Genomic DNA, 72,089 nt, shown 5'->3' with positions numbered 1-72,089 from the left:
AAGGCGAAGATTTAAAGATATATTCTTTTATAATTATTGTACACAAGATAGGAGTTATTTCATGTATAATACAAAATAAGTCCTATCTTATGTACAATAATTATAAAAGTTTAGTTGTATACTGCGCTACACTAATACAGTAAGTACAACGAACAGACTTTGCTTTGCAATGGCAGGTTTCCTAACCTATCATACCTCTATCTTTAACAATTTCTTTCTTGCTTTATAGAGCTGAGTAACTATTTTTACTTTTGGATCCGGCTTCTACGAGTTAAAATACATATGATACATGAGTTTTAGCAAAATCGGAGGAGGTATGCCTCTTCTAAATAATTACCAAATGTTTAAACCAATATTTAAGTAATCTCTTCATTTATGTATTTACATTAACATAAAATTTTTAAAATTTCTTTTAAGCAACTTAATGAGAACAGATATTTATTTAAAGAAAACACATACTCTCTCTCTCTCTCTCTCTCTCTCTCTAATTACACTGATTTTCAAAATATTACATTCCAGGTGTGGTAAGAATCCGCTATGGCGAAGTTGAACACATCCAATTTTACCGCTCGCGTCAAGCGGATAGCCGGGCGATTTTAACAGCAGCGTTATAAGGAGCTCCATGTAAAGACGGTAGCGAATAAATCAGCGGGCAGCTAGCGAATATTCAGCATGCTGTGCGAGACATGCGTACGGCTGGCAGACGTATTTTAACACTTTAATTATACAACTTTTCATTATCATAATAACAGAAAAGTGTTCGGAACATTTTATATATTTTTTTGACTCGATTGGAAGAGAAATTGTTGTTTAATAGACATATCTTTCCATTTTAACGTATGCTGTAATAATTTTTGTCATGCAATTTCTCACTCTTGACATAATCAAATAAAGATAGTCACAGGGAGAATCCATACAGCCATAATATATTGGGTGAGTGCAAAAGTTCGTGCGGAGTTTCAATAGATGGAGTTATAAGCGTCGTAAAGTGTTGTCATTAATACTTCCATCTACATATTATATAACGTTGGAAAGGTGACGTCTTCAGCTGTTATTAAAAAAAAAATCATTTGTTTTCATACAAACTGCTTCGAGAAATATCACTTTAAAAATGAGTATCGATAAGGTGCATTTACGGCATGTTATGCTTTACGAGTTTCGGAAGGGAATAAACGTTGCCGCAGCCGTAAAAAACATTCAGGATGTTTATTAGGATGAAGCACCAGCTAAACGAACTGTGGAAAAATGGTTTGCTAAATTTCGGCGCGGAGAATTTAACCTTGAAGACGAGCCACGCTCTGGTCGACCTTCTGACATTGATGACGATGTTTTGCGTACTTTAGTGCTCAATAATCCGCGAATTTCAACAGAAGAAGTTGCTACAGCACTAAACGTTGACCGATCAACCGCTTTTCGGCGTTTAAAAAAGATGGGATTCGATTTGAAGCTCGATATATGGGTGCCCCATTTGCTGACCGAGAAGAACAAAATCAAGCGAATTTCTGCAGCCGTTTCTTTACTCGGGCGGCTCAATAACGAGTCGTTTTTGGATCGACTAGTGACGGGCGATGAGAAATGGGTCCTCTACAACAATGTTCAGCGCAAACGGACATGGAAACAATCAGGTGAGCATGGTGACGCAATGCCAAAGGCCAGTTTGCACCCGATGAAGGTGATGCTCTCTGTTTGGTGGGATTGCAAGGGCATAATCTATTTCGAGCTTCTCCCCGCTGGCGAAACGATTGATTCGGACAAGTACTGTCGCCAATTAACCAATCTGAATCGAGAAATAAAAGAGAAACGTCCGATTTTATCAAATCGCAAGGGAGTCGTCTTTCATCACGACAACGCCAGACCACACGTTTCGAAAAAGACGCTGCGCAAACTGAAGAGCCTGAAATGGGATGTCTTAACGCATCCACCGTATTCTCCTGATATCGCACCATCTGACTATCACTTGTTCCGGTCATTGCAAAATTATTTAAATGGAAAAAACTTTGACTCTTTGGAGGCCTTAAAAAACGGCGTCCCTTCGTTCTTCGAATCTAAACCGCGCAGTTTTTATGATCGAGGCATCCGTATGCTGCCAGAATGTTGGGAAAAGATTATAGAAAACGATGGAGAATATATCATTGATTGAATAAAGATTTTTGTTTGCCTAATCACTGTGTGACTTTTACTCACAAACTCCGCACGAACTTTTGCACTCACCCAATATATAAATTAATAAATGTCATTAGACGAAATATTGAATTAATATTAACTCTCTACTTACATTTCAGACTAAACAACTGGTTCGAGTTGTATGCGAGAATTTAAAACATCGTGTATGAGACTAATCAGACAAATCTTAAGTAATGAATTAGACATGAAATACAGCTGGTATGGAGCGAAAAAGAAAAATGTCTTCAGCAACTTACAATTGTGTAAAGTAATTACAAGTAAGTAAAATATACAATCAGAATATACATACACAATTGTAAATCTTAGTTTTTTATTAATAGCATAGTTGATAATTATTTAGAAGGGGCACGCTGCCTCCGATTTTGCCAAAGCTCACATATTTTATGTATTTTCACGTGTAGAAGCCGAATTTGAATTAAAAATCATTGCTCGGTTCTACAAAGCGAGAAAATATTGTTTAAGATAGAATATGATAGGTTAAGAAACTTGTCGTTGCAAGGTAAAGTCTGTTCGTTACACTTATTGTATTGGTGTAGTGCAGTATAACAACTAAATGAAAATACTTAAATTAAGAATATTTATATAAGTAATTTTGTCACATGTCACCTTGCGTACGGGCCTTTGCTAATCTTTTCAGAATTTGTCATTTTAATGTATGGTAGTGTAGGCTCATCGATTTAGTAAGGCGAAGATTTAAAGATATATTCTTTTATAATTATTGTACACAAGATAGGAGTTATTTTGTGTACAATTCAAAATGAGTCCTATCTTATGTACAATAATTATAAAAGTTTAGTTATATACTGCGCTACACTAATGCAGTAAGTACAACGAAAAGACTTTACCTTGCAATGACAGGTTTCCTAACCCACCATACCTCTATCTTTAACCATTTTTTTCTTGCTTTATAGAGCTGAATAACTATTTTTACTTTTGAGTTCGGCTTCTACGTGTTAAAATATACGTGAGTATGATACGTGAGTTTTAGCAAAATTGGAGGCGGTGTGCTTTTTCTAAATAATTACCAAATGTTCAAACAAATATTTAAGTAATCTTTTTATTTATATATTTACATTAATATAAAATTTTTCAACTTTCTTTTAGGCAACTTAAATGACAACAGATATTTATTTAAACGAAACACACTTTCTCTCTTTTCTAATTTCACTGATTTTTAAATATTACATTCCAAGTGTGATTAGAATCCGCTATGGCGAAGTTGAACATATCTAACTTTTACCGCTCGCGTCAAGCGGATAGCCGGGGGACTTTAGCAGCAGCGTTATAAGAAGCTCCGTGTAAAGACGGTAGCGAATATATCAGCGGGCAGCTAGCGAATATTCAGCACGCTGCACGTGCGCGAGACATGCGTACGGCTGACGGACGTTCGTGAGACTCATGCTCGACGGAGCGACGACGTCGCGCTCCGTTATATCCCCGGCCAGCCGAATCTTGACTACGAGCATCGGAATCGCGAAGCACATCGCGTAGTAACTGCGTTCGGCACTACTAGCTGCGCGCGGGACGTCGGCGAGAGTACTGTACTTTCGCCTCCGACGGATTCGACGGAAACGTATATTAGGAATGGCAGTAATCGCTTCTGATCAATTATTACAAAATGTAATGTGGGACAGCAGTAGCAGTGAATGTGACTAGATTTTGAATAAGTTTTGAATAGAAATAGATGTTGTATCTTATGAAACACGATTACGAATGCAAGGTAACAGGAAAACTCCAAAACGGGTTAAAAGTTATCGGATATTATTGTATGTATCGAATATTATTTCAAGGACGTTTAATGGAATATTTCACGAATATTTTCAGATGACTCCGAGCATATTTGAAAATCTAGCGACGTGTTACGTCCTGTAGATTTAATTAGTAAAAATTCTTTCCTCTCGCAGATTTATATTCTCCTAATATAACTATAATAGGAATATATACATATATAAATATAAATTAGGAAACAGACCCATCTGGCGAACAGCCGTCGCGCCAAATGAAAAGCGATTCGGGAAAATTCCATAACAGGAAACAATGCCCTGTTGTAAAAACCTATACCTGGGTAGTGTTCGCCAAGTGTGTCCGTCGTCCCAGCTATAAAAACTTGAAACTCCGCGCTAATAAACCTTCAGTGAAACAAAGCAACTCAGAGCATCCCTGCTCTAAAACTTGAAACTCACATCTTCCCAATCCAAAACCATATGTGCCCAATCAGTCAACCAACAAAGCCTACTTCACTGATAGTCGTAAAATCTGATCCCAGCCTTTGATTTACGGCATTTTGATTTTTCCAGCCGTCCACTTGTATACATTTCTCTATCTCAAGAACCCACCACCTCTACGCTTGTCGCGCCTAACTCATTCAGCCAATCATATATCCACCTAAAACTATGAGACACTCACGCTCCACCCTTTAGCCCTTCCATATTCATATCTCCAAAAACTAACTGTCTCCTCCCACGTTGTCTTTTAACTTTGCTAATGGCTGAGACTTTTTCCCACTAAGACCAATCCACCCCTTCCTCAAAGGCCATCTCTCTACCCACCCTGATAGCTTCTGCCTCCGATTATTACTATAAAAACCGCGGTAATCCGCCTCCGCGGCGACTTCTACTTCAACTTCTACCGTTACTTTTATTCTGAGAGACAGAAAGAACAGATTCACATAGATTCTAGTTTCAAAAATCAGACTTGTAAAAACACGTCCTTAGACTCAAATTCGTCTTCGGTTTTGTTTCGGTACTACATATTCTTTTACGTCCTCTGTCTTATTTTTTTATTTTTGGGACCCAAAAAAAATAAAAAGTTTGAATCACTGCTATTGTGCCATAATTGGACAATTGGAAGGGAGTGGACGAGCACAACGTGACCTATCGAGCAGGAGCTACCAAACATCAATTTTATTTTTGCTCACCTTCAGGATAACAGGAGTCAGCAGTAAGTTCTGTTTTTTTTTGCTTCTACCTTTTCTACCACCATCTTATTAATCCCCCATATTATTGAAATCCGTTTTAGTGGGTCATTATAACAACATAGGGATAACCCTCCACCACGTTTTCCGAACGTTCGAGGAAGCTTTTGATATTAGCGATCCAGATAGACTTACGTCCCAGATCCACTACCTCCGAGCCATAGTTAATATAGCGTTAGGAATTGATTATCACCCGGATCCTACACTCCTATCCCCTTACCTCCTTCCTCGTTTTTCCCCTGATACTCCGCCTTCTTCTCCTACACACGCGTCCCCGCCTACAACCCCTTCGATATCTTATTCACCAGTTTCCTTCTCCGAACTATCCACTCCCTTAAATTCACCCGACCACTCACGCTCCCCCTCACCCGACTAATTCTTTACTCATATTCCTACCTTTTTTTTATTATTTCCTCCTTCTTTCACTTCTCATACATACACACATACACATACACAGTCATTCCTCAACTGTATTGAACCGCGCCGTAATTCATTTTGTTATTTTAATAAATCTGTTTATATTTCATTCTTTCTCCAATTGATTTCAAAATTACATATACCCTTCCAACAGTCAACTCATGGTCCTATCCCCGGTAAAGGGATTCGCATCCCTGACCGAAAAACGGACCACTCGTCGTACGTCGGTGCCCGAGTAAAGGGACCCGTCGGGTCCCTGACCCGTTCACTGACACGCGTGTACGAACGAGGTTCGCCTTACTCGCGAACGAAAGGGTTGCGTTCCTCCTCTAGGACGTAACAGACGCGTTTGGACCGGAATTTATTTGTTACAAATAACCCAGGCCGTTCCATGATACCAATAAAGAAGCAATTGTCAGTTTTATGGCTGTGGGCTATTCCAGGTTCATACAGGTAAATATTGCATTATCAATTATTATTTATTTTTATAGCGTTGTACAAATTTATGATGCAACTATCATTTATTTCCTTGTCTAGATCTATAGATGACTGTTTTGATATGGGCAAGTCATCGTTTGGTAAATGTTTCATGCATGTCAGAGTTTTTATAATATTGCTGATAATGTAATTGTTTGGTCAGTAGATGGCAAGTTTGTGAGTGTAAAAAAGAAATTCAGAAAAAATAGTGGTTTGCCTAATGTCATCGATGCAATTGATAGTATATTGAATATTGTAATATATTGAAATAAATTATTTAGAAATAAAAGTTCCTCAAGTAAGTAGAATAATAAAGCATATGAGGTCTGTCCCAAAAGTCCGACCTTTGCCTATATCATGAGAAAAAGTTATTCCTGAATGATATGAACAACGTTGTCTTCAAAATAGTTTCCTTCCGAAACAATGACCTTCTGCCAACGGTGCACCCATTTGCGAAAGCAGTCCTGGAAGTCATTTTTCTGATACCAACAGCTTTCATAGCCAACAGCTTCCTCATCGCATTTCGCTTTATTTCCCTTCAACGGATGTTTCAACTTAAGAAATAACCAAAAGTCACACAGGACTATATCTGGACTATACAGAGGTTGACGAAGTTGGACAATGCCGTGTTTAATCAAAAACTCCTGAATCAGGTGAGATGAATGAGCAGGTGCATTTCATGCAATCATTGGCTACGTTCAACAGAATAAAATGATCAGTGAGCGCTTAGTGATTATTGTCTATGACTGGAGCATTTTTTTAGATTCTTCATAGAGCCAGAAGTATTTGCCAATCAGGAGCTAGAATCACTAAACTCTCACTGATCATTTTGTTCTTTTGAACGCAGCCATTGTGAAATGCGACGCTCGGAGTTTTCGACACTCACACAACTGCGTACCGTTGCCGACTGAACAGCTGTTGGGTCGTGCCACTTGGTAGGAGTACTCCTAAAGATTCACCTTAAATACTGAATACCTGTTTTCCAGAATAGGATGCTCAAAGACAAAGATATACATAGAGTTCGGATACTTTTGGGACAGACCTCATATATTGTATTGTCGAAGACAGATCATTTAGATTCAGATTTTATTATTTGGAGAAATATTTTGTACTTGTAGGAAAATTGTCAATTTTACATCAATAGAAAAAAGCGGTTTAGCATTACTCTCCAAGCTGTTTGTGATTTTCAGCTATGCTTCACAGACTGTTTTGCTGATTCTGTTGGTGCTGGTTCTGTTGGTGATCTGTGAGTTTTCAGAAATTCAAATTTATGGCATGCAGTTCAAGAAAATATAGGGGCCTTCTTCCTTAACGAGGAATTCATTATTCGAGACAAAGTATATCCTATCTTGATATGACAGGGATTATTGGAATTGTGATGTCAGAGGCGAGAACTGCCATGCTGAGAATTCTTGTGTATCATTTCAAAATAAAAAGATATTTCTCCAAAACAAAACCAAAACACACTCGAAATGGCTTCAGCACACTTGTAAAAAATTCCGTATTCTACCCTTCTGCTTCAACAGTTAATACCGAGCCGTAAAATGGGCCGTGAAAAGAGACCTATTCACGCGAGAAAATGTATGATTGAACAGCCGATGAAACAAATAAAAATTATGCTCCCACACATCATATTTCATAAGAAACCGAGAGCTTAGAATTTCTTACAAGTTTTTTGAATATGTATGTATGTGTATTATTGTTTATTTTTCATTACTGAACTTTTAAACAGCGATTCTTGATCTTGCCAAAGTTTGATCAAGACCTTAACAGTATTTTCGTCCTTCCATTTCACAGGTATCTCTTGTGATTTTGATTTTATAGGCACCACTACAGAGTATATAGGTTTTTCTGATACCATGGATAGGTTTTTCTAATATCATGGAGTTCTCATATTTTTATATAAATAAAGGTTTTTCAGATACATCTAATAAAATAGCAGATGTTCCTTAAAAAAATCATGAAACATGTACACATAAAAAGCACTGACTCATACTAGTTATAAAAAGTATGATCTTTTCAACGAAACTGCAGCTTATAACATAATAGAAATTAAACAATGAATTAATTTACCATTTTTATCAGAAGGAGCTGAAGGATGTTCACTTACAAGAATATTGAAAAACTTGTTCATACAATCAGGGACCACAGACAATTTATCTGTCATAAATACATGTGTTACAACTTAAATACGATACAAAATGACAAATATATCAAGAAAAATCGAACTTAACCAAATGTTAAGAAAATTTATGAACTTCTTTATTATTCCTTACCTATAACATCTATATCTATATATACATACTATATGTGGAAATTTCCCATCGCCTAATAAAATAAACAGTCGCGAATCGTATGATCTAGGATAATGGACAAACTTATTTATTGCCAAATCCAGTATTCAAAAGAGAATACTGATTTGATATTTGAAACTTGGAGCATTAATTTGATATAATGCAGCAGTGATATAGTAGCCTTACAAGAATTGAGGTAGATAGGTAAATACAACACAAAAATATTTACAAATTATTTCTCTTTCTTGCTTTCTTTTTTTCTTAATCAACTTTTTGTTTACTTTTATAATTCTATTACGTTTATTGTTCAGCAAAATGCCAGCATTTATCTTTGAAGAATTTACTAATGCCTATTCCTTTTACAAACATATAATTGTAATACCCTTGCTATTCAGCAATTTTATGCCATTTCGATGCAGAATTTCATCAGTTAGAATATGTCAGATATGATGATTTATACATAATGGTGTTCTGCTACATTTTAGAATTATTATGTGTGGATATTTGGAAATGAAGGACACGTTATATGCAAGATAAAGCATCTGTAATATTAAACTCTTCTGCTAATAATGATTTTTGTGATAGCAAACAAGGATATGACATTCTAATGCCTAGAAGAATAGTTGGGCCACTCTGACCATGGGGGTTTAACTTAATTAACTTAAGAAAAAAGAAAGAAGTAAAGAAAGACTTCCTTTTTCAAAAAAATTTCTTTTCCTGTTTTCCTTCTTTCTTTTTCTTTTGCTATTGTTTTTGTTACTGTTTTTATTTCTTAATTATATTTTGTTTTAAAGAATTTTTTTATAGTATTCAATATTTTTGATCTGCTATATTATTTAAAATTGTCTTCATCCACAGTGCTAATTAATGTATAAATAGTTCTAGTATGTACTGCCAGTGACATTTCTTCTAAATGAACATATATAAAAGATTTCTTCAATGCAATTAAAGATTAATTAAGATAATACTAAAGCAATGAATATATTTATTTCCATAATTACATACCATAGGTGTAGATCTCGTTTTTAGGATCGTTCGACGCAGATAATTATATAGGGGAGGGCTGCAATCAGGCTGACTGCTACACACGATAAATGTGTGAAACGTAATTTCTTCATACTGTTGCACAACCACAGTCAATTACTATCGATTACTTATTAAAATCACATGAAGAAAGAAACGCGTGAATAATCCGTACAATCGATGTATAAACTGCACTCGATGTATAAACTGCATGCCAATAACAAGCAGATCATAGGCCCGTTCGTTTTGTTTGCACTGCTGAACTGGTGCATTAAGTTAAAGTGAGACAAACGTAGGTTTTCTCACTCCAATTTGTTGCATCAGTTCAGCAGTGCAGACAAAACGAATAGGCCTTATGTTATGTTATAACGAATTCGGCCGCTTGCACTGGGGCACACTGAGGTTGCGTTCCGATATTTGTAACGATACAAACTTCTTGATCTCGTTACGCTGGCTGCCGCTGAAAATCATGCAGCAATCAGCTGAGCGCACGCTCCCCGATCCGCGCTACCATCGCGCCACAACAAACGCTCACGCATAGCCGACCAGCAGGCAGCCACGCTCGGGAACCTTCGGTTCTTACTACTTAGCCGAGTTCTTAAGGCTCGTCTGCAATAGCTGTAAAGCGTGGTCTACAATGGCCGTAAGCAGTAAGAAGAAAGCGTGAACAGTAAGAAATGGACCAACCACAGTTAATTATTTTTGTCATAATCGACTATGATTGGTTTATTTCTTACCGCTTACGCTTACTTCTTACTGCTTACTGCCATTGTAGACGACGCTTAAGAGTGGAGCGTGGTCTAAAATGGCAGCAAGTAGTAAGAAGAAAGCGTGAACAGTAAAGATCATTCTACAATACGTGTCGTAAGTTGTAAGCCGTAAGAACTGACCAATTATAGCCGATTATTTTTGTAATAATCGACTGTGATTCGCCAATTCTTACGGCTTACAACTTACGACACGTATTGTAGAATGACCTTTAGAAATGGACCAACCACAGCTGATTATTTTTGTCATAATCGACTGTGATTGGTTTATTTTTTACCGCTTACGCTTACTTCTTACTGCTTACTGCCATTGTAGACCACGCTTAAGGCTATAAGACTGTAATGTAAGCTGTCAGCGAATGAAAATATTTCATTTCGTGTCTTGCAACCTTAAAGCCTTACTCTTACAGCTAATGTAGACGAGCCTTTATACTTAGGTGTCTTCTTACGTTTGGCACGAACCTTCCTCCAATAATGCTTCCGTGTCTTCGTACACTTTCGGCCTTCTACAACGTTCTTTGTCTTCCACGTCAAACTCACCGTTTTTAAACTTTTGAAACACTCACGACAACTTCTCTCACTTAAAGCAATCTCACCATTTGCTTCTACAAGCAATCGATACGCCTCAGCTGCAGATTTCTTCAAATTAAAGAAGTAAATCAAAAGTTCCCGCAAATGACGCTTATTCGGCACTTGACAAAACTTGACATTTTCGCACGAAAAAAATTATGTGATGCTGATACGGAGTCACTAATACTTCAAGGTTATGTTGTTACCAGATGTCCAAACTTACGATATTACGTTTTACATCTGACAATTTCAACATAACTTTCTGGTGGGGCCATCTTTTGTCAAACAGCGAAAACTTATTTGTACTCCTAATAATTTAACTAAAATTATAATTTTATTGGGCCACAACTATATTTTCTTGTTCATTCATGTTCGGAAATGTGTAAGCAATGACATTACGTTGCCATAACCTGCATTATTATAGTCGAGTCGGGGCTGCGTGGCGGACAACCTGGCTCCCATTAGTTTCTAGCAGGCGAGCACGCGGTGCTCCCGCCGATGTCCCACGCGTAACCACTAGTGCCGTTGTGGCCGCTACGTGACGCGCTCACCGACTCCGCTGCTCGCAGCTAAGATTCGGCCGCCCGGGTGATATAACCGAGCGCGATAGCGCGCCGCGTGCCTTCGTATGGCCCAACGGCGATTGTGGCAATCCTTGGTGTGTGGTCTTGTGCGACTCTGTAGCACCTTTTTTTTACCAACCTGTTGTAGGCTTTTCCCAGTGCAGTTTTGGCGAGTAGAGTATAGATTCGAACCACCGCTATATACACTCTGCTGAGTTGACGGCGGTGCCAATATACCCTGCTGGGTTGAGGCTTTATGGTGAGAATCGACTTTAGATTTAACTTCTCTGCGTTGCTGCCACACTTTAGGAGCGGGCTTTAGTCGCCTCCGTTTGGAACGGGTAAACTCTCTTTTTCCAAGTGTCCGTCGAGGACCTTGACTATCAGGAGCGGCGTGATCGTTTCCTTGGGAGTTTGCGAACTCTCTCTTTTCAAGTATCTGTCCAGGATCTTGGCGATGTGATAAGCGACGTGATCGCTTCTTTAAGAACTCTGGGGCCCTATTCTTGAATATATACGCAACTTTACGTATACGCACGTTGCGAATAGTAAAAATGCGCATACGTTTCTGTCAAGTATTATTAATTTAAATTTATGTAACACTTTATCGATTTTTATGGTTTTACTTTTATTTAGAATAAAATATTTTATCATATTTCAACATATAATGTATACAAAAATAAAATATGTAGGAATATAATACATACATCATACATTGACTGTTCGCTTAATATGTTCTTATCTTTACACGATAAAAAAAAAACTAGTCATAAACACAGACATCTATATTATACTAACTGCTAACTCCCGTGTTTCTAGAAATAACTTTAGACCCCGAAAATTATGTATTATATAGTGTGAGTAAACGTCTGCACATGCGTAATGTAAATGGTAAAGTTGTAATATGGACGGTATTCATCATATTTATATATATAAGAAGTTACATATGTGTACATATATTATTTTTTCATTTCAATCAATTGGATATCAATATTTTACCACCTACAGAACGCATGCACATGAGTTTAGTATATAGCTTTCGGAACTATATATTTTATCCTAGTTAGCAGTCTAATAATAACATAGATGTCTATGATCACAAAGCGTAATCAATGCACGTGCGTGCGTGATCACTCAAACACGCACAGCAGTTCCGTGTCTGCCGGCATGTTTGTATACACGTCAACTTGCGCTTTATCTCCGAGCAACTGCTTTTTTAAAGCTAGATGACACTGTCTCTAAGACGGTGTCTCTAAGACATAGTGCTAGCGCTTTCAAAATTAACATTAAAATAAAATACTTTCATCGAGAAGCCTTCGTCCTCCAGAACATTCCGTCCGCCTAATTGGACAAGGTCGAATAAAGGGTTCGTCATCACGAAGACGACCGAGGTGACGCAGGTGCGCCCTTAACCACTTACGCTGGCAAAAAATTCACTGACGCGTGTACCACCAGAACGGTCCAGTGTAACTCGCTGAGAGGCGTCACACAGTGTTCGATGTCTTACAGAAATCGGAAAAAGATTTATATTTTCTAAACTAATTTATTTTCGACCTAGGACTTTTAATAGCTTTTTGAAGGGAATATAGAGCGTCGATTGATTATAAAATTATACAAATATAAATATTTAATTTATTTATTAATAATCATGCAAAGTGTGGTATCTCTCGAAACAGTCTGGAACATGTAATGGTACAAGGCATTTCTTACATTCCCATATAGTTTCACTTCGTTTTTTGTGTTTGGTACACACTCTACACCTTCGCTGTGGATTCTTTTTGGCATTTGTGTCTGGCAAACAATCCCACCCGACGTGTTACGCACGTCGTTTTTGTTTCTGTGACAATCGTATGACGACGTACATACCACGTCGTTGACGATTCTGTGACAAAAGCATTACGACGTGCGTCTTTCCAGCGCAAGTGGTTAAAGGAAACTGAGCTGCTCGGAAACCTCGCATACACTTATGTACGCCGCCTTGTACAGACATAAGATTAATGAATCGGCGTATAATGCTCATAAATATAGTAAACAAACACAAAATAGGGAGTTTTTGCAATACTATTTTTCAGATACGGTAAACGTTGCCCTAACTGCTATTAGTTGCGTACATGCCAACGTTATTTCTGAGCGAATAACTCATGATTTACGTTTACTGTATCTGAGAAACAGTATTGCAAAAACTCCCTTATAAGTACGTAATAGTTGAACGCTATAAGCAAAAACGCTATAAAAAAAAATCAAACCGAACGCAAGTGCGTATAACGCGGCGAATGACGCGATGCAAAAGCTGACGTAAACAATAAAATAAAAAAAAAGATAAAACCGTCGAGAAAAATATAAGAAAGAAGAGTGATATGCAGAAAAGGAAATGCAACGAATAAAGTCCGACTACACGATACCTCGCCAACTATTCCGACCGTTCGGAAATAAATGAGAAGAGCCGAATTTTTTTATTTCGGTACTGAACAGGTCACGGGAAGCGGTACAATTTTCACGATCGGTCTCATGAGTTGGGATGCTGCCGTGAGCACTATTCTCACTCGAGTTTGTCAAATGGATCGGGTTCGCGTAATCCACTCTCGACCGTAGAAAAGGCTGGCAAGATGACACTAGGGCCTTCGGCAAGATACTCATGAGTGACTGAGGCGATGCCGCCACCATCGTATATAAGAGGCAACGATGGATATGTTGTTTCACTAGCAGTCATCCTCTTGGCAACCAAAAATTTTAGAGGACAAGTTCCAATGTGAGCTGCACGCCGCCGTGAAATGCGCGAAGATTACACACGTTGACGACCAGCTTCGTGAGATGTGACCCTGGTGGCAGGATTGGATGTCATTCGTTGTAACGAAGCATGGCATGCTTGAATAACCTGCCTACTCGCAAAAATCTATCCTCATTGAGAAAGGGGGCCAGCTTCAGAAGTGTGTTCCGTCCCGGCAGTAGTTGCTTGGTCCTTGTGAACTTCAGCTCCTACGCGTACGCTACCGCCTGTGCGTGGGCGATTCAGATGACCTCCGCTTGCCACAATTCGGTCGGCGCGAGGGAGACTGAGTCCTCCGAAGCAAGACAGCGATGATGCGGGCTTCAACGTCGCATCCAAGCCATGACCCGCAGCAGTCGGCTCAAGCTCGAATGTCCAGTTAGCAACTAGCTTTCCTCCCCCGTCCTTTCCATCTGTAGCGTGCTCTTGCGCGTCTCTGGCACCTTCTAGCATACATCGACGGAATCGTGAGGAGGCCAATTGCCAGAAATCACAGGAAAATAGGACCCTGTCACCATAGCTCATGGCCGAGTAATGTGCTAGGGGACATCCCCCTTAAAGCGCAGTCCGCCGAATTTTCTCGTCTGGGCACATGATGCCAGCGGGCATTAGGGAGAAGCCTTTAGATCTCTGTCACTCGATTTGCCATGAAAGTGGTCCATCTGCCTGGATGATCCTGAAGTCAGCAGAGGATGACCATTGAGTCTATCCAGAGGTGGACGGTTGAGCTTGGCATCCTCAAGGTCTCCAAAGTATGTGTAATCAGCATCGTTAGCAAAGACGCGGCACATGGCTCCAGTCGCGGCAGCGAAAGCCGCCTCAACGAGGCCTTTTTAGATTTGGCGCACAAAAGCGTGATGGACAAAAGCTGTTATCCTTAGATAGAGCACCGCAGTATATACGAGCTCTGAGGCGTCAGCGAAGCTATGGAGCTCTGCTGTGCAGATTGACAGCTCGGCGTCGGTCGTTCGCGGGATGTGGAGTTCACACAGGAGAGGAAGCTCCGCGCGAAACGCCTCCCAAGCAGCAACGTCTCCAGCCGGCAGTGGCTCATCCCAACCGATTCGCTTCAGCCATGTTGTTTAGATGATGCACTTAGCCCGCACATTGACGGAGGATATTCATCCGAGTGAATCGAAGAGGCAAGAAGTCTGCGATAAGATGATGCGCTTCGTGGTAACATCCTTCTCGAATGGTTGAATCACAAAGGAAAAGATATCGCTCGGCCTCTACTCCAAGTCCAAAGTAGAGTGACTCTCTGTAACTCGCCAGGCTCGAACACCATGCATCGCCCACTGATCCGCTAGAACATCCGCAATCAGCTGCTCGTGGTTAACTGCCTATTTTAATATCTGAAACCCGCCCGCCGTGCATATCTCCTTCAGCTGGCAGCGCACCTCCAAGGCCTCGCGCATTGTAAAAGCTCCAGTGAGAATGTCGGCGACGTAGATGCGTCCTACATGGCTGTGCCTAAAGGAAACCTGGGTTCTTCGTCGTCAGCCAATCTCCGCAGCGTCTAGATGGCCAATAACGGCGCGCAAGCTAGGCCATAGGTGACGATGTTCAGACGATACGCCTAAACCTTTGCCGCTACAGGATCCTCTGAAGATCGCGGTCCTCCTCGTGTACCAAAATCTGACGGTACATTTTCTCCACGTCAGTTACGAAGATGTAGCGATGATGTCGCCAGCGCATTAAGAGATCCGCCAGGCGCGGGAGAAGGCTTGGTCTGATCAAGAGGCAATCGTTGAACGAATGCCCCTCACATGTCTTCTAAGAGCCCTTGAAGACGACTCGCAGCTTGGTGGACGTGCCGGACTGCTTGAACATGCCATGATACAGTAGGATGCAGTCCAAGTGCACCCCTGACTTCGACTGGGAAGCGTCAGCCAACATGTGATCCAGAGCCTCATATTCTGACAAGAAATCGTCGTAAAGTGGACGGAATGTCGGATCCTTTCGGAAACGTTCCTTTATCTTCTAGAGCATTCGTATCGCTGATCAATATTTGTACGATAAGTCTGGCAAGGTAGGCTTGACCGGATGGCTGTGTATCTCCCGTACTCTCGCCGAGAATGTGTGGCAGCAATACCTCTGCCGTTGACATTTTACGATGGTCTTAAATATAAGATTCCTATACCGCCCTAAGCATGGTTTCCAAAAGACGATCTACATTTATATGCGCAAAACTTGTGTGAATGCAAAATATGTTAACAATTCTCAACATGACCTTATCATTCTTTTCATACGACGAATCATTTTAAAGATAACACAGCCCCACAAAAAAAGTGGTCGGTGCCTAAAATTGGATAAGTATATTCTTATGTATTTTGATCCGCTGAATCCGAATCCGAGGTCAGAATTGGACAATTGCTATATGTTCTATTAGAGAACATAATTATATTTCCTTTATATCATTCAATGTACCTATAAATTGCCCATATTCCAGAATCAGAAAAACCTTTTCTGCTTAAAATTCTATAAGACAATTTTAGTTGTTGCTTAATGCATAATGTTAGCAACAAATTAACGCGGGAACTTGAAACTTTTGCAGTATTTTTTAGTTCCTTATGGAAAGCTTCGTATCTCATGATCCATATATGATGTACAGGACCTATTTTTTTCATAATTGTAGGGTAATGCAAGAACAAATGAAACTTCGGTTTTGAAGTTCGCTCAAATAAATGACAATATTGTTGATGGTGTTCTGTAATCATAGTTTCTAAATAAGTAATTGAAGAATCAGATATCGTTCTCGATAGCAGTAACATCTAACATTTGGTATAAAATAATATAAAAATTCCATACGGAATCACTTGAAGTAACTAGATCACCAACTAGAACGGAAAAGTAAGTTGTTAAAGCTAACATCTCAGATGCATTCATAATTAAATTATTTTGTTTCAAATGCTCTGACATAATTGAAGGCACTGCATTACCTATGTCTATTTCTGCAAATTTAAAATATTTTATTCTCTCATTTAGGTGTTCCAGTGAAAAATATTTCTTTTTAATAAGATAGTTGATAATTTCGGCCATGTCGTATCTCAGAATGCCTTCCAAAACATCATGCATTAAGTCACAATATACATTTTTCGTTACATAGAAATTTGGCAATTCATGCCAAATACATACTTCTTTAATACCATATGACATAGCTAAGGTATCAACATCAAAATTTTGAATATTACGCAAATTCTGTTTATTTTCTGTTAATTGATGTTTAGTTTCATTCTTATGACTTTTACAAAAACGACAGAAATAATTGGATTGGAAATTTTCGTTGAAACCTAAGATAAAATTCAAACCAGAATTATCACCAAATATTAATAATAATGTGAAATATACATGTACATCTTTCCCCGACGATGTTTTAATTGCAATACCTTCAGTTTCTAAGTATCTTAACTGCTCAATAATTTTATAAAATATACTTTTGTTGTCATATTGCGTTCGATCCGCAGAAAAAGAAAGTTGAGCTAAGAAAATGTTCTCCAATAAAGAACTATATTGGATAGGTACAGAAGCAATGGAAATATAAAGAGCAGAGCCTACATTTTTAATAGCATTTTAAGGATGTTGCATTTATTCTTCCTCCTTCCCGCAGTCTTTTCAAAAGTAAAGATGTGTTGCTTCTAAAAATATTGCATAATTTGACATATCTTAAGGCATAAAATAAGTTTTTTCGTAAATTTCATGAAATATCGTTTTCTTGCAAATAAAATATTCTTAACGTAAAACTATCGATTTTTATGGCGATTTTTCAAATATAATTTTTAAATGCCTTAAAATATTAAAAAAGTAGTTCCTTTTTTTATTTCCTTAGTTCAAACGAGTTAGCGGCAAGTTCATAGTTAATTATCTTATTTGCGTTTTTGTCCCAGTCACCGTATTTCGAGATTTTATAGGAACCGTAAAACGGCGCGCGCCCAAACACGTCACGTTATTTTTTGTGTATTTGCTACATTATTATTCATATAACGCTATAAAAATTCTTATCAGTAAAATATGTATTATTATTTGTATCAAGTTCAAAATCAATCATCTGCTTAATTTCCGAAAAAAAAATCGTGAAAATAGCTTGTTTTTAATCGGCATTTCTGCTAAGGAGAAAAGAGGAAAGCGCGATACATGGCTATTAGAGCGAGCGAGACACCTATAGAGACAGCGCGGTGTCTCTATAGCTGTCTCACTCATATTCCCTGCGTTCAAGCATAGAGTGAGTGAGACAGTTATTGGGGATACCATTAACCGTACCACGTCTAGTAATACTTTCTCTCTCGATCGTGCGACGTGCGATAAAGATGCAACATCGGAACGTCTCCCACCACTTCTTCTTCGCTTCTCTCGCGCTGTACAGTACGCCCATATGCGTATGCGTATGTGCCTGTCATCGCTTTCGATTGTTTTACAGGCGCATACGACATCGCCGAGAGACACCATACCTGCCTCTGAGTGTACACGTGTGTATGCATACGCGCGTGTGTATGTATTATCTATTATTCAAATCCTATTTTATTTAATAAAGAATATATTGTATCTATAGATTTTTTTATAGGACGTTGCTATTCACTATAAATGTAGGAAATTGCAGTATGCTGTGGTTCTGCAAGCAATTTGCGATACAAACTTAGTTTTCACAGATTGCTTCGCGGGTTACCCTAGATCGGTTGGTGATCACAGAATTTTCCGTAACTCGGACCTATACAAAGTAGTTAACACAGATCTTTGTGCCTTCTTCTCTAACGATGAATTTATTGTTGGCGATAAAGCATATCCTATCCTAACTTGGTGTATTCCCCCATTTTGAAATAATGAGCGGCTTACACAAGTAAGTTCAAAACAACAGTGTTCTGTTATAAAAGTTTGTAATAGTCTATGGGTATTCAATATTATAACCGCTCACTGAGCGCTAAATGAGCTCTTGCATCTAATTGGTGTATATTTTTAAATGTAAAGGTATATACTAATCAAATGTAAAAGCTCACTGAGTGCTCAGGAAGCGGTTGTAATACTTGCACCCTATGTAACATTTCCCAGTCTCTGACTTAATATGACTACGTTTACACGGCTTCTAACTTCGACTTAATAACGCTAATGTTATAACTCCTACTTGAGTTGCGTTTACACATTTACGCTTATCGATTTGAAATAACTTAACAACTTTCGAGTGAGTCAAGGATTTCCATTAGTACCAATATATAAAAGGACGAAAAATTAAATGATTGTGAATGTAATATGAATATAAAAGAATTAGAATATAAAAAGAATAGTATGTAAATAAGTCAACAAATAAAGTGAACTTTTAGGTTATATTATGAATTTGAAAATTATAAAATATGTATATATCTATATAGTAAAATTTATATAATAAAATATAATATTTAACTAAAAATGAAATTAAAATTTTAGGTTATCAATCTTGGAAAAAATTAATCATGGAACATATGAAAAGCGTACGCTCGTTTATTGCCATATATTTTTAGGTACGTTTCACTTAACGACCGCAACGCTTACGGAATTATTTCGTCCTTGTTGCTCGCCTGAAGTTAAACAAAGACAGATAATGCTCGCGAACGTTGCGTTCGTTAAGCCCCTTGCACAATGCCAGCCAACAGGCAATAAGAATAAAAATAGACTAATCACAATAGATTATTCTTGTAATAGTCGATTGTGATTGATCTATTTTCATTCTTATTGCTTGTTGCCTGGCATTGTGCAAGGAGCTTTAAGGGAACGCTGCCTTATATATATATATATATATATATATTGCGCGCATTTAGTAAACGCGCATGCGCAAAAAGCATATTCGGGAAATATCGGGAGCTATGTTCAGTAATATCACTCGAGTTTTCCACATATCATTTTATCCTTGTCGTTTACCGAATGTTAAACAAGGAAAAACGATATATGGGAACACCTGGGTGAAATTTCTGAACGCAGGCGGGATGGTATGGCGAATGGCGAGTATTCGGCGAACGGCGAACTGTAGTGATAGTGCACGTGTCAGCAACAATATCGAAATATCTGTATAATAAACGAAAGTTTTGGTAAGCGATAAAATAAACAAGGCTGTAAACTAATTCATTTCTATACGCATGAGGAGTGAATCAGATTTCAGATGTGACACGTGTGGAAGCGTGACAATGGATGAGTGCTTTCCAGCAAAAAATGTAAGTCATCAATAACCCTATTTTATATTCAAGATTGTCTTCATAAGTATGGAATCTTAAATTTATATAATCACGATTTAGAATGAAGATTTGCTTATTTTGCAATTATCTATGTATAGCATTTTAAAACTTGAGAAAAACGATTTTTAATATAATATGAGGTTATGATGAGAAAAAATCATTCTAGAAGTCAACACATGCCGACTTGTGTTTCTTACTGGAAAGCACCACATTGAACAAAAATCATCACATCTGTGAAAGGCTAACTTTTAATAAGTAAATTTTTTTTTAGGGTGCGAGGTAACTATGCTGAAAGGAAAATTCGATTCATGATGCTACAATTTTTGATGTAAGTTATTTGCACGCTAAACTTATCCAAAGTAAAATGCAAGATGGAATTTTATTAGGAGATAAATATTAGGAGATAACAATGTGCTAAATTTTTAATGACTCCTTTGCTGCTTTCCAACTTTAAGTTCCTTGCTAACTTTTGTTTTCAGAATATCTTTTGCTTTTAATGAATGCTTTTCCGATGAAATAGAAATTGTTTCTGAAAATAATTTTTTCTTTTTTGCTGGAGCACAATTTTCATTTTTTGAAGAGAGTTCTGCCTATAAATTTTAAACAACTCTATTGAAATTAAATATGAAAGTAAACGTAATTTTATAGTGTTAACAAATATTATACTACATATTATAGTACCATTCCAGTGAGAATACTCGACTAAATGTCAAATTGATGTCATTTCGATCTCATCAATCTTATTTTGATTGAAATGGAGAAAAATGAAATCAAAATGACATCAATTCAATATTGATTCGATTACTTATTCTTCATTGCAATAATATCTATTAACAATATATAATAACGTCTTTTTCTATTACATCATTAATATCAATGTTTCTTCTTCTCTTGGGTATTTATCCAATGTGTTAGTAATTGATTCTAAATGTATTAGTTTCTTTTTTGTAGGATAGTCATTTTCCACATGTTTCAAACAGAATGCACTTTCTGCTTGTTAATATATAAGTAAATTAATAAGTGAAATAAAATATATTTGTATGTAGCTAAAAGATGTTATCCTACCTCATTATTATCAAAATCAAGCATTTCATATAACCATTCAGATTGATCAATACTTCCAGTTTGAACTTCATTTTCACTATCTTCTATAGATGTTTCCATTTCAATTTTTTCACAATCAGCCTGTTCATCTAGAGGATATAAATGTTGTATATATATTAATATTACAATATATATGTTATAGATTATACTGAATTATGCATATGATTGGCATATATACCAAATTGTTCATCAGAATCAAAGATAGAGGGCAATCCTTGTATGGTCGAAGGAAGGAATAATAATAGTATAATAGTATAATAGATAATAGTATAATAGTAATATTTCTTCTGCAGAAGTAAGTTCTTGTATTTTTCGAGCTCCTCCGCCAGTTTTAAATGTTTCTGCTTTGTTTCTTGACAATTTTTTCTTTAAATTCTTTTTCATATCTTCGTATTTCGTTTTCACACTCTTTTTCTTTCGATAAGTCTCAGCACAGCAAGAATTTAATTCATCGGTTATTTTAGTCCAACATTAATCTTTTTCTCGCCATGTAGTACTATCAATTTTCTTGCATTCTACGATATGTTTATATTTTTTTACAATTTTTATTAAAATTAACATTTCTTTTATCGTAAAATTAACGCTTCTGCCTTCTTTGTTCGACACTTCCATTTTTACTAACAACAAAAATAAAATCTTTATAATATTAGAATATTCTTTTCTATAAAAAAAAATACAAAGATGTATCTTAAACGCGCACAAAATACTAAAGATGTTAAATTTCTTTTAAACGTCTTTTGTACATATTTAGGATATCTTTTAACATTTCGTACTGTATGTCTCATCGGCGGCGACGAGAAGAGGCACGCGCGAAAATCGCGGTCCGCGAGTGAGAGCGCACGTTCCTCGTCGTGCTCTTCGAAATGGCAGGGAAATTACGATTGAATGTGCATCGAACATACAGAAGGAAAAAGAACTGTCAATCTCACTACAAGTTCTAATCTCATTCTCAGTCTCAGACACATCTACTAATCACCTTACTTTATGTCGCACGGTATCTCAGCAATTCTAAGGTTCTCTTATTTATTCTTTTTTTATTATTTATTCTTTTTTTTATTCAAATGTACGAAGAGTACATTCTTAGAGAGTTTGTCCTAGAATACTCAATCAACGCTCTTATCTATGTACGTATTTGCGTCTGTGTCGCCCTGGCAAAGAAGTTACGCGGCGACAATACACATAAGAGGTTTATTATCGCTAACGCTGCAGTAGATTTGCAAAAAATTGAAATTTTTTTATTTGTGATATTATGGAATCATGGGCGTAAGAATATATGGACGGAGTATAAAGTGCTTTTATAGGCGCGGGGTATTGCCCTTGAAGAGTGAGGGGAATCTATCGTCGGTCATCTTGGTCTCTCATATTTAAGGTCTACTATCACGTCGTGAGACGTCATTATCCTCCGTTAATCGAGACTATTATATCAGGTGTACTAAAAAGAAATCCATTATTTTTGCATGAAATTGAAGGCTTTAATTATCATAGTTAGAATGGTCCGATTTAGGTCAAATATGCGCCGTTTTGTTGGATAACTTGTTGCCATTTTGAAGGTAATTTCATTATGCCTCTCTCATAGAAGCCCTCGTCCCTATTGGCAAAAAATTGAGCGCGCATTTAGTAAACGCGCATGCGCAAAAAGCATATTCGGGAAATATCGGGAGCTATGTTCAGTAATATCACTCGAGTTTTCCACATATCATTTTATCCTTGTCGTTTACCGAATGTTAAACAAGGATAAAACGATATATGGGAACACCTGGGTGAAATTTCTGAACGCAGCCGGGATGGTATGGCGAATGGCGAGTATTCGGCGAACGGCGAACTGTAGTGATAGTGCACGTGTCAGCAACAATATCGAAATATCTGTATAATAAACGAAAGTTTTGGTAAGCGATAAAATAAACAAGGCTGTAAACTAATTCATTTCTATACGCATGAGGAGTGAATCAGATTTCAGATGTGACACGTGTGGAAGCGTGACAATGGATGAGTGCTTTCCAGCAAAAAATGTAAGTCATCAATAACCCTATTTTATATTCAAGATTGTCTTCATAAGTATGGAATCTTAAATTTATATAATCACGATTTAGAATGAAGATTTGCTTATTTTGCAATTATCTATGTATAGCATTTTAAAACTTGAGAAAAACGATCTTTAATATAATATGAGGTTATGATGAGAAAAAATCATTCTAGAAGTCGACACATGCCGACTTGTGTTTCTTACTGGAAAGCACCACATTGAACAAAAATCATCACATCTGTGAAAGGCTAACTTTTAATAAGTAAATTTTTTTTTAGGGTGCGAGGTAACTATGCTGAAAGGAAAATTCGATTCATGATGCTACAATTTTTGATGTAAGTTATTTGCACGCTAAACTTATCCAAAGTAAAATGCAAGATAGAATTTTATTAGGAGATAAAATGTGCTAATTTTTATGACTTTGCTGCAACGCATAATCTTGTTGAAATTGTATGACGAGTATACTCCAATACGTCTAGAAAAAAAAAATATAAATAATGTAAAAATATACTGCAATTTTAGATTAGTTACATACTTTTTTATATTTACTTTTTTTTAATTTTTATAATTCAGAACAAATAGCAAAAAAAAAAAAAAAAAAAAAAAAAAATATAATACAAAAAACTAATATATTATGTGGCGAGAAAGATGATGTTGTCTCGTATAGTCTCACTCTTAAAAAAAATATATATATATAATAGCAATATACTTTTTTTGCTTTTTTTTTTTTTTTTTTTTTTTTTTTTTTTTTTTTTTTTTTTTTTTTTTTTTTTTTTTTTTTTTTTTTTTTTTTTTTTTTTTTTTTTTTTTTTTTTTTTTTTTTTTTTTTTTTTTTTTTTTTTTTTTTTTTTTTATTTCCTTTAATTCTTTTTTGTTTTCAGAATATCTTTTGCTTTTAATGAATGCTTTTCCGATGAAATAGAAATTGTTTCTGAAAATAATTTTTTCTTTTTTGCTGGAGCACAATTTTCATTTTTTGAAGAGAGTTCTGCCTATAAATTTTAAACAACTCTATTGAAATTAAATATGAAAGTAAACGTAATTTTATAGTGTTAACAAATATTATACTACATATTATAGTACCATTCCAGTGAGAATACTCGACTAAATGTCAAATTGATGTCATTTCGATCTCATCAATCTTATTTTGATTGAAATGGAGAAAAATGAAATCAAAATGACATCAATTCAATATTGATTCGATTACTTATTCTTCATTGCAATAATATCTATTAACAATATATAATAACGTCTTTTTCTATTACATCATTAATATCAATGTTTCTTCTTCTCTTGGGTATTTATCCAATGTGTTAGTAATTGATTCTAAATGTATTAGTTTCTTTTTTGTAGGATAGTCATTTTCCACATGTTTCAAACAGAATGCACTTTCTGCTTGTTAATATATAAGTAAATTAATAAGTGAAATAAAATATATTTGTATGTAGCTAAAAGATGTTATCCTACCTCATTATTATCAAAATCAAGCATTTCATATAACCATTCAGATTGATCAATACTTCCAGTTTGAACTTCATTTTCACTATCTTCTATAGATGTTTCCATTTCAATTTTTTCACAATCAGCCTGTTCATCTAGAGGATATAAATGTTGTATATATATTAATATTACAATATATATGTTATAGATTATACTGAATTATGCATATGATTGGCATATATACCAAATTGTTCATCAGAATCAAAGATAGAGGGCAATCCTTGTATGGTCGAAGGAAGGAATAATAATAGTATAATAGTATAATAGATAATAGTATAATAGTAATATTTCTTCTGCAGAAGTAAGTTCTTGTATTTTTCGAGCTCCTCCGCCAGTTTTAAATGTTTCTGCTTTGTTTCTTGACAATTTTTTCTTTAAATTCTTTTTCATATCTTCGTATTTCGTTTTCACACTCTTTTTCTTTCGATAAGTCTCAGCACAGCAAGAATTTAATTCATCGGTTATTTTAGTCCAACATTAATCTTTTTCTCGCCATGTAGTACTATCAATTTTCTTGCATTCTACGATATGTTTATATTTTTTTACAATTTTTATTAAAATTAACATTTCTTTTATCGTAAAATTAACGCTTCTGCCTTCTTTGTTCGACACTTCCATTTTTACTAACAACAAAAATAAAATCTTTATAATATTAGAATATTCTTTTCTATAAAAAAAAATACAAAGATGTATCTTAAACGCGCACAAAATACTAAAGATGTTAAATTTCTTTTAAACGTCTTTTGTACATATTTAGGATATCTTTTAACATTTCGTACTGTATGTCTCATCGGCGGCGACGAGAAGAGGCACGCGCGAAAATCGCGGTCCGCGAGTGAGAGCGCACGTTCCTCGTCGTGCTCTTCGAAATGGCAGGGAAATTACGATTGAATGTGCATCGAACATACAGAAGGAAAAAGAACTGTCAATCTCACTACAAGTTCTAATCTCATTCTCAGTCTCAGACACATCTACTAATCACCTTACTTTATGTCGCACGGTATCTCAGCAATTCTAAGGTTCTCTTATTTATTCTTTTTTTATTATTTATTCTTTTTTTTATTCAAATGTACGAAGAGTACATTCTTAGAGAGTTTGTCCTAGAATACTCAATCAACGCTCTTATCTATGTACGTATTTGCGTCTGTGTCGCCCTGGCAAAGAAGTTACGCGGCGACAATACACATAAGAGGTTTATTATCGCTAACGCTGCAGTAGATTTGCAAAAAATTGAAATTTTTTTATTTGTGATATTATGGAATCATGGGCGTAAGAATATATGGACGGAGTATAAAGTGCTTTTATAGGCGCGGGGTATTGCCCTTGAAGAGTGAGGGGAATCTATCGTCGGTCATCTTGGTCTCTCATATTTAAGGTCTACTATCACGTCGTGAGACGTCATTATCCTCCGTTAATCGAGACTATTATATCAGGTGTACTAAAAAGAAATCCATTATTTTTGCATGAAATTGAAGGCTTTAATTATCATAGTTAGAATGGTCCGATTTAGGTCAAATATGCGCCGTTTTGTTGGATAACTTGTTGCCATTTTGAAGGTAATTTCATTATGCCTCTCTCATAGAAGCCCTCGTCCCTATTGGCAAAAAATTGAGCGCGCATTTAGTAAACGCGCATGCGCAAAAAGCATATTCGGGAAATATCGGGAGCTATGTTCAGTAATATCACTCGAGTTTTCCACATATCATTTTATCCTTGTCGTTTACCGAATGTTAAACAAGGATAAAACGATATATGGGAACACCTGGGTGAAATTTCTGAACGCAGCCGGGATGGTATGGCGAATGGCGAGTATTCGGCGAATGGCGAACTGTAGTGATAGTGCACGTGTCAGCAACAATATCGAAATATATGTATAATAAACGAAAGTTTTGGTAAGCGATAAAATAAACAAGGCTGTAAACTAATTCATTTCTATACGCATGAGGAGTGAATCAGATTTCAGATGTGACACGTGTGGAAGCGTGACAATGGATGAGTGCTTTCCAGCAAAAAATGTAAGTCATCGCAATAACCCGATTTTATATTCAAGATTGTCTTCATAAGTATGGAATCTTAAATTTATATAATCACGACTTAGAATGAAGATTTGCTTATTTTGCAATTATCTATGTATAGCATTTTAAAACTTGAGAAAAACGATTTTTAATATAATATGAGTTTATGATGAGAAAAATCATTCTAGAAGTCGACACGTGCCGACTTGTGTTTCTTACTGGAAAGCACCACATTGAACAAAAATCATCACATCTGTAAAAGGCTAACTTTTAATAAGTAAATTTTTTTTTAGGGTGCGAGGTAACTATGCTGAAAGGAAAACTACGGGGTATTTACCTAGAATTATTATTGGTACAACACTGGTAGCTATGCTGAAAGGAATATACTACGGGATATTCATCTAGAATTATTATTGGCACAACAGTGGTAAGATACTATCTCAAATATTATCTCTGGTTACGGTCAAGACTGCACTACAAATGTTTTGAAACATCGCATATTCTATCTACATTCCATAAGAATAAAGATAGAATGATGTTTCGAAGCATTCGTAGCACTGTCTTGATCGCAGCCTTAATTCATAAAGATTTTATTTCTATTGATCATAATAAAATAACATAACATGTGTTATGTTATTTTATTATGTTAACGTTAATATTGTAACTAATGTTAACGTTAGAAATGTGTGAGGAAAAATATATCTTAAGGATCTATGCATCTAGAGTTCCGAAAAAAGGTGATATCTGAGGACTTCTTTTCATGAAAACTGTGTGAGATTTTTAAAAATTTTTTTAATTGAAAAATTTAGTTTTAAGTATTTAATCATTTTTGTTTGAAAAAATTTAGAATTCTCTGAATTATAAAAGCAGTAAGAGGGCACGCAAAAAGAAAACATTTTGCAGTACAAGTAAATCTCCAAGCATCTCCTTAAACAAAAAAAATGAGGTTTTAAAAAAATATGTTAAATGATTTAATCGGTACCATAGTTATTTATAAGAATACTGATTTTTGCTACTTTGCGCTACTTACAAATAACAACAAATTCATTAAAGCAAATATAAATCTTTTATTGCATTTTTGTAACATATAAAACATATATTTATTAATATTTCAGCTGCGTCATAAAATCTATTCAGCAAAAAGGTATGAATCCGCATATCATTCGACCTTAAATAAAAAACTAGAATCGCTGATCATACATAAGCACAGCCATTGGTAAAATATCGTGTAATACTGCAAGGCTAAGAATATAACTTATATATTGCATCTGGGTCTTTTAAATTTTAATTGTGTAAATTTATTATCTTAAGTTGCTATTATTAAATTAAAAGTATATAATATTTTAAGTTTCTTTTGATTGTTAAGCATTAATAAATTAAATCTTCTATCTACGCACATGTGAGAAAGAATTACTAAAATTAAAAAAAGCAGAACTTATATCGGACATCAATTCAGAAAGTGATGACTTCGTCATCATCGTCAGCTAACGTCGTGCACGACATGTGGTGACCAATGAAGCAATACTAATTGTTTTCTTGGTGCTGGTAGTATATTTACTGTGAGATGCCCAGCACCGAACATTTGCATCGTCAGTCGCCGATTTCATACCATCCACCCTGGACGCAGAATGGCGCCGGTTGCCCAACGGTTCGCAAGAAGGCTTATCATCCGAGGCATCATTCCATATCATACTACTTCATTCGTTCTCATGGGAAGATAGTGTGGTAGTTTCCCGTTGCTTTCCGCAGTACTATCTCAGCGAACTGCGATGATTATATGCAGCGCCCTCGTCAGGATCTGCCGCATTACCGACATAACTGCTGCCTTATATCAAGGAGGGATTAGGACGGAATTATGAATTGATAGGATGTAAGTAATAAGGATCTGTTTCTCCCCAATGTAGGTGGAGCAGAAACAGAGCTCACGTGGGCAGGGTCGCATCCCTGAAGTAGATTTATTCCTACCAGGACCATAGAAAGCATCTATCCGCTACCCTAACTTATGGATGACTTGAAAGAGTTAAAAAAATCTCGAAAGAATAGGGCCAAAAAAGCACTATCAAGCAGCGATGATGCTACTGATGACGGTGACGAAAGGATTCAGTTACCACCATACCCTCGTACAATTCCACAGATAAAAAAAGATGCACGTGATACAAAAATGAGTACATATTATGATAAAGCTGAAGCAGCAATTAAAGAGTAAGTAAAAATAAATAAATAAATAAATAAATAAATTTTGTTATATATCACAATATTTAATTAATCTTATTTATATTGAAACATAGAAAAGATATCTGTCCACAAAGAAAAAGTATTGGAAAAAACAAATACTAATTTAATGGAAATAAATATAGAAAAATAATAATTTAGTTAATGATAATTGTGAAGATAATTTTTATAATTATAAATAAATATAATTGTAAGAATATTAATTTTTCTAAATATGTATATTGAGAGACCTTTTGTAGCATTGATACTATACTTGATACATACTTGATAAAGATGAACAAATACATGATGTCGAATCTCTTGACAAACATTTTAAAACTAAAAATGATAATAGTTTCTATAAATACTAAATCTGATTTATGAATGTATTTTATGTTTCATTAATTTTATATTTTAATAATCTTATTCTCTATCCTTAGTAAGCTCTGACTTTCAACGCTATGTAATAAGAAAACTGGCAGACATAGGGTTTAAAATGTCCTCAATAAAAGAACAGGAAAAACTTTTAAACAATAGATTTGATATCATGTTACAAAAACTGGACAAATGTTTTTTGCATGAGGAAATTTTGGAGAAAGTAGTTGGAAAAAGAAGTTGGAGAAAGAAATTATCAATCGGAAAGAACTTTCCGATTGATAATATTGAAGATCTTGAAAAATTTGAAAAATCTTTAATTGATGGTACTATTGGGTTGGCAACTAAGTGATTGCGGATTTTGTCGACAGATGGATTTTACACTTTCTTTTGTTTCGTTAACGTGTTCAAAGTACCTAACCTATATTTTTTTCTTATTGTTTGGACTTCTACCTTTCATTTAGTCAAAAAATTATATCGATTAGTTCTTTAGTTTTGTTTTTATCCCAATTTAAAAATGGAAGAGCAAGACGTGAACTTCAGACATATTTTATTGTATTATTTCCGAAAAGGCAAGAACGCATCGCAAGCACACAAGAAGTTATGTGCCATACACGGGAATGAAGCCTTGAAAGAAAGGCAGTGTCAAAATTAGTTTGCCAGATTTCGTTCTGGTGATTTTTCATTGAAAAATGCTCAACGATCTGGCCGTCCAGTTGAAGTCGATGAGACCCATATCAAGACCATTATCGATTCAGATCATCATAGCACGTGATATTGCACGTGATATTGCAGAGAAGCTCAATGTATCGCATACATGCATTGAAAAAAATTTTAAAAAGCAAATTAAAAATTTTGAATTTTCATTCTTATTTAAAATCCGCAATCACTTACTTGCCAACCCAATATTAAGCGCAAACAACTGGTAAGTATTATAAAAAATTTGATTAAGTATGTGTAGAATTATATTATAACCCCGATAGTCAAATCTCTGTGGAAACAAATTTTGCCAATTATGCTATAAATTTAGTTAGTATAGAGTGTTAACAAAAATCTAATAATCTGATAACGTACGGCAGATTGGTGGCAGAAATCAATCAAGATCTGTCGCTAATCTCAAATCTGCATATAGATGGCACCAAATCTGCTGCCAAGTTTTGACTGAACTTTTGCCAATCAGCCGGCAGACTGTAAACATTTTATTTATTGGGATCTTTCTTATATATTTCACTTGTACAGATTAAACAGCTATCAAATATTGGGAGAAATAATGTCAAAGGATCACTTTTACGAATATTAATGTCGGATGCGTTAGCTTCTACATTTAGTTATGCTGGAGGCAGAAAAACGGATATTTTACGATTTACAATTACGAAAAATTATATGTAGTGAGTAAATAATTAAATATTTAAATACATGATATAAGCAATATTTATAAATATAATTTTATTTTTAATATTTAATTTTTTATTTTTTAGGTGTGTCGAATTCGGTTTGCGGATGCAACCGAATATTGTATTTCCGAACCAATAAAATCTTGGGTACGACATGCCAACGTTATTTAAAGAAAACCAGTAAGTTTTTACAAATTTTCTAAGTAAATATATATGATAAGTAAATATATGATAAATAAATATATTTATTAATTATCATTTTTATTTACAGAACACAAATGTACATAAATTCACAGGATGATACAAATGGGCATTCAGAGGATGACACAAGTGTATGCAAATAAATGCAACTATTATTTGCATTACATAGCAAAATAACTACAAATGTTCCTATAAACTTGTTTTAATTTTCGTTTGTTTATATAAGTTTATTTATATAAAACAAAAAACTTTTTTATTTTAAATGCAAACAAACTTACACAAAGGCAAACAAACTTACACAAATGCAAACAAACTTACACAAAGGTATTTTTAGTTAGAAGTTTACTCTGGTTGCTTTCTAGTTAGTGGCAAAAATCGATATAAAAGTCATTTTGTTTTTGTTGCTGATTATATATATCAAACAAAAGTAGAAATTATACTTTTATCGATTTCTGTTATTATCTAGAAAGCAATCTTAATTTGTTTGCAATTACTAGTCTGTTTATTCTCTGACAAGATTCAAGTGCAATTTTATTTTGTTACAAATTATGTCATGAAAGTGTTTATATATTTTATATGTCTATTAATTAAATAAGAGAAAGTTTTGATTTATCTTAATTTTTATTTAAAGCTTGCACGTACACATAAGTTTCAAGTTTATATAAAAATGTTTTTATACAAAGTAAAAAAGAAACGTATATTCATTTCTTCTTCTATTTTACGAATATAAATTTTTAAAGTATTGTATTGTATTAATTTCATAAAAAACTTTATTTACTGATCAAATTTTTGTTAAAAGTTAATGTTTTAAATATAAAATTTATTATGTTGCTTAAATGAAAATATCAGAAAGATAGGCAATGAACCAATTATTTCCTATTTGCAGTAATATTTAAGCTATATTCTTAGCATTACATGATATCTTATCAATGACTGTGCTGTCCCAGACAGCACAAGGATGTCCTTAGGATATCCAAAGGATATCCAGGACATATATGTAGGATATCCCGAGGACATTCTATTTTAATCCTCGGACATCCTCTGGACGTCCTGAGGAAGAGCAAATCCTTTAATTTTCTTGATTAACTTGATATAACGCAACAGTGATATAGTAGCCTTACAAGAATTGAGGTGGATAGGTAAATACAACACAAAAATATTTACAAATTATTTCTCTCTTTTGCTTTATTTTTTTCTTAATCAACTTTTTGATTACTTTTATAATTCTATTACGTTTATTGTTTAGCAAAATGCCAGCATTTATCTTTGAGTTTACTAATGCCTATTCCTTTTACAGACGTATAAGTGTAATACCCTTGCTATTCAGCAATTTTATGCCATTTCGATGCAAAATTTCATCAGTTAGAATATGTCAGATATGATGATTTATACATAATGGTGTTCCGCTACATTTTAGATTACTATGTGTGGATATTCGGAAATGAAGGACACGCTATGTGCAAGATAAAGTATCTGCAAGTCAAATATTAAACTTTTCTACTAATAATGATTTCTGCGATAGCAAACAAGGATATGACATTCTAATGCCTAGAAGAATAGCTGGGCCACTCTGACCATGGGGGTTTAACTTAATTAACTTAAGAAAAAAGAAAGTAAAAAAACTTTCTTTTTCAAAAAAATTTTCTTTTTCCTGTTTTCCTTCTTTCTTTTTCTTTTGCTATTGTTTTTGTTACTGTTTTTATTTCTTAATTATATTTTGTTTTAAAGAATTTTTTTATAGTATTCAATATTTTTGATCTGCTGTATTATTTAAAATTGTCTTCATCCACAATGCTAATTAATGTATAAATAGTTCTAGTATGTACTGCCAGTAACATTTCTTCTAAATGAACATATATAAAAGATTTCTTCAATGCAATTAAAGATTAATTAAGATAATGCTAAAGCAATGAATATATTTATTTCCATTATTACATACCATAGGTGTAGATCTCGTTTTTAGGATCGTTCGATGCAGATAATATAGGGGAAATATAGGAGGGCTGCAATCAGCTGTCTGCTACACACGATAAATGTGTGAAACGTAATATCTTCATACTGTTACACGACCACAGTCAATTACTATCGATTACTTATTAAAATCACATGAAGAAAGAAACGCGTGAATAATCCGTACAATCGATGTATAAACTGCACTCGATGTATAAACTGCATGCCAATAACAAGCAGATCATAGGCCCGTTCGTTTTGTTTGCACTGCTGAACTGGTGCATTAAGTTAAAGTGAGACAAACGTAGGTTTTCTCACTCCAATTTGTTGCATCAGTTCAGCAGTGCAGACAAAACGAATAGGCCTTATGTTATGTTATAACGAATTCGGCCGCTTGCACTGGGGCACACTGAGGTTGCGTTCCGATATTTGTAACGATACAAACTTCTTGATCTCGTTACGCTGGCTGCCGCTGAAAATCATGCAGCAATCAGCTGAGCGCACGCTCCCCGATCCGCGCTACCATCGCGCCACAACAAACGCTCACGCATAGCCGACCAGCAGGCAGCCACGCTCGGGAACCTTCGGTTCTTACTACTTAGCCGAGTTCTTAAGGCTCGTCTGCAATAGCTGTAAAGCGTGGTCTACAATGGCCGTAAGCAGTAAGAAGAAAGCGTGAACAGTAAGAAATGGACCAACCACAGTTAATTATTTTTGTCATAATCGACTATGATTGGTTTATTTCTTACCGCTTACGCTTACTTCTTACTGCTTACTGCCATTGTAGACGACGCTTAAGAGTGGAGCGTGGTCTAAAATGGCAGCAAGTAGTAAGAAGAAAGCGTGAACAGTAAAGATCATTCTACAATATGTGTCGTAAGTTGTAAGCCGTAAGAACTGACCAATTATAGCCGATTATTTTTGTAATAATCGACTGTGATTCGCCAATTCTTACGGCTTACAACTTACGACACGTATTGTAGAATGACCTTTAGAAATGGACCAACCACAGCTGATTATTTTTGTCATAATCGACTGTGATTGGTTTATTTTTTACCGCTTACGCTTACTTCTTACTGCTTACTGCCATTGTAGACCACGCTTAAGGCTATAAGACTGTAATGTAAGCTGTCAGCGAATGAAAATATTTCATTTCGTGTCTTGCAACCTTAAAGCCTTACTCTTACAGCTAATGTAGACGAGCCTTTATACTTAGGTGTCTTCTTACGTTTGGCACGAACCTTCCTCCAATAATGCTTCCGTGTCTTCGTACACTTTCGGCCTTCTACAACGTTCTTTGTCTTCCACGTCAAACTCACCGTTTTTAAACTTTTGAAACACTCACGACAACTTCTCTCACTTAAAGCAATCTCACCATTTGCTTCTACAAGCAATCGATACGCCTCAGCTGCAGATTTCTTCAAATTAAAGAAGTAAATCAAAAGTTCCCGCAAATGACGCTTATTCGGCACTTGACAAAACTTGACATTTTCGCACGAAAAAAATTATGTGATGCTGATACGGAGTCACTAATACTTCAAGGTTATGTTGTTACCAGATGTCCAAACTTACGATATTACGTTTTACATCTGACAATTTCAACATAACTTTCTGGTGGGGCCATCTTTTGTCAAACAGCGAAAACTTATTTGTACTCCTAATAATTTAACTAAAATTATAATTTTATTGGGCCACAACTATATTTTCTTGTTCATTCATGTTCGGAAATGTGTAAGCAATGACATTACGTTGCCATAACCTGCATTATTATAGTCGAGTCGGGGCTGCGTGGCGGACAACCTGGCTCCCATTAGTTTCTAGCAGGCGAGCACGCGGTGCTCCCGCCCGATGTCCCACGCGTAACCACTAGTGCCGTTGCGGCCACTACGTGACGCGCTCACCGACTCCGCTGCTCGCAGCTAAGATTCGGCCGCCCGGGTGATATAACCGAGCGCGATAGCGCGCCGCGTGCCTTCGTATGGCCCAACGGCGATTGTGGCAATCCTTGGTGTGTGGTCTTGTGCGACTCTGTAGCACCTTTTTTTTTACCAACCTGTTGTAGGCTTTTCCCAGTGCAGTTTTGGCGAGTAGAGTATAGATTCGAACCACCGCTATATATACTCTGCTGAGTTGACGGCGGTGCCAATATACCCTGCTGGGTTGAGGCTTTATGGTGAGAAGCGACTTTAGATTTGACTTCTCTGCGTTGCTGCCACACTTTAGGAGCGGGCTTTAGTCGCCTCCGTTTGGAACGGGTAAACTCTCTTTTTCCAAGTGTCCGTCGAGGACCTTGACTATCAGGAGCGGCGTGATCGTTTCCTTGGGAGTTTGCGAACTCTCTCTTTTCAAGTATCTGTCCAGGATCTTGGCGATGTGATAAGCGACGTGATCGCTTCTTTAAGAACTCTGGGGCCCTATTCTTGAATATATACGCAACTTTACGTATACGCACGTTGCGAATAGTAGAAATGCGCATACGTTTCTGTCAAGTATTATTAATTTAAATTTATGTAACACTATCGATTTTTATGGTTTTACTTTTATTTAGAATAAAATATTTTATCATATTTCAACATATAATGTATACAAAAATATAATATAGGAATATAATACATACATCACACATTGACTGTTTGCTTGCTCAATATGTTTTTATCTTTACACGATTAAAAAAAAACTAATCATAAACACAGACATCTATATTATACTAACTGCTAACTCCCGTGTTTCTAGAGATAACTTTAGACCCCGAAAATTATGTATTATATAGTGTGAGTAAACGTCTGCACATGCGTAATGTAAATGGTAAAGTTGTAATATGGACGGTATTCATCATATTTATATATATAAGAAGTTACATATGTGTACATATATTATTTTTTCATTTCAATCAATTGGATATCAATATTTTACCACCTACAGAACGCATGCACATGAGTTTAGTATATAGCTTTCGGAACTATATATTTTATCCTAGTTAGCAGTCTAATAATAACACAGATGTCTATGATCACAAAGCGTAATCAATGCACGTGCGTGCGTGATCACTCAACACGCACAGCAGTTCCGTGTCTGCTGGCATGTTTGTATACACGTCAACTTGCGCTTTATCTCCGAGCAACTGCTTTTTTAAGGCTAGATGACACTGTCTCTAAGACGGTGTCTCTAAGACATAGTGCTAGCGCTTTCAAAATTAACATTAAAATAAAATACTTTCATCGAGAAGCCTTCGTCCTCCAGAACATTCCGTCCGCCTAATTGGACAAGGTCGAATAAAAGGTTCGTCATCACGAAGACGACCGAGGTGACGCAGGTGCGCCCTTAACCACTTACGGTGGCAAAAAATTCACTGACGCGTGTACCACCAGAACGGTCCAGTGTAACTCGCTGAGAGGCGTCACACAGTGTTCGATGTCGTACAGAAATCGGAAAAAGATTTATATTTTCTAAAGTAATTTATTTTCGACCTAGGACTTTTAATAGCTTTTTGAAGGGAATATAGAGCGTCGATTGATTATAAAATTATACAAATATAAATATTTAATTTATTTATTAATAATCATGCAAAGTGTGGTATCTCTCGAAACAGTCTGGAACATGTAATGGTACAAGGCATTTCTTACATTCCCATATAGTTTCACTTCGTTTTTTGTGTTTGGTACACACTCTACACCTTCGCTGTGGATTCTTTTTGGCATTTGTGTCTGGCAAACAATCCCACCCGACGTGTCACGCACGTCGTTTTTGTTTCTGTGACAATCGTATGACGACGTACATACCACGTCGTTGACGATTCTGTGACAAAAGCATTACGACGTACGTGGCACGTCTTTCCAGCGCAAGTGGTTAAAGGAAACTGAGCTGCTCGGAGACCTCACATACACTTATGTACGCCGCCTCGTACAGACATAAGATTAATGAATCGGCGTATAATGCTCATAAATATAGTAAACAAACACAAAATAGGGAGTTTTTGCAATACTATCTTTCAGATACGGTAAATGTTGCCCTAACTGCTATTAGTTGCGTACATGCCAACGTTATTTCTGAGCGAATAACGTTCATGATTTACGTTTACCGTATCTGAGAAATAGTATTGCAAAAACTCCCTCATAAGTACGTAATAGTTGAACGCTATAAGCAAAAACGCTATAAAAAAAAATCAAACCGAACGCAAGTGCGTATAACGCGTGCGAATAACGCGACGCAAAAGCTGACGCAAACAATAAAGTAAAAAGAAAAGATAAAATCGTCGAGAAAAATAAAAGAAAGAAAGTAATATGCAAAAAAGGAAATGTAACGAATAAAGCCCGACTACACGATACCTCGCCAACTATTCCGACCGTTCGGTAATAAATGAGAAGAGCCGAATTTTTTTATTTCGGCATTGAACAGGTCACGAGAAGCGGTACAATTTTCACGATCGGTCTCGTGAGTTCGGATGCCGTCGTGAGCACCATTCTCACTCGAGTTTGTCAAATGGATCGGGTTCGCGTAATCCACTCTCGACCGTAGAAAAGGCCGGCAAGATGACACTAGGGTTTTCGGCAAGGTGCTTATGAGTGACTGAGGCGATGCCGCCGCCATCGTATATAAGAGGCAACGATGGATATGTTGTTTCACTAGCAGTCATCCTCTTGACAACCAAAAATTTTGGAGGATAAGTTCCAATGTGAGCTGCACGCCGCCGTGAAATGCGCGAAGATTACACACGTTGACGACCAGCTTTGTGAGATGTGACCCTGGTGGCAGGATTGGATGTCATTCGTTGTAACGAAGCATGGCATGCTTGAATAACCTGCCTACTTGCAAAAATCTATCCTCATCGAGAAAGGGGGCCAGCTTCAGAAGTGTGTTCCGTCCCGGCAGTGACTGCTTGGTCCTTGTGAACTTCAGCTCCTACGCGTACGCTACCGCCTGTGCGTGGGCGATTCAGATGACCTCTGCTTGCCACAATTCGGCCGGCGCGAGGGAGACTGAGTCCTCCGAAGCAAGACAGCGATGACGCGGGCTTCAACGTTGCATCCAAGCCATGACCCGCAGCAGTCGGCTCAAGCTCGAATGTCCAGTTAGCAACTAGCTTTCCTCCTCCGTCTTTCCCATCTATAGCGTGCTCTTGCGCGTCTCTGGCACCTCCTAGCATACATCCACGGAATCGTGAGGAGGCCAATTGCCAGAAATCACAGGAAAATAGGACCCTGTCACCATAGCTCATGGCCGAGCAATGTGCTAGGAGACATCCCCCTCGAAGCGCAGTCCTCCGAATTTTTTCGTCTGGGCACATGATGCCAGCGGGCATCAGGGAGAAGCCTTTAGATCTCTGTCGCTCGATTTGCCATGAAAGTGGTCCATCTGCCTGGATGATCCTGAAGTCAGCAGAGGATGACCATTGAGTCTATCCAGAGGTGGACGGTTGAGCTTGGCATCCTCAAGGTCTCCAAAGTATGTGTAATCAGCATCGTAGCAAAGACGCGGCACATAGCTCCAGTCGCGGCAGCGAAAGCCGCCTCAACAAGGCCTTTTTAGATTTGGCGCACAAAAGCATGATGGACAAAAGCTGTTATCCTTAGATAGAGCACCGCAGTATATACGAGCTCTGAGGCATCAGCGAAGCTATGGAGCTCCGCTGTGCAAATTGACAGCTTGGCGTCGATCGTTCGCGGGATGTGGAGTTCACACAGGAAAGGAAGCTCCGCGCGAAACGCCTCCCAAGCAGCAACGTCTCCAGCCGGCAGTGGCTCATCCCAACCGATTCGCTTCAGCCATGTTGTTTAGATGATGCACTTAGCCCTCACAGTGACGGAGGATATTCATCCGAGTGAATCGAAGAGGCAAGAAGTCTGCGATAAGATGATGCGCTTCGTGGTAACATCCTTCTCGAATGGTCAAATCACAAAGGAAAAGATATCGCTCGGCCTCTACTCCAAGTCCAAAGTAGAGTGACTCTCTGTAACTCGCCAGGCTCGAACACCATGCATCGCCCACTGATCCGCTAGAACATCTGCAATCAGCTGCTCGTGGTTAACTGCCTATTTTAGTATCTGAAACCCGCCCGCCGTGCATATCTCCTTCAGCTGGCAGCGCACCTCCAAGGCCTCGCGCATTGTAAAAGCCCCAGTGAGAATGTCAGCGACGTAGATGTCGTCCTACATGGCCGCTCCTAGAGGAAACCTGGGTTCTTCGTCGTCAGCCAATCTCCGCAGCGTCTAGATGGCCAATAACGGCGCGCAAGCTAGGCCATAGATGACGATGTTCAGACGATACGCCTAAACCTTTGCCGCTACAGGATCCTTTGAAGATCGCGGTCCTCCTCGTATATCAAAATCTGACGGTACATATTCTCCACGTCAGTTACGAAGATGTAACGATGATGTCGCCAGCGCATTAAGAGATCCGCCAGGCGCGGGAGAAGGCTTGGTCTGATCAAGAGGCAGTCGTTGAACGAATGCCCCTCACATGTCTTCTAAGAGCTCTTGAAGACGACTCGCAGCTTGGTGGACGTGCCGGATTGCTTGAACATATCATGATACAGCAGGATGCAGTCCAAGTGCACTCCTGACTCCGACTGGGAAGCGTCAGCCGACATGTGACTCAGAGCCTCATATTTTGACAAGAAATCGTCGTAGAGTTGACGGAATGTCGGATCCTTTCGGAAATGTTTCTTTATCGTTTAGCATCCGCATCGCTGATCAATATTTGTATGATAAGTCTGGTAAGGTAGGCTTGACCGGAAAGCTGTGTATCTCCGATACTCTAGCCGAGAATGTGTGGCAGCAATACCTCTGCCGTTGACATTTTACGATTGTCTTAAATATAAGATTCCTATACCGCCCTAAGCATGGTTTCCAAAAGACGATCTACATTTGTATGCGCAAAACTTGTGTGAATGCAAAATATGTTAACAATTCTCAATATGACCTTATCATTCTTTTCATACGACGAATCATTTTAAAGATAACACAGCCCCACAAAAAAAGTGATCGGTGCCTAAAACCGGACAAGTATGTTCTTATGTATTTTGATCCGCTGAATCCGAATCCGAGGTCAGAATTGGACAATTGCTAGCTTTACCTAACCTCAAAAAGCTGATCATAACTTCACTTAACAAAATTAAGCTCTATATGGTTGAATTCAGCTTAAAGAATGTTACAATTCTTGTCATTATAACAATTTTCAATTTGCAAAAATAAAGATGGTGGGAGGGGAATATAAAAAAATATAATATTTTTAAGAAATCTAACTACACAGTTGTAAGGAGCGTCATAAACCATATAACTTTTATTTGAAACATTTGTATTTTTTATAGTTTTTGAAATATACTCTTTGAAAACCAGGTATACCGATATACCTTGCAAGGATTTAAAATCCCTAAATATGAAATTGAGCATGTATAAAAAAACGTGTCTCTTATTTTTAGCTATTCCACAACATATAATATAATATATATTATATATAGATTATCATATATATTATATATATATTATCATATATATTATATTATTATGCATATAAAAAAATCTCGGTCTCTTATTTTTGGCTACTCCGCAACACATAATATATATTATATATATATATATTATTATATATTATATATATATTATTGAATCTGCTCCTAGTAATCCGATTTGAAAAAATCCAAGGCGCCCAAAGAGATCCACATCCATGCTGAAATGCTTTCATGAAGAGCGGCTAATTATGAAGCGGTCAATAAACTTGTTTATCGCTGTGATGACAGGCGCGGTGCAATTTTTCGAATGAAAAATGGATCATTTATAATAATGTTGAGCGAAAAAGATCTTGGCGAAAGCGGAATGAACCACCTTTAGCCATCCCAAAAGCCGGTCTTCATCCAAAGAAGGTCATGCTCTGTGTCTAGTGGGATTGGAAAGGGATCCTGTATTATGAGCTTTTACCAAACAACGAGACGATAAATTTAGAGAAGTATTGTTCCCAATTAGACGAATTAAAGACAGTAATTGAACAAAAACGTCCAGAAATAGCGAATCGGAAGGACGTCGTGTTTCATCAGGACAATGCACGGCCTCATGTATCTTTGATGACTCGACAAAAGTTGTTGGAGCTCGGTTGGGATGTTCTATCCCATCCACCATATTCACCAGATTCACTCGCGCCTTCTGATTTCCACCTATTTCGATCATTACAAAATTCTCTTAATGGAAAAAACTTCAACTCTTTGGTCGAGATAAAAAATCACGTAGGAAAGTTTTTCGCTGAAAAACCTGAGAGATGCTGGAAGGACCGAATTTTCAAGTTGCCTGAAAGATGGAGAAAGGTTGTAGAACATGGCACAATAACAAGGAACAATGGCACCTATATAATTTAATAAATGTATACTAAAATTTAAATCCCCTGTGTTTCAATTTTCCTTCAAAATCGGCACGAACTTTCCGGATAACCCAATACATAAAGAAACACAAGTATCAACATATCTGCAAGCGTTGATGTATCTGCGAATATTTCTGCCAGTGTATCGGAAAAAATATATGGGACACCAAAATCTTCAATATTGACAGTAAGTCATGGAGAATTTTTGTTGATCTTATGCAAACATAAAACATTATCTTATCTTGCTTCACAGAAAATATCAATTTCATATAATTCCAAGAAATGAAAATGTTTATGAAAATAGTATAGCATAGTTGTGAAAAAATGTTACATATTTTTATACTAAAACTACTAGATATTTTCATATCATCACATCACTAATTGTGTTTTAAATATTTCAGTATATTATATTAAAATTGTATTAAAATATGTTGAAATGTTAGCACAAAAACTTAAAATTTTTATTTTTTAGGTTATGACACCGGTTAGTATTCTAATTTGTAGTACACTAAAGATAGATGCATCGACCTCTATTACACCAAAAAGATTGTTCAACTCTCCAAATAAGAAGTGAATTCGAGAAGTACATAGACGGAAAATACAGTCAATTCGCCGAGAACTATACAAATCTGAAAAACAACAAATGCGGTACAAAAAAAGAATTAAAACTATAGATAGAGTTTTACGTTCTTTAAAAGGAAAAAACCTGTTATCATTGGAAGACTTGGAAGTTATTGGAAATTTAAGTGCGTGGAATAAGAATTTACTAAATCGACAAATATGCTTGAATAAAAAATTGAAAGTTCCTCGTTTGTATGAGCTCGAATTACATCGCTTTGCTCTCACGCTATATTACTACTCTCCTCATGCATATAATTATGTTAGACAAAAATTTAACAATTGCTTGCCGCATGCAAAAACTCTTTCATCATGGTATACTTCGGTGCATGGTGAACCGGGAATAAACTCCGAGTCACTTCAACTAATAAAATGTCACGTCACAAATTCATCTTATCAACTAATTGGAGCATTAATGTTTGATGAGATGGCTATACGTCAGCATGTAGAGTATAGCTCTGGTACTATTTTGGGATATGTTGATTTTGGCAATAATATTGAAAGCGATGGTGCATTGATAGCCAAAGAAGTTCTAGTTTTTTGTGTGGTTTGTTTAAACGAAAATTGGAAGTACCTATCGCTTATTACCTAATTAATGGTATTAATGCCGAAAAAAAGCTAATTTAATAAATCAATGCTTGATTGCTTTGCATGAAATTAACTTTCAAATTATATGTGTAACGTTTGATGACACGACAACTAATTTTATTGCACTGAAAACTTTAGGATGTAACTTTGAAATAGATAATTTTAAAACATATTTTCAGCATTTATCAACGAAGAAGAAAATATTTGCTTTTCTTGATGCCAGTCACATGTTAAAATTAGTAAGAAATACATTAGGAGCATCTAAAAATTTAATAGATAACAATGGAGAAGAAATTGAATGGCAGTATTTGAAAGAACTTTATAAGCTACAGACAGCCGAAGGATTTCATTTAAGCAACAAATTAAGTATAAGACATATTGAGTACACAAAACAAAAAACGAAGGTTAAATTAGCAGCGCAGCTTTTGAGTCAATCAATTGCTGATGCGCTTACTTTTTGTAAAGATTCTTTAAAGTTGAAAGCTTTCCAAGGTTCCGCTATCACAATTAAATTTTTCAAACCATTTAATGATTTATTCGACATTTTCAATTTTAAATCTATGAAGCAATATGGATTTTTAAAACCAATTAATTCTGACAATTATGAACAAATCAAATAAAAACTTGAAGACACTTTTGATTATATATACGGTCTACAATTACGGTTCTCTTCAAATAAAGTTATTAAAGTTTTAGATTCGAAAAAAAAACTGGTTTTCTTGGCTTTGTAGTTGACATTAAAAGTTTACTCACTTTATTCGAAGAGGTTTCCAAAAAAGAAAATATTTTAACATATATACCAACATATAAATTAAGTCAAGATCACCTCGAAATGTTTTTTGGTGTTATTCGGTCACATAATGGTTTTAACAACAACCCTACAGTAAGACAATTTAAATCTGCTTTTAAAAAAATTATTATTCATACAGAAGTATCAGCACCCTCGACAGGAAAATGTATAGCATTGGAAGAAATACCAATTTTAAATGTATCTTCAGCAAAGAAAGCAGTCGATGTTATTAATAACAGTTCACCATCTTCATTACATCATTGGATTGATATATTTCATACAGACGAAAGCCATGATTATTTAGAAAATATATCTTATACCACAGAATTTGGTATTAACATTATTGTTTATATAGCTGGATTTATCGTACGAAAAATTCAAAAAACTCTACAATGTACTGAGTATTTAAAAGTATTATTGACTACGTCGGAAGAGACAACATACCATGCCCTAATACAAAGTAAATCACGTGGGTATCTGTTACATCCATCTGCAGACGTTACATTTATATGCAGAAATACAGAGAAAGCCATCAAAACGCTATTGAAAAATCACGGTAAATTGCTAACACATAAATATCAAAATAATGCATTTGCAAATGATATTATAGAAGAATTTATAGGCAGTAACATTTTTCAACAATTAAATGATCACATGAAAAACCACGAACCTCTGGAAAATCATCGTACTTATTTGATAAGGGTATTCATGAAAACTTATATAAAAACTCGCATTTGTCATTTTCTTAAAGAATATAATATGAAAACATATAATATGAAACTGAAAGACAATATTATAATAAGCTTACATTATTTAAGGGACAATATATATATATATATACAATAATTATTATTTTATTAATAAAAGATATCTCCCAAATATTAATAAAAGATATAATCCGAATATATCCAAATATATGCACGTAATATTACAACAGTATTATTATAATACTGCTGTGATATGCAATATTACATACTATATATCTTATATATAAGTATTATTATATATATATTATATATAAGTATTATTATATATATATATATTATATATAGTATGTTATATATAAGTATATTTAAAGTAAGTTTAGATGTTTAGTGTGTGTTAATGTTATTTATGTTGAATATACATCTATATTTCATTAAATTAACGACTAGAAACGATTCAGATTACGTATCTTAATTCCGAAATTAACGAATATGGCATATATAAGTCTTTTGGAAATCATCGTGTGTGTGACGGAAACACCCGACGGTATCCTATTGTAGAAAGAGACAGCGCTATGCCCCCCTTTCCGCATATTTTCCAACCTATATGCTTAGCGCTCTGTCCATAGATTCTTAGGTCCATGGGTTGCTTTAATCATTGTTACGACTTATCCGGAAAATAGAATAGGACAGAGAAACACTTGGAAGCATTTGTAGCGGTCGCTGGACTGCACCCGACGTTACCTTTCCCCTTGTGTCGTTTTCTTCTCTCTCCTAATACAGAGCGAGAGAGAGAGAGCTTCTCTCACGCAATAACTCTGTCCTCTAATGTAGTCTTCAGCACGCCCATAAGGATGCGCAGTCTATCTATATAAGCCTATGATCTCATCACTCCTTTTCTAAGAGTATCCCAAGATTCGTAAATAGAGGAACGGAACGAAGATTCTCTCATCCACTTTACACGATTTGGCTCAAAAATAGCGGCAATCGTAACTCAGCTGATTAACCATATACCGTCAGGTCAAAAATTATTTCCGCTTTTTGCAATTTTTGTACTGTAATCGGCATTGTAACCGTTTTTCTTCTTAAAATTCTCACTGATATTTTGGAATGTGTTTAAACTATATTTTGATTACTTCTGACTACATCTTAAACTATGTTTTGATTACCTGTTCACTCACACAACTAAACTATAATACTACACGTACATAGTATCATGTACACCAACACAGATTCTCTGGTTCCAAAATGGCGGCCGTGAGAGGATCTGACTTTGTTCCGTTCCTCTACTTACGGACCTTGGAGTACTTAGTCTTTTGTTCGCCTTCGTAGCGGTTAGATGTGGTTCTCGTAACTGCGCACAGTTTTTATTGTGAGGACCGCATTGTCTCTATTTCGTAATATTCACCTAACATCGATGATTGGCGTTGGAGTAGAACTGCTCTGCTCGGAGCCATCTATTGAACTTTGAACTTTGAACCTTAAGAGTACATCTTGATATCTAACCTAAATATATTCATAATCGTTTGTGTACATCGATAAGAATTTATAACATCAGAACAGGTCAAACATAAAAGAAAATTCTGTTGGTACTAAGAGCATCGTTTTATGCAGCATTTTCGATATGATTATTTCTATTATCATTGGAGGGAAAAATATATCAACACATATATTTAAATTCAAACGCTATACAGTGCACAATTTTCCAGATAAAAATTATTAGTACTAGTTATCTTTATATTTATTATGATGCTTAATAAAATAAAACAAATTAAATATATCTGACAAACGAAACACATCTTTGTTTCAAGTGCTAATTGTGAAAATTTATTACAGGAATTAAAAAATGTCTCCAAATTATCCGAGGAAGAAAAATGATGGTCAATTGTGAAAACAAATAAATAAAAACAAACATAACGGAAAGGAGGAATTGAAACAAGTTTCCTTGTTCAGTAGGCCCTGTTTAATTCAATATGAATCCCTTTGTCTCGAAATGAAAGCAATAAGTAAATATGTCGTTATATATATCATTACTATGACCAACACATTCTCTTTGCTTAAATATTCTTCATTTGTATTATTGTTATATAGCTTTATATTATTATTATATGAATCAAAAGAAGTTTCTTCATTATACATAATATTGCTTGGATATACTTGCGTATACATATTTTATATTATTATTTAGCTTTATATTGTTATTATTATATAGTTATATATTTTTATTACGTCTGCCAATGTGGGATCTGACCATCTCTTGGTTCTAGAATTGGACAGGATGAGAAATGCCAAACTGCGACACCGGAATAACATTAACGACGTTGTCATATGGGTGAGGATGCGTCATAGACAATGGAACGGTCATGTTGACAGGAAGGCGGAAGACAGACTAGCACAGCATCACATGTATTTATTATTTATAATTACATAAATTAAAAGAAGTCTCATTATACATAGCATTGCTTGGGTATACTCGCGTATATATTCTTTATATTATTATATAACTTCATATTGTTATTATTATATAGTTATTATTATATATTTTTAAACTCACCAAAGCCTGTCCTAAGCCAGGTGAAGGGGAACAATAATAACCACGTAAAAAAACCAGGGTTCATCTGGCCCGAATGATAGCACTCGGTAAGGGTATTTGTCTGGCAAAGCTACTGCCTTGTAGATGGATATTTGCTTATCGAAGGCTAAAGGAAGGAACCTTGAATAAAAATACCTGGTTCTCCAGGTTGGGGGACTTGCAATCCACTACTTGTAAAAAGGAAGATGGCAAAAAATCCTTGTAATAAGCCTCGGAATTCGGATGGATGGTTACGGAGATAAATACGGAAACGAAAAAGCACAATGAATTTTGGGACATGGAACATGGAACGTACAGTGGTTTGAGAGGGATGATGGAAGATGCAGAAAGGGGTATAACGGAGATGAAGATGGATATAACAGTTATAATAAAAACACAAAAGAAAAGGAATAGTATAGAGCAACAAGGTAACTATATATATATATATATATATATTCTTTATATTATTATATAACTTCATATTGTTATTATTATATAGTTATTATTATATATTTTTAAACTCACCAAAGCCTGTCCTAAGCCAGGTGAAGGGGAAGAATAATAACCTCGTAAAAAAACCAGGGTTCCTCTGGCCCGAATGATAGCACTCGGTAAGGGTTTTTGTCTGGCAAAGCTACTGCCTTGTAGATGGATATTTGCTTATCGAAGGCTAAAGGAAGGAACCTTGAATAAAAATACTTAGTTCTCCAGGTTGGGGGACTTGCAATCCACTACTTGTAAAAGGGAAGATGCCAAAAAATCCTTGTAATAAGCCTCGGAATTCGGATAGATGGTTACGGAGACAAATACGGAAACGCAAAGCACATTGAATTTTGGAGCATGGAACATGGAACGTACAGTGGTTTGAGAGGGATAATGGAAGATGTAGAAAGGAGTATAACGAAGATGGATATAACAGTTATAATAAAAACACAAAAGAAAGGGAATAGTATAGAGCAACAAGGTAACTATATATATATATATTTTTTTTTTATATTATTATATAGTTATTATTATATATTTTTAAACTCACCAAAGCCTGTCCTAAGCCAGGTGAAGGGGAACAATAATAACCACGTAAAAAACCAGGGTTCATCTGGCCCGAATGATAGCACTCGGTAAGAGTTTTTGTCTGGCAAAGCTACTGCCTTGTAGATGGATATTTGCTTATCGAAGGCTAAAAGAAGGAACCTTGAATACAAATACCTGGTTCTCCAGGTCGGGGGACTTGCAATCCACTACTTGTAAAAAGGAAGATGGCAAAAAATCTTTGTAATAAGCCTCGGAATTCGGATGGATGGTTACGGAGACAAATACGGAAACGAAAAAGCACAATGAATTTTGGGACATGGAACATGGAACGTACAGTGGTTTGAGAGGGATGATGGAAGATGTAGAAAGGGGTATAACGGAGATGAAGATGGATATAACAGTTATAATAAAAACGCAAAGGATAGGGAATAGTATAAAGCAACAAAGTAACTATATATATATGTATATATATATATATATTCTTTATATTATTATATAACTTCATATTGTTATTATCATATAGTTATTATTATATATTTATTTCTACACACACACATATACACACACACACACACACACATATATATATATATATATAGCTAGAGAGAAGAAGGCGTGGATGGGTAGTATTCAAAAAGCCATGTCAGAAAAAAATCACTAATAAGGGGATTGGAATGACCGAATAGGATAGAGACAGGGAACCGGAAGGCGTCACATGCTATGAAACCGGAATATATATATTTTTTTTTATATTTATTATTATATATGTTTATTGTTATATATATTATTATTATATAGCTTATGTTATTATATAGCTTTATATTATTAGTGCATGAATTAAAAGAGGTCTCATTGTACATAGCATTGCTTGGATATACTCGTGTATAGATTCTTTATATTATTATATAGCTTTATATTCTTATTATTATATAGTTATTATTATATATAGTTATTATATATTTTTGTTGTTATATATATTGTTGAGATTATGGAATTAATCTTTATTAGTTATTTTTGTGGCATGTTTATTTTCCAGCGTCGAGCGTCGAGTTTTATCCAATAAGAACTCTCATTTCTACATAGAATGCTATCATTGGATAATTGCTTGACACTCAACGTTCTGACTGTCCCATCTAAAAGCTCGTCTACAATAGCTGAAAGAGTAAGGCTGTAAGGCTGTAACGTAAGCTGTCAACGAATAAAAATATTTCATTTCGTGTCTTGCAACTTTACAGCCTTAGGGCAAGAGCACAGGCTTTTGCATAACACATAATACATAACGCATAAGAGAATAAACCAATTAGTTTTTTCATTTCCCTACTCAAGATAGAAATGAAGAACTTTGATTGGTTGATTCCCTTATGCGTTGTATATTATGCGTTATGCAAAAGTTCGTGCTCTGGCCCTTATTCTTACAGCTAATATAGACGAGCTTTTAGGCCTGATCTAAAATATATGTCGTAAATTGTAAGCCGTAAGAATTGGCGAATCACAGTCGATTATTACAAAAATAATCGGCTATAATTGGTCAGTTCTTACGGCTTACAGCTTACAACATATATGGTAGACCTGGCCTAAAGGCTCATCTATAATGGCTGCAAGAATAAGGTTCTAAGCGTAAGCAGTAAGGAATAGATCAACTACAATCGATTATTATAAGAATAATCGATTATGGTTGGTCTATTCCTTACTGCTTACGCTTAGAACCTTATTCTTGCAGCTATTGTAGATGGGTTTTAAAAGCATCTTTAGGTTTCGCTGAAATCATTTCCCGGAGAACGGCGTATGGGTGCACTCTTCTACCTAAAGCTATATACCGAATTGAACTGAATTGAACTGAAATCATTTCTCGTTATTTCCAAGTGCACACGCGGCATATGGTGGCAATCAAATTTAGTGAACATAATCACTTTTTTGCAAGAAACATCATGCCAAACAGAAATAAAGTAAGTTGTAAAACTTCTTTTATTCTTAAATGATGTCTTATTTCTCATTTGTATTTTATAACTGTTATAACATTATATATATTTTTTTTATCATCATAACTGTTAAGGTTATAATGACATAAAATCTGTTTATTTTCAACGCTTTGTTAGTGAAATCGTTTGCATTTTTATATTATTTTTGTTACATGAATTATTATTTTATAGTTATTATTCTCACCTATCAAGTTTCAATTATGATGTGCATATCCCAAGAAAAATGGGAGATCGAATTGATGTTTTTTAGACGTCTATCCGATTTCTATCAGAGTTTTCTCTAGATAATACTCACACACACACATACACAACGTACAAGCATATACATTAAGATTAAATATTTATTACTATATTTTATTATAAATGAAACATTTCTTTCCTTATTTTATTCACATTTATCTTCTAATGAATATATATCCATGTAGCATACAGTAGCGTTGAAAAAACATTTTGGAAGCACTTTTAAGCATTGCTGTGCTATATGAGTATAAGTACCCAGATAGCCAAGAGTGCTAAAATCACATTTCGATGAAGCTTTGCGGCAAAGTTTGCTTCAATTGTAACATCAATTTAGTTGGAAGTTCAGTAAGTTTAAAACGCATTACGTACATAAACAATGTTAGTCATTTTATATCCTAACATATTATTATATTATTTGTATATATTATGCTTTTTACAGATTTTATATTATTTATATATATTATGCTTTTTACAGAAAAATACACCAAAAGTTGAACAAACTATTAACGCAGATGAGCAATAGTCGTAGGCATGTACCCGAGAAGCTACAATTGTTGCCAATATCATCAGTTGCAGATATTGAAAAATTTCAAACTGCCAATGATGAAGAATACATGAAATTAGTATGCAAAATAAAGTTTCATCATATATATATACATATATATATATATATACATAAGACTCGAAAATTAACAAGTGAAAGTTAAGCTAATTATATATATATATATATAATTATATACATATATATATATATATAGGGGGTGTTCTATTGTAAAAAGTCGATCTGAATATCTTAAAAACTGAGCTCGATAGATACAAATGTTTCAGATAAAAGTTGCATGGTTTCAAGGAGACCATATGATGAACTTGACTTTGAATAATCTTCTCAAGGTGAAGTTAAAATCAGTTTAAATTTTTTAAATGGGACCCTATTTTTCATGTCATATTCTTATAGCTCACTCCCAGACTTTTTCAAAACATTATAATGAAATATTTTTTTTATTAAGTACTTTCCGAGTCATAAGACTCGAAAATTAACAAGTGAAAGTTAAGCTAATTTACTATCAAAACAAGTCAATTTAGTTTGAAATAAGGAAAAGGTGATAATCTTGGTTGATTTCGACATACTATTCTCAAGCCTTCGACATATTATTCTCAAGTCGAGATCATTTTTAATTTCTTAAATATGTTTTATTCTATTTTTACTTTTAGCGCTACTTAGGTGGGTAGCGCTACAACGACGTGAATAACATTTGTTTTGTTTGTAAACAGTACGTGTTTCTAAAAATATGAAGCCTCTTCTCTGCTCACATATGTATAAAGTTCATCTATCACATCTGAATGTACACAGTGTCGAAAAATTACGCTCAATTAATGAAACTTCTTTTGTTAATAACTTTTTAACAAATATCGAGTGACAGTTAAAAACTTTTGCATATTGCTCAGAATGATGTCATTGACAACATATGTTAAGGTCAGTGTCATTGGAGAAACGATGGGATGTTACAGACGTTGGAGACGTTCTTAGTGGACGAACGAAATCGTGCTAAGTTGGTACGATATTTATTTATAATATAATATATTATTTATTTTATAAGCAATTCGTTAATGTCACACTTTTAGACGTGGTTTTTGCCAAATACATTTAGTAATGTTAAAATTGTCCATAGATAAAACAGTTACAGAAACTATGCAGCTAAAGTGTAAAACATACTGTTCATAACATGTTGCAGCTTGGTGCTTGAATTTGCGGAAATATTCAGTTGGCTTGGTAGAAGAAACAAATAATAGTTTTCCGAACTGCGCTTTTGTACAATTGTAATAGGTAAGTTTTATATAAGTGAACAAATAAATATCGGATTTGAATCTTCAAAAGTTTATGACTACTGACATCGGCATGCTAAGATCTAAAACTTGTTTCTTCGTTTTTCAGACGTGTTTCAACAATAGTTTCAACAAATTTTAAGCCACTAATGCACTGATTTGCACCTTTGTTAAATAGTGGTTACGTCACGCGCCTGAGAAATGCGGCAAAAGTATAGAAGTTGCAGCAGCTCCTCGTGATAATATCGACAATGAAGGCTAATTTCGTCGAAGCAGTATATATATCGCTAAACACATAAATGCTTAACGTCCTTTTTAGTTGTTATAGATTTTTATTAGTTATATAGTTTCTATGGCCTGTACGTTATTGTGTCCTCATAACAAACCAATTTATTCAAATAATTTTCTATGATTAAGATTCTTAGATACTCAAAGACTAACGAAGTCTTGTCAGAAGAAATCCTTACCTACAATTCTTATAGTAACAAGAAATATCCATAAAATGACAATCCATAAAACTTGTAATTAATGAAGCACATATTTGTAAAATATTTCAACTGTTCTGTTTATTTACTATGGCACTCAACAAATAACCATCAATAAAATTAATATGACGTACAACTTATCTTGTCAGATCTTACATATTTTTATAATTGCTATCAGGGAAATTTTGCAGTTATTTATTGATTGTTGCAACAAAAAGGCTGCAACAATAATGATTGAAGTATTTATATATGTGTTGAATGGACAGTAAATCGTTTTATGGATATTATGGTTATATTTTTTTACTGCTAATATATACTATAAGGATTGCTAGAAATGATACATCGGCTGTATTTCACTCCAATGTATATTATCAACTGTTAAAAAGAAAATGATATTGTCCCAACTCTCCCTCATTTCTTCTACTTTCCCAAATGAACATGTATATATGAATATATATATATTTTCTCGGCGTAATTAAAACTGAATTGAGATAATGCTGAAATAATTAATATATTTATTTTCAAAATTACATACCAGAGGTGTAGATCTCGTCTTTGGGATCATCCGACACAGATGATTACAAGGGATGTTTACTGCAATCAGCTGTTTGTTACGTTTGTATGATGGGTGAAAACGTGATGTTAACACACACACACACACTTTCTCTCTCTCTCTCTCTCACTCACTCACTCACTCACTCACTCACTCACTCACTCACTCACTCACTCACTCACTCACTCACTCACTCGTTTATTACTTTGTAGGAATTCGATGTCTTCATATTGCTATATGACCACACACACAGTCAATTACTACCGATTAATTATTAAAATCACATAAAGAAGAAAACGTATGAATAACGCATAAATACAAAACGCACGTTACTCGATACATGAACTGCGTGCCGATAACAAGTAGGTAGGTTATGTTATATTAGTATTAGTCATGGAAGTAAGAAGATATGGAGGGAGCATATGTGGGCACCGAGGATGAGGGGTATGATTCCTAAGACGTAAGGGGAATCAGTTGTCGCCATTTTGGACAGGAACACTCATTCATTGGTTATTAAAAAATGGTAGTTGCCTAGCAACACTAATCCATTCAAATATGACAACGAAAAAAAATGTGTAAAATGAAACAGTTAACAAATTAATAATATAAAGTTTGCAAAGAATACGTGTATATATGTGTATACATAAACACATATACAGATTACTTATAGTAGAAGAAACATAACACTATATTGAAAAATATCTGAATGAATTTGTATTTTTACAAGTATTAAATAAATAATTATTAATTTACAATAATATTCCATAAGATTATTCATGTTAGTTACGTTTAAGTTATATTATAAGTTATATTATAAGTTATTTATTATAGTAGATATTTATATATTATAACTATGTATTTTCGGGACTGGCAGTGAATATCGGAACGCATCCTCTTTAACCTATTCGAACAATGCAATGTGTAGTTGTGTGTAGCTGCCGTTCCTGATCTCCCGTTTGGTTTTATAGACGATACGATTTACAGACAAGAAATTGTGATACAATTGAATAAGGTAATCTTTTTTGTAAATACTCGTTTTTTTAATAATCATGTCATAAAACAAGCCATAAAATATATGCAATATATGTAATATATGTAATATATATATATATGTAATATACATAATATATGTAAAAATATATGTAATATATATATTATATGTAATAGAAATATACATTTTAAGATGAGGGAATAAAGTTCTTTACCTAATTGAACCTAACTTCCTTGTATTTTGCTGCGGCTGTCCCAAACCTCCGTACTATGTTTTATTTAAAAAGGTTAAATAAATAACAAAGAGAAATATAGGATAGCTGCAGCAAAATACAAGGGAGTTAAGTTCTTTTGCAATTGGTTTTTTGTCTTTTATGCAACTGATAATTAGCAAAGTACTTTCTTGTCCCAACTCTCTTGTTGCTTTGCTACTTTACTCTGGCTATTCCAAACCTCTATTATTTGTTTTATTAAAATATGTAACTAAATCAATTAAATAGCAAGAAAGTTTGTCACAGCAAAATACAGAGAAGTTAGGTTACATTAGATAAAACATCTTATACTTCAGTCTTAAAATGTATATATATAAATTTTTGTAGCACGTTTTATAGATTATGAAAAAGAAATACGGTTTTTGGTGAAGTTGCATTTCTACATATTTACTAATAATGAAAAGTACTTAGCGTTACAATTGACATGCACATATTATATGTAATTTTGTTGGATGTTGTAGCATTTTGCCACGTTTCAAGGGAATACGATACACAATATGTTCGGAACTAGCCCGAACATATGATAGCTCCGAAGAGCTGGCTGGAAGGACGGGATCGCAGAGCGACGTCCGCCTGCGTCTAGGCTCGCTCGAGTCTGCTCGGTGACCGTCCGGTCGTCCTGATCAAAGGCCGGGGCCTCGTAAGGCGACCATAGACCCTGCTGATCAGGCAACGTCGCGCGCCGACTGGGCCATGCCCAGGGACGGCGACGAGAACAAGAGAGAAGAAGCACGCGCACGTGCCGACGTAAAGTGACACGCAGTGTAAACGCAATGAACGCAATAAACGCAGTAGTAACGCAGAAGAGAATAACGCAGAAGAACGACGCAGAAGAACCTAAACGTAGCTATATACAAGCGAAACAACGTCGCCTACGCAAGTCCCGCAGGACACACGTCCGTGACGTCAACGGTGCGCGGCACCCGAAGCACGCCAAGGATGTGCAACGAAACGACCTCCGTCGTTTCGGATGGCCTGCCCTTCCGGGCGTAATGGCCAATAGCCAACCACGGTCCCGAGGACGCGTGGAAACGGAGCTCCGAGAGCTCCGGCTCGCAGGACGACCAAGTCGCTCCTGCGAGAAAACCAAGTTCCCAATGGACACTTGGACGACGGAGCGCGAACGCTCTGGACTGCGACCGAGCCGCTCCAAAACCGCCAAAGGCCCCCCTACGGACACTTGGGCAATAAGGGAGCTCGAAGCTCCGAGGAGACGGTCGAGTCGCTCCTAAGATCACGGCAACGCCGTGAGAGTCCGAGATCACAAAACAAGATTCGAACCATTTGCCTCAACCCAGCAGGGTGTATCGGCGCCACCTTCAACTCAGCAGAGTCTATAGAGCAGTGGTTCGAATCTGAACGAAATACCGATCGCCCTAGGAAGCGCGTCGGTAATCACCAGTACACGATGCACTAACGCGTAGCACTACTTGCTACCTAAACTGGCCAGGCAGAAGACAAGACAAGGCAAGGACCAGGCATCGCGCGCCTGGTTATATATCCGGGCGGTCGAATCTTGCCCGCGGGCAGCGGAATCGCGAGCCGCGCCGTGTAGCGGCCGCGGTTGGACCTAGTGGGGGTCCCGCGCGCTCGCTCGCGAGAACCCGAGTCCCCCGCCGCCAGCGAGAACGCCCCGGGCACCAGGCCGCCCGCCTTGCAGCGTTGACTCGCACCGACTTTCCGTACGGCATCACGTGCCGTACGGAACACAATATCTGTTAAATATCTTCTGAATGTACAGTGTATTAAATAAGTATTTGTTAAATGGATATATTTTTATGTTACAAATATAATTATTCTCAGTATTAATATGTTCACAGGAAAGACATGATAATGTCAAAAAGTTTTCAACACTTATCAAACAGGCGAAAGAATCAACTTATTAGACGTGAATTAAACTATCATGGCCATTGCAATGTAGCAGAATTACCAAAATCAGATACCGTATGTAACATGGTGAAAGATAAAGAAATTAGTTTAGAAAATGATACATCCAATGAAGTAAAGAATGTATTGAATAATACCCAGATAGACAGACGTGCTGGAAATAGCAGGCATACATTCAATGCATACTTTGTGACGTCATTAGACCTAGAAATACCAACAGTTTTACTATTATATTATTACAAAAATTAGGACACTATTATAGTAATATGTTCTTTATAGTAAATGAAATAAAAAAGTCTAATACTATTTTTTCTTTCGACGTATAGTTCGCGAGATAACGTAAGTTAAATGTTGAAAAAGTTATTATACCAAGTTTTCCTCATATATCTTAAATTTTATTAAGCAAATAAAATATGTTTCAGACAAAAGTTGTTCAAATTAATTGGTAGAAAAAGAAAATATAATAAAAAATTGGATTTCTATTTAAGAAAATTGATTAGTGAATATCTCAAAAGTGGTGTCATTCATTAACAAACTGCTATCGCTATTTGATGTCCCCCTTCAAGCCAAACAACTTTTGTCTTAAACATTTTTCGATTTAACGCAGTGTTTCTGAGATATTTAAGTGGATCCTTTAAAATGGGACGCACTGTATATGTATCATTTAAACTTTCTGGCATGCGTGCTTCATTTACTTACGAAAACAAGCGTGTCCTATATAAACATAAAATAAACATTACATGAAGGTGTTTTAGCACATATATCACAGATTACTATACATTTCTTTCTTTTATACAATTGATAAGCTGATACATTGTTCACATACGCTCCCACCAGAAAGTTATAGTATATCGAGTAAAAGCATATGCGCATTTTTCCTTTCAATATTAGAAGTACTAAATTATTTTCGGCCTTTCTGAGTTTTTAAACAAATATTGTGTTTATGTCAAACGCAGAATTGTGAAAGTTTCTGGACTATTTATTAAATATTCATTTTAATCTAATACAAACTGCACAACAATGCTATCTCGAACATAACAAATTCAATATTTGTTTACAATACAAAAAGTCAAAAATAATTTAATATACTACTAGTGTAAAGGTCACTTTACACAATGTATTGTTCGCAATAAATTTGGGTTATATATCTATTCATGTAATATATTGTATAATGTAGCTAACAATACATGACTTTTAAATGTGTACATATTTATTATATATATTTATTATTTATGTGTATTATTATTAAATGTGTATATTTTTATTATTTTTATCATAATTAATTCAATAAAACAAGTATGTTATTGTTTTCTAAATCCAATATTTTCTGAATTCTGTCGTAAAGTATACATCGTGTAAAGTGACGTTAATATCGTGACGTTAATAACTCTCTAATATATTGCGTTTCTTTCTATATTCTATTCTTTATATCCCAGACAACATAATTTCCAAGAGCCATTTTGGAAATACTCTAAAGATGTCCTCAGGACGTTGAACGTCCTCTGGACATCTTAAGCTTTCTTTACGATATTCTTCAAAGTCCGTGTTGTCTGGGATTTTTCTGTCTATCGCTTCTATCTATGTTCCATTTTTGTAGTTCCTTTTACTTTTTTTCTATTCTTTTTTTCTATATTTCTATCTATTCAGTCTTCTTATCCTTTCTCTATTTCTGTCTTCCTATCCTTTTTCTATTCTCTCCTATCCTTCATCCTAACTTTCGGAAATGCAAAATATTTTTTTTTAATATTGTATTCCTTCTTATATTGCAACATATTTTTTATATTACAACATGTTTTATTTCTACATGTTATATTATAAGAAGATTATATGCATATAACAATTAATGCAATATTAAAAGAAACTAACGTTTTACATTTCCTTCTGACGGAAAAGACCACCTTCTCGCGGTTTCCGTTGAGCAGCATTATGTACATAGACTATTAGTATAAGTGTAAAATTATTAGTGCAAAACTACATTTTTTATTAATTTTTACTACAAGTAGTTGTTACACGCAAAGTAATAATGAAGAATGAAAAACTATTAATAAAATAATTATTAGTAATTAAGTAACTAATCAGTGTTTAAAAAGATGTACTGTGTCGTGTATATAAATGGTTTTAGTAAAAAAGAATATGTAAATCCATATTACTACTCGATGTAAACCGCGAGAAGGTGATGGTTTCTTCCATCAGGAGGAAATAATAAACAAATGTCGAATAAGTCACTTATGAAGTGGAATTATTTGACATTAGTTTATATTTCCTAAGGAATGATACGATGTAAGGAAAGGAAGAAGCAAACATAAAGGGAATAGTAATGTCATGCAAGCATCATGCAGACAAAACATACAAACGAAGAAGAAAATGCGATATTAAAACACACAAAAGATATTACAGCTACTGTATTTACAGTTGCAATAATGCATGCATTTGCAAAATTTATGAAAAGTCTTTTACACAGTGGAAAGCGAGATTTAACGCGTAAATCTGCCTTTCTCTGCCAACACCAAATATCAGTGACATATTATCTATTTTAGAATGTCACATTCAATCATGTAAATACTACATAACACAAGGGCGAGAAAGAGGGAATGATATTCTCTCTCTCGCTCGGCATGCCGACGGTTGCCGAGAATGCCGAGCGCGTGGTCCACACAGATAGACCGAACCGGCTGTGCGTGGTGGGGGAAATTCGCTAGCAAGCCCATCACCGATTTCCCATCACTGAGGGAGAGGGCTTAATGGAGCTCATGGAGGTTAGAAGATACGGAAAGAGCATAATTACAAACCCTGCTTCTTAGGACCGATTGTTCCAACTTCTTGGTAAACTTTACCTGACAGGTATTTATGAGATAAACGTCAATGGTTGTTCCATTTTTTAGGTACGTTTACCTATAAGTTAAGTTGCTATTACCTAGAAGTTATTTTATTCGGTACTTTAACTACCGAATAAACGTCTGTATGGCCGGTAAAAGGACAATTTTAGGTTATGTTTCACGTATCGTTTGCTATTATGCTAATACATTTTTTTTACGAACATGGATATCGGACACGTATATCAAGAACTATTTGAAGATGATGAAGATTATGAAGATTTTGAAATATTAATTTTAAATCGTAAACCACATACACTGTTCGAGTACGACCTAATTTCTTAAATATATATGAAGAAGAATTTATTGCTCGATTTCGATTAAATAAAGAAACAGTTCTTACAATAGTTGATTTTATTCGTGAAAGGATACAAACAAAAATTGAGGTAATCATAATTAATAATATAAAATAATGGCATTTTTATCAATTGTGGAATAAAATAATTTTTCTTCTTTTTTAGAAATAATGCAATAACACCACTGCATCAGTTGTTATTAACGTTACGTTTTTATGCAATTGGAACTTTCCAAATTGCTATTGCCGATTTTGCAGGTATTCATTCATCGACAGCATGCAGCATTATAAAAAAAAGTAACGATGGCTTCTAAATGCCGTCAATACATATGTTTTCCAGAAAACATAATAGATACACGTCAAGGATTTTATAAAATTGCAAAGTATCCACGAATAATTAGTGCAATAAATTGTACTCACGTAAAAATTCAATCACCAGGTATATTAAATAAACTATAAATTTCAGATACCCAGATAGCACAAACTCTCTAAAGAGCGTCCTTAAAACGTTCTTCGAACATACGTTCTAAAGATGTCTTTAGAATTTCTTTGAAGGTTTATACTATCTGGGATATGTCTTGCTATTACAAAAATTATACGTGTTTTTATATTTTTTTTAGGTGGAGATGAGGCTGAAGTTTTCCGAAACAGAAAAGGTTTCTTCAGTGTCAGATCAATGTGCAAGCAGTATGTAATAGTAATATGGAATTTCAAGATATAGTAGCACGATGGCCAGGTTCGATTCATGATGCTACAATTTTTGATGTAAGTTATTTGTACGCTAAACTTATCCAAGGTGAAATGCAAGATGGAATTTTATTAGGAGATAAATATTAGGAAATAATCATGTGCTAAATTTTTAATGACTCCTTTGCTGCAAACGTATAATCGTGCTGCAGAATTGTATAACGAGTCGCAAATACGTTCTAGAAAAATAAAATATACGTAAACAAATGTTTTTATTATGTGGCGAAAGAAAGATGAATGTTGGTCTCGTATACGTCTTAGTCTTTAAAGTATATATATAACTTACTTACATAGCAATATACTTTTCATAAAATTGCTTATAACAGTTTTGTAAGTTGTAGCCTTTTAATTTCAACTCTATTTCAACTCTAATTCTTTAAGTTGTATATCTAATTTTATGAGTTTTAATTTTTCTTTCGTTATTTCTAATTCTGTTTGTAAGATTACTTTCTGTATATTTTTAAGTTCTTCTTTCATATGTATATCTTGTTCTAATTATTATATCTACATACTATATGTGGAAATTTCCTTCACTTAATAAAATAAACAGTCACGAATTATATAATCTAGGATAATGGAAAAACTTATTCATTGCCAAATCCAGTATTTAAAAGAGAATATTGATTTGATATTTGAAACTTGGAACATTAACTTGATATAACGCAACAGTGATATAGTAGCCTTACAAGAATTGAGGTGGATAGGTAAATACAACACAAAAATATTTACAAATTATTTCTCTCTTTTGCTTTATTTTTTTCTTAATCAACTTTTTGATTACTTTTATAATTCTATTACGTTTATTGTTTAGCAAAATGCCAGCATTTATCTTTGAGTTTACTAATGCCTATTCCTTTTACAGACGTATAAGTGTAATACCCTTGCTATTCAGCAATTTTATGCCATTTCGATGCAAAATTTCATCAGTTAGAATATGTCAGATATGATGATTTATACATAACAGTATTCCGCTATATTTTAGATTACTATGTGTGGATATTTGGAAATGAAGGACACGTTATGTGCAAGATAAAGCATCAGCAAGTCAAATATTAAACTCTTCTGCTAATAATGATTTCTGCGATAGCAAACAAGGATATGACATTCTAATGCCTAGAAGAATAGCTGGGCCACTCTGACCATGGAGGTTTAACTTAATTAACTTAAGAAAAAAGAAAGAAGTAAAGAAAGACTTCCTTTTATAAAAATTTTCTTTTTCCTGTTTTCCTTCTTTCTTTTTCTTTTGCTATTGTTTTTATTATTGTTTTTATTTCTTAATTATATTTTGCTTTAAAGAATTTTTTTATAGTATTCAATAGTTTTGATCTGCTGTATTATTTAAAATCGTCTTCATCCATATTGCTAATTAATGTATAAATAGCTCTAGTATGTACTGCCAGTGACATTTCTCCTAAGTGAACACATAAAAGATTTCTTCAATGCAATTAAAGATTAATTGATATAATGCTAAAGCAATGAATATATTTATTTCCATAATTACATACCATAGGTGTAGATCTCGTTTTTAGGATCGTTCGATGCAGATAATATAGGGGAAATATAGGAGGGCTGCAATCAGCTGTCTGCTACACATGATAAATGTGTGAAACGTAATATCTTCATACTGTTACACGACCACAGTCAATTACTATCGATTACTTATTAAAATCACATGAAGAAAGAAACGCGTGAATAATCCGTACAATCGATGTATAAACTGCATTCGATGTATAAACTGCGCGCCAATAACAAGCAGATCATAGGCCCGTTCGTTTTGTCTGCACTGCTGAACTGGTGCATTAAGTTAAAGTGAGACAAACGTAGGTTTTCTCACTCTAACTTGTTGCATCAGTTCAGCAGTGCAGACAAAACGAACAGGCCTTATGTTATAACGAATTCGGCCGCTTAGGGCACACTGAGGTTGCGTTCCGATATTTGTAACGATACAAACTTCTTGATCGTTACGCTGGCTGCCGCTGAAAATCACGCGGCAGTCAGCTGAGCGCACGCTCTCCGACCCGCGCTACCATCACGCCACAACAAGCGCTCACGCGATCATAGCCGAATACCACTCTTTTGGCCGTCTTAGCGTCAAATTCTTCTTCTTAATAACAGTGTGTTTCTATTGTGTTGTGTACTCTTATGCTCCACTTTCTGTACTTTGCATAACGTATCACATACGTTTCGAGAGAAACGGGTGGTATTACCCATTCGTTGCATTGCGAATGATAATTTGCCTATATGTTTCACTCGCGACTGTCAATAATACGGTTCTAGGGATTTTCCATTGCGATTAGTCGAAACTTGCCACTTACGTATACGCAAGTAGTTCAAGAATAGGGCCCCTGAGCTCTCGTTCTAAGCGTCCGCAGGACATTGGCTATATTGGCCCAGGAACGACTCAGTCGCCTCCAGCGTGACAGAGCTCAGCACTTTTGTGTGCCATCGACCGGAACAAGTGATAATCGGAAGGGGCAATTTCTGGTGAATACGGCGGGTAGGGTAGGACTTCCCAATTAAGTGTTTCCAAATAGGTTTTGACCGATTTTGCAACATGTGGCCGAGCGTTGTCATGTAGGAGAATAATTTTGTCGTGTCTGGAATTATGTGATTATATACCCGTGATTTCCCCTCGCCTTCGGATATGCCTCCGATTATATATGCGTCGATTATTCCGATTACGGTCGGAGTTAATCGTGATTATGTAGCGGTTGCCGATCATCTTTGTTTGCGGCGCTGCTAGTTCGGCTCTATGGCCGATCGTTCCCGAGCGTGTCTGCCGGGTGTTCGGCTAGGCTCGTGAGCGCTTGTTGAGGCGCGATGGTAGCGTAGGTCGGGGGGCGTGCGCCCAGCTGACTGCCGCGTGGTGTTTAGTGGCAGTCAGCGTAGTAACAAGCAAAATTTTGTTCGTTACAAAAGGTGCCTTTTCACGCGTCGCTCGTCGCTGGATTTCTCGGTACGTGATTGGCCGTAATTACTTTTGTCGCTGATAACTCTGTTGATCCATGAAAAGAATTCAAGCGATATTTTGTAACCTGAACATAGTGAAATTGTATAAACAGTACATACTTGTCTTGAAAGGTGTTTAGTGAGAGATGAATTTCAAAATTTAGTTTAATCTGTTATTGATAATTAATATATTCGATTTTCGGAAAATTTTAAATTTTGTGAAAGTACTTAGTTTTTGAGAAGTAAAAATTAAGAAGTTATTAATTTCCTTTTCTTTAAAGTTATACAGGTGTGTGCAAGAAAAGCAATCTGTAATGCTAGCTTACAAATATCAAACTTGGGTTCATCAACACAATCAATACATCAATACAAAACAGCCTTGATAATTAATAAAAAGAAAAGTGAAAAACGCAAGAAAGTGCATGCTGCTGTTGCAGTACACGAAATATTGAGAAAAGAAACAAGAACGTATCAGCCTAAACATTTTTGGATTGACCCATTATTTCATGAACGTCATACTTATGGATTTTATCATGCCTTATATCCTGTCATTTTATTAAACGTGGCTTGATTCAGAAATTATTTTAGGATGACTGCAACACAATTTGAGCAACTACTAGAAATGGTTGGTCCTATTATTATAAAACAAACAGTTATTCGTGAACCGATTTCAGCGGAAGAACGTTTGTCATTAACTCTCAGATATGTAAAAATGTACAACAAATCTTATAACAAAATTAGTGTTCTGCACTCAAGTTTTATAACAAAATTAGTATTCTGCATAATTATATGCATGTTTATATAAATATAAAGAAGCATACTATAAAAATTCTTTCAGATTCTTGGCATCAGGGGATTCAATGACTTCAATGTCGTATCAATATTTGATTGGTTTGACAACTGTCACTAACATAATCGATGAATCGTGTGAAGTAATTTCGAATTGCCTGCGAGAAGTTATGCTCAAAGAGTCCATAGAAACTGATGAATGGCGTAGAATCGCTAAAAATTTTGAAAATACTTGGAACTTTGTACAGTGTATTGGAGCAATCGATGGAAAACATGTTATGATACAGGTTGCAAATTCTTTTATCCGAATGTATTGGAAAACAAACTGTTTTCTAACACTGAGTTCGTAAAGTTAGTTATTTTACTAAACCCTTTGATGTTTTTTAGTGCCCTAATAATGCCGTTTCGCTGTATTTTAATTACAAACACTGGAACAGCATAGTATTGCTTGGAATCTGTAACGCTGAATACATTTTTACGTTTGTTAATATTGGAGCTTACGGCCGACGTAGTGATGGAGGAATTTTCAGGGATTTTATGATAGGAAATTTGTTTGAAAAGAAAAAAGTGAATTTACCCGAGTCAGAGTCAATTTCAAAATTAGATGTAGTGCATGTTGGAGAAACTGATGGTTTAACTGAAGTTGCAGGTAATTCACAGTAATACAAGATATTATTCTGTTGTATTTTCACACGTGCATATTGTGTTATCTATATATATAAAACGTTATCTATATAAAAGCAGAATTAGATTATTATATATTATATTTTGCATGTTATAAAAAAATATCTTAAAAAAAACTAATATTATTGAATTAATATTATTGAAGAATTCTCGGAAAATACAACTATTTACCCTGTTGATCAATTACTAAAATAATGTTACTTTATCTATTGTTTTATTATTATCTATTTATTCTCTATTATTGTTTTATTATTATCTATTTATTATCTATTATTATTTTACTATTATTTATATATTATCTATTATTGTTATTATTGTTTTATCTATGTTATTTATATTATTGTGTTATTGTTATTGTTATATATATTGTCAACGAGGCAATATATCTGTTGTAAGATTGTATTCCGCCTGACTCGCTGCGATATATGGTATATGGTATAAAGCTGACGCTTTATTTGTGACTGAGAGGTCTCGGGAATAGTTGTGGGAAGATGTTAACAAGTTCCTGGTCATATATTACGTCACCAAGACAAAATATTGCTTGTAAAATGGAATTCCACCTGACTCGCAGCAACTGCTGGTACGGTTGATGCTTTATTTATATATTATAAATTTTTGACGGCCGTATTGCAAAATCTGACTATGTAAGTCCTCAGGTATAGTTCAAGGAAGATGCTGTAACAGTTTAATAATAATACGTTTCGTCAACGAGGCGATATTTTGCATCTCGTAAATAATTTTTCGAATGATTCGCTGCGAAGCTTGGTACGGCGGACGCTTCATTTATTTTTCATAAATTGTGGACGGCTGAATTGTAAAACTGGTTCTGTAGGGACCTCGATAATAGTTCAAGGAATATTTCATATCAATTTGGTGGTTACATATCGTCAACGTGTACAACAACAAAATATCTTACGTTTTAAAGTGGAAGCTGGAAGGTATTCGTACACATACGCACGGCAATACTTATGCACTGCTCATATATACTAACGCATTACTCACGCAAGGCAGGAAGGTTAGGTCATATAGGCTGCAGTATAGTGCAGCTGGGCTACACTTTCCGTGTTATGTACACCTACATATTTTGCCATGTATACATCATATTCGCTTATCAGACTTACATAGGCGTCTTCCTTATATTAGTATCTAGGGTCCTACAAAGTCCGATTTCGCATTTAAGTTCTTGAAAATTTGTAATAATTGAAAATATGGGCTCGTGTTGTACCGCGGGATGAATGTCCATTCAAATTATTGAATCGATCTTTATTTCGATTTTTTTTCCAAGAAAGCGCTCTGTACAACCCTGCGGACGTTTCTCCTGATTGCAAATATCATACATATAAGGTGATTCTCTCCGTATTTTGTTCATAATTTGTAGTATAATTTTGCCTAATTCGCGGATCTCCGCGAGAGATCTCTAGTGTGGCTCCTGCAGACCCTTAAAGGTGCCTTTTCACGCGTCGCTCGTCGCTGGATTTCTCGGTACGTGATTGGCCGTAATTACTTTTGTCGCTGATAACTCTGTTGATCCATTAAAAGAATTCAAGCGATATTTTGTAACCTGAACATAGTGAAATTGTATAAACAGTACATACTTGTCTTGAAAGGTGTTTAGTGAGAGATGAATTTCAAAATTTAGTTTAATCTGTTATTGATAATTATTATATTCGATTTTCGGAAAATTTTAAATATTGTGAAAGTACTTAGTTTTTGAGAAGTAAAAATTAAGAAGTTATTAATTTCCTTTTCTTTAAAGTTATACAGGTGTGTGCAAGAAAAGCAATCTGTAATGCTAGCTTACAAATATCAAACTTGGGTTCATCAACACAATCAATACATCAATACAAAACAGCCTTGATAATTAATAAAAAGAAAAGTGAAAAACGCAAGAAAGTGCATGCTGCTGTTGCAGTACACGAAATATTGAGAAAAGAAACAAGAACGTATCAGCCTAAACATTTTTGGATTGACCCATTATTTCATGAACGTCATACTTATGGATTTTATCATGCCTTATATCCTGTCATTTTATTAAACGTGGCTTGATTCAGAAATTATTTTAGGATGACTGCAACACAATTTGAGCAACTACTAGAAATGGTTGGTCCTATTATTATAAAACAAACAGTTATTCGTGAACCGATTTCAGCGGAAGAACGTTTGTCATTAACTCTCAGATATGTAAAAATGTACAACAAATCTTATAACAAAATTAGTGTTCTGCACTCAAGTTTTATAACAAAATTAGTATTCTGCATAATTATATGCATGTTTATATAAATATAAAGAAGCATACTATAAAAATTCTTTCAGATTCTTGGCATCAGGGGATTCAATGACTTCAATGTCGTATCAATATTTGATTGGTTTGACAACTGTCACTAACATAATCGATGAAACGTGTGAAGTAATTTCGAATTGCCTGCGAGAGGTTATGCTCAAAGAGTCCATAGAAACTGATGAATGGTGTAGAATCGCTAAAAATTTTGAAAATACTTGGAACTTTGTACATTGTATTGGAGCAATCGATGGAAAACATGTTATGATACAGGTTGCGAATTCTTTTATCCGAATGTATTGGAAAACTAACTGTTTTCTAACACTGAGTTCGTAAAGTTGGTTATTTTACTAAACCCTTTGATGTTTTTTAGTGCCCTAATAATGCCGTTTCGCTGTATTTTAATTACAAACACTGGAACAGCATAGTATTGCTTGGAATCTGTAACGCTGAATACATTTTTACGTTTGTTAATATTGGAGCTTACGGCCGACGTAGTGATGGAGGAATTTTCAGGGATTCTATGATAGGAAATTTGTTTGAAAAGAAAAAAGTGAATTTACCCGAGTCAGAGTCAATTTCAAAATTAGATGTAGTGCATGTTGGAGAAACTGATGGTTTAACTGAAGTTGCAAGTAATTCACAGTAATACAAGATATTCTGTTGTATTTTCACACGTGCATATTGTGTTATCTATATATATAAAACGTTATCTATATAAAAGCAGAATTAGATTATTATATATTATATTTTGCATGTTATAAAAAATATCTTAAAAAAAATTAATATTATTGAATTAATATTATTGAAGAATTCTCGGAAAATACAACTATTTACCCTGTTGATCAATTACTAAAATAATGTTATTTTATCTATTGTTTTATTATTATCTATTTATTCTCTATTATTGTTTTATTATTATCTATTTATTATCTATTATTGTTTTACTATTATTTATATATTATCTATTATTGTTATTATTATTTTATCTATATGTTATTTATATTATTGTGTTATTGTTATTGTTATATATATTGTCAACGAGGCAATATATATCTGTTCTTGTAAGATTGTATTCCGCCTGACTCGCTGCGATATATGGTACAGCTGACGCTTTATTTGTGATTGAGAGATCTCGGGAATAGTTGTGGGAAGATGCTATAACAAGTTGATGGTCATATATTACGTCACCAAGACAAAATATTGCTTCTTGTAAAATGGAATTCTACCTGACTCGCTGCAACTGCTGGTACGGCTGGTGCTTTATTTATATATTATAAATTTTTGACGGCCGTATTGCAAAATCTGGCTATGTAAGATTCTCAGGGATAGTTCATGTTGAAGGATGATGATGTTAGTCGTATAGACTGGTATTGATTATACCGTTATTTAATTTAATGTTACATTCTGTTTTTTATATTTATTATATTAACATACTTGTATTTAGTTATTTTAAGGATCATTGTCAGTTAGTTATTTCTTTGTATGTTCAAGAAACCACATTGTTATTGTACATTTTGTGAGTGGTCCTTGTCTGGTGCTTCCTGTCGTATGAGACATAAATCGTGTAAACAAGACAGAAGACGATTATTTAAAAAAGGAAAAGAGAGACAAGCCCATATTGTAAAGAGCAAAGCGGAGCAACACTGTGCGTAGAGACAGCGAAAAGGACGAAACGGCGAATAAAGAGGATCATCCTGAACATATTAATTGTATTGTATCGTATTGTTTAATTAAGTGCCGACTGCCAGATCAGAATTTCCGATCCCTTCTCTACTGAATCGTCACCATGCTCGACCGATACTAAAAATTATTCCCACACTACAGTGGCAAATAAAGAAAAAAAAATTCTTTTAATTTCTTTTCTATAAGAATTAACGATTTTTACAGGAGAAAGATGAGCACGAGGCTCCAAAGCAGGCGGCCGAAGCCGCTCCTGCGGTCGTCAAGATCCCCTGCGGACACTTGAAAAAAAGGTGAGATCGAAGCTCTAAGGAAGCTGTGCTCCTAAAGCACGGTAAAGCCGCAAACAATCTCATTAATTGTGTTCGATAGAGAGCTCCAGTAATGGTTTCGCTCGGTTTGAGCAACTCATAATACACGACACCAAGCTGATCCCACCAAATACACAGCATGAGTTTTTTTCCATGAATATTCGGTTTGGCTGTCGATGTTGAAGCATGGCCAGGTGGTCTCCATGATTTTCTCTTCTTTGGGTTCGTAGTGGATCCATTTTTCATCACCAGTGACTACACGATGCAAAAAACCCTTTCTTTTATGCCTGGCAAGCAGCATTTCACACGTGCAAAATCAACGTTCAACGTCTCTCGGCTTCAGTTCATATGGAACCCAATTTTCTTGTTTTTAAATCATTCCCAATGATTTTAAACGATATGAAATTGCTTGTTAAGTCACTTGTAATGTAAGTGCAAGTTCTTCTTGCGTTTGGCACGAATCTTCCTCCAATAATGCTTCCGTGTCTTCGTACACTTTCGGCCTTCCACAACGTTCTTTGTCTTCCACGTCAAACTCACCGTTTTTAAACTTTTGAAACACTCACGACAACTTCTCTCACTTAAAGCAGTCTCACCATATGCTTCTACAAGCAATCGATACGCCTCCAGCGAAGGCTCTGGCAAGGCGCATAACGGCTCGTTGACCAAGAAATGGACGGGATTGAATGCAGCGAGGTCGTCCAGATCGTCCATCAGCGCTTGCAGCGATCATGAATTTAAGTACGTCTCGATTTGTGCCAAGAGCGTAATTATCTCTTCTAGCGAGTTCTCCACATTGTTCTCCACTGTCATCCTCAGATAGAACACCGCGGCGTATGTGAGCTCTGAAGCGTCAGGGAAGTCATAGAGTTCCGCTATGCAAGTCGACAGCTCGGCACCGATCCATCGTGGGATGTGAAGTTCGCGCAGGAGAGGAAGCTCTGTGCAAAACGCCTCCCAAGCGGCAGCGTCCCCAGGGGCAGTGGCTCATTCCAGCCGATCCGCTTCAGCCATGTCGTCTGGATGAAGCACTTAGCCCTCACAATGACGGAATATCCATCCGAGCGGATCGAAGAGTCGAGAAGTCTGCGACAAGATGATGTGCTTCGTGGTACGCCCTCCTTAAATGGTCGAATCACGAAGGAAAAGGTGTCGTCGTTCGGCCTCCACTCCAAGCCCAAAGTGGAGTGTCTCTTTGCAACTCGTCAGGCCCGAATACTGTATATTGCCCATCGTCCGCCGATAAGTCCGCAATCAACTGTTCGTGGTTAGTTGCCCATTTTCGTAGCGGTAACCCGCTTGCCGTGCATTCCAGCTGACGGTGCATCTTCAAGGCTTTGCGCATCGTAGAAGCCCCCGTGAGAATGTCATCGACCTCGTCCCGCAATGTGGCAGCTCCTAAAGGGAACCTGGGTTTTTCGTCCTTGGCCAGTCTCCACAGCGTCTGGATGGCCAAGAACGGCATGCAAGCTAAGCCATAGGTGACAGTGTTCAGGCGGTATGCCTGAATTCTTCCTTCTTTACGTTACAAGATCCTCTGAAGATCACAGTCTTCCTCGTGTACCAAGATCTGCCAGTACATTTTCTTCATGTCGGCCACGAAGACGTAGCGATAACGTCGCATTAAGTGCATTAAGAGACCCGTCAGGCTTAGTCCCATCAAGAAGCAATCGTTGAACGAATGTTCCTCACATATTCTCTGAGAGCCATTGAAAAGGACTCGCAACTTGGTGGACGTGCCGAACTGCTTGAACACGTCATAATGCAGCAGGAAGCAGTTCGAGTGCACCCCCGACTCCGACTGGGAAGCATCAGCTGACGTGTGACCGAGATCCTCATATTCTGACAAGAAATCGTCGTATAGTTGGCGGAATGTCGGATTCTTCTGGAAATCTTCCTCCATTGTCTGGAGCATCTGCATTACTGACCAACGTGTGGATAATAAGTCTGGCAAAGCGGACTTGACCGGAAGGCGCACTGTGCATCTTCCATCCTCTCGCCAAGAATGTGTGGCAGCGAAGTACTCCTAGTATCGCTGCTCCTCAGGTGATACTGGCAGTGAGCCGCGGGAAGCCTTCTCCTGCTCCCAGAACCGGCAGACGGCCACCGACAAATCCTCGTCAATCGAGCAGTGAAGCAAGTTCGTTACTTGTCCCGACCTTGACGCTTCGATGCTCCCGGATAGGATCCATTCCAGCGATATCCTCTGTGCGATGAGTTTGCCCAAATCACTCCTCCTCAGGCCGTCCTCGATGATGCGCACATAGATTTCGGCGCCGAGCAATAGCTACACCTGATCCCGGCCCGCGTATTCTGGGTCGACCTTGAGGCCACTGATATGCAGCCATAGAATGCCCGAGATTGCAAGGCCCACTCCGTAAGATGTGAGGCATGGCAATATGAAAGCCGACACCTCCAACGTCCCAGAAGAGAGCCGACCCACACGCGGACGCGACCGCCTGCACAGCCGCCGCCGACTCTTATCACGCAGACCGACGCTGCTGCGCGCGTCACATCAAGCTATTGCATGAGAAACTTCGTGATCAAAAAGTTTTCGAACCCGGATCCACCAGCGTTCACGCCTTGTGGACGTTGCCGAAGCGATCGGTCACCCTAATGCACGCTGTGGCGAGCAGAACCGCCCGAGATTCCCTATATAGTTTACGCACAAATTGTGCCTTTTCACTGCTGTCCTGCGTTTCTTAGCTGAGCGAAATTTACATTTGTCGCGGAAGAGCAGGTAGGTAGGTATAGGTAACCCAGGTAGTGTAGAAGCCTATAAGCATTATTTGGACGAGAGGGATGTAAACTCAGGCATGCGAATTGCTTTTTGCCGTATTAGTTTCTACCAGTTCATATCATAGACGTATAATAACTAGATCGCACATTCGACCAAAAAGTTGTCAAATATTAGAAAGAGAGAATACGCTTTAGAATACCATTCTGTCTTGATTTGACAATGTTTGGAGTAAGAATTTACGTATACCGCTTTGCTCCCCTCTACCTTCCTTTTTCGTCCCTCATCACAGGCTTCTTTACCCTACTACACATCTTTAGAAAAAGACAGAATGGTACCCGTACAACAACTATCTCTTTCTAATATTTGACGCGTTCTAACAAAGGGAGACGTTGAGACCGCGCAGTCTAGGTATTACACGTCTATGGTTCACATATAGACACAAGTCTGTGAAATACGTTATGATATTCAGAATATTAATTCTGCAGTTTATGGTAATATAAGGAGGCAAAAGGAAAAAACAAGAGAAGGGGAAAAAATAAGAGACGTTAGAAAACACGATGCAAGGAAAGACACTACAAGGGACGCTGCAGAGAAAGAATCAGAAAACGAAAGACGAAAGAGAGAAGACGCAGTGTGTTTTGTTCTATTCTTATTTAATGTACTGTTTTCTCACCTAATAAGGTGAACAATTTATATACACACAAGGGAGCTACAAAACTACTATCCCTACACTAGTAAAAGTATGTTTAGATGTTTATAATTTTTAATGAAAATATTTGAGTGAATATCTTATTTATTGCTCTAATTTATTGCTATGATATTCAGAATATTAATTTTATAGTATGTGATGATATGAG

At 35.8% G+C, this 72,089-nt stretch overlaps 1 protein-coding gene, 5 long non-coding RNA genes and 1 pseudogene across 12 annotated transcripts in view; 6 read left to right on the top strand and 1 right to left on the bottom strand.

Moving 5' to 3' along the window:
* Positions 1-321, bottom strand: part of LOC109504155 (uncharacterized) — a 13,662-nt gene extending 13,341 nt beyond the window's left edge. Inside the window, exon 1 of the long non-coding RNA XR_002162890.2 lies at positions 1-321. This exon is cut by the window's left edge and continues 1 nt beyond it. This is a non-coding gene — a long non-coding RNA (uncharacterized LOC109504155).
* LOC112590482 (uncharacterized) overlaps positions 1-4,079 on the top strand; it is a 94,643-nt gene extending 90,564 nt beyond the window's left edge. For 2 of the 3 annotated variants that reach the window (XR_003114247.1, XM_025307153.1), the window contains one exon: positions 520-945. Coding sequence is in view for 1 of the 3 variants with exons in the window: in XM_025307153.1 (XP_025162938.1) it covers positions 520-550 (31 nt within the window). In the remaining 2 variants the exon portion in view is untranslated. Of the gene's footprint in view, positions 1-519; positions 946-2,282; positions 2,442-3,288 lie in introns of those variants that run through there. The other variant, XR_003114248.1, reaches the window with a different exon arrangement.
* Positions 4,080-44,549: 40,470 nt separating this feature from the next.
* Positions 44,550-48,093, top strand: LOC105187137 (uncharacterized). Of its 5 annotated transcripts, XR_003114251.1 has the most exons (9): positions 44,550-45,421; positions 45,886-46,055; positions 46,317-46,455; positions 46,620-46,689; positions 46,790-47,049; positions 47,163-47,232; positions 47,333-47,585; positions 47,671-47,739; positions 47,840-48,093. It is a non-coding gene; the product is annotated as an uncharacterized LOC105187137 (long non-coding RNA). The 5 variants fall into 5 exon arrangements; XR_003114253.1 differs by having other exon boundaries at positions 46,624-46,689; positions 47,671-48,093; XR_003114254.1 differs by having other exon boundaries at positions 47,675-48,093.
* A 1,250-nt stretch (positions 48,094-49,343) lies between these two features.
* Positions 49,344-50,487, top strand: LOC112590484 (uncharacterized). Its single transcript, XR_003114255.1, has 3 exons — positions 49,344-49,599; positions 50,058-50,217; positions 50,348-50,487. It is a non-coding gene; the product is annotated as an uncharacterized LOC112590484 (long non-coding RNA).
* Positions 50,488-50,995: 508 nt separating this feature from the next.
* On the top strand, positions 50,996-52,226 carry LOC105187136 (uncharacterized). Its single transcript, XR_850084.3, has 3 exons — positions 50,996-51,426; positions 51,606-51,697; positions 51,806-52,226. It is a non-coding gene; the product is annotated as an uncharacterized LOC105187136 (long non-coding RNA).
* Positions 52,227-58,921: 6,695 nt separating this feature from the next.
* Positions 58,922-60,000, top strand: LOC109504207 (putative nuclease HARBI1; annotated as a pseudogene).
* A 3,041-nt stretch (positions 60,001-63,041) lies between these two features.
* LOC112590483 (uncharacterized) lies at positions 63,042-64,141 on the top strand. The gene is made up of 3 exons (XR_003114249.1): positions 63,042-63,372; positions 63,586-63,823; positions 63,924-64,141. It is a non-coding gene; the product is annotated as an uncharacterized LOC112590483 (long non-coding RNA).
* Positions 64,142-72,089: the final 7,948 nt, after the last annotated feature.

The sequence above is a fragment of the Harpegnathos saltator genome, unplaced genomic scaffold (assembly GCF_003227715.2).
Source record: "Harpegnathos saltator strain DR-91 unplaced genomic scaffold, Hsal_v8.6 scaffold833, whole genome shotgun sequence".
NCBI lineage: Eukaryota > Metazoa > Arthropoda > Insecta > Hymenoptera > Formicidae > Harpegnathos > Harpegnathos saltator.
Note: the sequence above shows the minus strand (reverse complement) of the source record. Positions and strands in the feature narration are given on the sequence as shown.